The 63,446-nt window shown below is 40.2% G+C and overlaps 2 protein-coding genes across 9 annotated transcripts; one reads left to right on the forward strand and one right to left on the reverse strand.

The window, feature by feature from the left end:
- Window positions 1–15,037: 15,037 nt before the first annotated feature.
- Window positions 15,038–28,183, reverse strand: LOC103099376 (zinc finger protein 345-like). Of its 6 annotated transcripts, none has more exons than XM_056821387.1 (5): window positions 27,975–28,183; window positions 23,940–24,032; window positions 22,618–22,744; window positions 20,443–20,538; window positions 15,038–17,821 (listed from the first exon to the last, which is right to left on the reverse strand). In XM_056821387.1, the coding sequence occupies exons 2-5, from the start codon at window positions 23,973–23,975 to the stop codon at window positions 15,321–15,323; spliced, it is 2,760 nt and encodes a 919-aa protein (XP_056677365.1). In that variant the 5' UTR covers window positions 23,976–24,032; window positions 27,975–28,183; the 3' UTR covers window positions 15,038–15,320. The 6 variants fall into 6 exon arrangements, with proteins under 6 accessions (XP_056677365.1, XP_056677364.1, XP_056677366.1 ...); XM_056821386.1 differs by having other exon boundaries at window positions 23,940–24,162; XM_056821388.1 differs by lacking the exon at window positions 22,618–22,744 and having other exon boundaries at window positions 23,940–24,162.
- Window positions 28,184–33,908: 5,725 nt separating this feature from the next.
- On the forward strand, window positions 33,909–58,115 carry LOC100025993 (zinc finger protein 883-like). 3 transcript variants are annotated; one of them, XM_007490366.2, is made up of 5 exons: window positions 33,909–34,150; window positions 35,373–35,462; window positions 39,362–39,488; window positions 40,203–40,307; window positions 47,969–58,115. In XM_007490366.2, exons 2-5 carry the CDS (start codon window positions 35,427–35,429, stop codon window positions 49,618–49,620), a joined length of 1,920 nt encoding a protein of 639 aa, XP_007490428.1. In that variant the 5' UTR covers window positions 33,909–34,150; window positions 35,373–35,426; the 3' UTR covers window positions 49,621–58,115. The 3 variants fall into 3 exon arrangements, with proteins under 3 accessions (XP_007490428.1, XP_007490429.1, XP_056677370.1); XM_007490367.3 differs by lacking the exon at window positions 33,909–34,150 and adding an exon at window positions 34,355–34,493; XM_056821392.1 differs by lacking the exon at window positions 33,909–34,150 and having other exon boundaries at window positions 34,522–35,462.
- The last annotated feature ends 5,331 nt before the right edge of the window (window positions 58,116–63,446 follow it).

The raw sequence follows: 63,446 nt of genomic DNA on the forward strand, positions 1-63,446 counted from the left end.
AGGAGAAGAAAGAGAAGAGGGTATAGGATTTCTCCCACCTGGCCTGTGCCAGAGGGAGTTCAAAGACCTCCACCACAAGGTCTTTGAAGAAGATTAGAAGTTTTTCTAAGAGGGTAGTGTTTGGAAGGTAAAGGAGAAAAGAATCAGCCTAAACTCCGAGAGAGTTCAGTGAAGATGCCTCACCTGAACTAGGCTACTCACCTTCTCCCAGTATAGTATCAAGGAAAACTCACCACCAAAACCAGACAATAGCTGCCACCACACCAAGATGCCGAAACACTCAGCAAGCTGCCACCAGAGCCACCTCTCCGCCAAAAGACACCAGAGAGAGGAAGTGACATGAAATATATAGACAGTTTTTACATCACTTTCCTGTGTCTCACATGTACCAATGGTAGCTTAAGCTTGACTTAGGACAGCCCAGGGGGTCTGCCAGTTGTTTCCTATTTGTCATTTGCTAGCACATGTCTATCATAGGCCATCCTCCTAAATACTTAATCCTCAAGTATGGGTGTAGACATTCCTGTTTTTGTTTGACTAAGTAGGGTGGAGTAAGCTAAAGTTCACAGAAGAAAGAATCAGGAATTCATAATTCACATTCCAGGTCCAATTAAAGGGACTAATGTCCTTCAAGCCTGCAAGACAATTGCAGCAATATTGCACTCAGCCATCACCAGGTAGAACGTCGGATAATTGCCATACCATAAAAGAGAAGGGACTAGATTTTGAAGTAAAAGGAAAGTATGATTCCGTCATCTGATCTGACCTTCAATTTCAGGGATAGGGGAGCCCAAATGATAGACCTCCTAAAACAAGGTACTTGCAGGAATCTGGCATGTCGGAATTTGTCAAATTGCCACTTGCTTCAACATTAAAACAAGTCCTCTTTCTTGGTGTAGATTTTCCTGAATTCCACAGGAATTATTGATCTCCAAAAACCTTAGCCTTTATTAATATAAGAAAACAACTATTGGGGGACAGCTGGGTAGTTCACTGGATTGAGAGCCATGCCTAGAGACAGAAGGTCCCAGATTCAAATCTGACCTCAGACACTTCCTAGCTGTGTGACCCTGGGCAAGTCATGTAATTCCATTGCCTAGTTCTTACCACTCTTCTGTCTTAGAACCAATATACAGTATTAATTCTAAGGTAGAAGTGAGGTTTTTAAAAAGGAACAAAAAACTATTGATCAATATTCTTCCTTTCTCATGTATATAATTTTTTTAAACCCTTACCTTCCATCTTAGAGTCAATACTGTGTATTAGCTCCAAGGCAGAAGAGTGGTAAGGGCTAGGCAATGGGGCCAAGTGACTTGCCCAGGGTCACACAGCTGGGAAGAGTCTGAGGGCAGATTTGAACCTAGGACCTCCCATCTCTAGGCCTGACTCTCCATCCACTGAGCCACCCAGCTGCCCCCTCATGTATATAATTTTTCAAAAAATAACTGACACCAAAATGAAAGGCATCATTAAAGACACTATTAGTTAGTAGAGAAGCCACACCTTCCCATAAATCACTGAATTCCAAGAATTCTAAAGTAGGAACTGCAGCAGCAATTGGATCTAAGTCATTCCCTTAGAAAACTCCCATTACAATATACCCAACAAATAGTCATGCAGCTTCTCTTGAAGACTTTTAATAAAGTGTAACTCAAGACCTCCTAAAACAACCAGTTCCAATTTTGAACAGCTCTAAAAATGCCATGACATTAGGTCCAAAGAGATTCATTATTGAGAGGTGGCTGTGACTCAGTGGTTAGTTCAGATGTGACCTCAGACACCTTCTGGATGTGTGACCATGGGCAAGTCAATTAATCTTTGACCGCCTAGAAGAGGATCCACTAGCCAAGGAAATGATTAACCACCTCGGTATCCTTGACAATAACATCTGTCTGATCTGTGGGATCACAAAGAATTGGACATGACTAAGTGACTGAACAACAAAAACAAGGCAGGCTTATTTATAAACCTTTCCTTTATTAGTAATAATTCTAAGACAGAATAGCAAGCGTTAGGCAAACAGGAATAAGTGACTTAACTAGGGTCACACAGCAAGGAAATATCTGAGACAGATTTGAACCCAGGTCCTCCTGATTCCTATGGCCTGACTTTCAATACACTGTGCCACCTAATTGCCTTAATAATACATTATTCCATCTTAAATGCATTGTTCCTTCTTCTGCCTTATGAGAACAAATAAAGCTGAAACTACTCAGGTTTTTTTCCCCCTTAAAACGACATTGGTCATACATCTGTTGCCAAGCAACCCTCTTTGTAGCCTGTCTTTTTTTTCCCCTAACTACTGCCTTCTGACACTCTGCTTGACAGCTTTTTTTTTTTAATTAGACATTTGGTTTCCTACTTAAGGCAAGAAATTTGCAATAGGGAGATTATAAAGAGAAAATCATGAGTAAAATCTTGGCGAATGTACTCCTTAATTGGGGAAATATAAAAGAAAACAGTTAAAGAGAGAGGCTAGAGGAGCAATTACAAATGAAAAGAGACCCAAATCAGCCATGCCCCTGAAGACCAGAGAAGAAAGGAAGGGAGGAAGGGAGGACGATGGATAGCATCCAAGAATTCATAGAAGAAAAGGAGAACAAGGGCTGGAAAAATTGGATATTGAATGTTATTAAAAAGTCACTGGTGTTTCAGAAAAAGAAATTGAACAAGCCATCAAAGAACTCCCTAAGAAAAAATCCCCAGGTCCAGATGAATTCACAAATGAATTCTATCAAACATTCAAAGAACAACTAATCCCAATATTAAACAAACTATTTGACAGAATAGGCCAAGAAGGAGTTCTACCAAATTCATTCTACGACACAAACATGGTACTGATTCCAAAGCCAGTCAGGTCAAAAACAGAGAAAGAAAACTATAGACCAATCTCCCTAATGAATATAGATGCAAAAATCTTAAATAGGATACTAGCAAAAAGACTCCAGCAAGACATCACAAGGGTCATCCACTATGACCAGGCAGGATTCATACCAGAAATGCAAGGATGGTTCAATATTAAGAAAACCATCCACATAATTGACCATATTAACAAGCAAGCTGACAAAAATCACATGATTATCTCAATAGATGCAGAAAAAGCCTTTGATAAAATACAACACCCATTCCTATTGAAAACACCAGAAAGTATAGGAATAGAAGGGCCTTTCCTAAAAATAATAAACAGTATATATCTAAAACCATCAGCAAACATCATCTGCAATGGGGATAAACTAGAAGCCTTTCCAATAAGATCAGGAGTAAAACAAGGATGCCCATTATCACCTCTATTATTTAACATTGTACTAGAAACACTAGCAATAGCAATTAGAGAAGAAAAAGAAATTGAAGGTATTAAAATTGGCAATGAGGAGACCAAGCTATCACTCTTTGCAGATGATATGATGGTTTACTTAAGGAATCCTAGAGAATCAACCAAAAAGTTATTCGAAATAATCAACAACTTTAGCAAAGTTGCAGGATACAAAATAAACCCGCATAAGTCATCAGCATTTCTATATATCTCTAACCCATTTCAGCAACAAGAATTAGAAAGCAAAATACCATTCAAAATCACCCTAGACAATATAAAATACTTAGGAATCTACCTCCCGAGACAAACATAGGAACTATATGAACACAACTACAAAACACTTTCCACACAGCTAAAACTAGATCTAAACAATTGGAAAAACATTGATTGCTCATGGGTGGGACGAGCTAACATAATAAAAATGACAATCCTACCCAAATTAATTTACTTATTTAGTGCCATACCCATTGAACTACCAAAAAACTTCTTTACTGAATTACTGAATTAGAAAAACCATAACTAAGTTCATTTGGAAGAACAAAAGATCAAGGATATCCAGGGAAATCATGAAAAAAATGCAAAGGAAGGAGGACTTGCAGTCCCAGATCTCAAACTATACTATAAAGCGGTGGTTATCAAAACAATTTGGTACTGGCTAAGAGACAGAAAGGAGGATCAGTGGAATAGACTTGGCGTAAATGATCTCAGCAAGACAGTTTATGACAAACTCAAAGACCCCAGCTTTTGGGACAAAAATCCATTATTTGATTAAAAAAACTGCTGGGAAAATTGGAAGACAGTGTGGGAGAGATTAGGTTTGGATCAACACCTCACACCCTACAACAAGATAAATTCAGAATGGGTGAATGACTTGAACATAAAGAAGGAAACTATAAGTAAATTACGTGAACACAGAATAGTATACATGTCAGACCTTTGGGAAGGGAAAGATTTTAAAACCAAGCAAGACTTAGAAAGAGTCACAAAATGTAAAATAAATAATCTGGAATACATCAAATTAAAAAGGTTTTGTACAAACAAAACCAATGTAACCAAAATCAGAAGGGTAACAACAAATTGGGAAACAATCTTCATAAAAACCTCTGACAAAGGTTTAATTACTCAAATTTACAAAGAGCTAAATCAATTGTACAAAAAATCAAGCCATTCTCCAATTGATAAATGGGCAAGGGACATGAACAGACAGTTCTCAGCCAAAGAAATCAAAACTATTAATAAGCACATGAAAAAGTGCTCTAAATCTCTTATAATCAGAGAGATGCAAATCAAAACAACTCTGAGGTATCACCTCACACCTAGCAGATTGGCTAACATGACAGCTATGGAAAGTAATGAATGCTGGAGGGGATGTGGCAAAGTAGGGACACTAATGCATTGCTGGTGTTGTGAATTAATCCAACCATTCTGGAGGGCAATTTGGAACTATGCCCAAAGGGCGATAAAAGACTATCTGCCCTTTGATCCAGCCATAGCACTGCTGGGCTTGTACCCCAAAGAGATAATAAGGAAAAAGACTTGTACAAGAATATTCATAGCTGCACTCTTTGTGGTGGCCAAAAATTGGAAAATGAGGGGATGCCCATCAATTGGGGAATGGCTGAGCAAATTGTGGTATATGTTGGTGATGGAATACTATTGTGCTCAAAGGAATAATAAAGTAGAGGAATTCCATAGAGACTGGAATGACCTCCAGGAAGTGATGCAGAGCGAAAGGAGCAGAACCAGGAAAACATTGTACACAAGCACTGATACACTGTGGTTCAATCGAATGTAATGGACTTCTCCATTAGGGACAATGCAATGTCCCTGAACAATCTGCAGGGATCTAAAAAACACTATCCACAAGCAGAAGATAAACTGTGGGAGTAAAAACACTGATAAGCAACTGCTTGACTACAGGGGTTGAGGGGATATGACTGAGGAGAGACTCTAAATGAACACTCTAATGCAAATACCAACAACATGGAAATGGGTTTGAATCAAGAATATATGTGATACCCAGTGGAATTGCACGTGGGCTATGGGAGAGATGGTGGTAGGAGGGGAGGAAAGAAAAGAAAATGATCTTTGTTTCCAATGAATAATGTTTGGAAATGACCAAATAAAAATTAAAAAAAAAAGTCACTGGTGGCTTGTAAGAGAAGTTTAGGAGAGTATTGGGAAAAGAAATCAGGTTGTTAAACTGAAGAAATAATTGGATGGATTAAGTTTCATTAGAACATTTAATAGTAAAAGGCAAAAGAGATATGGAATAGTATAGAGTTAGTGGTGTGAACATGAACAGTAGGGAATGAGGTTTTATATTGGTAGGGATTGAGGCTGTTGGTAGATAGATGGTTAATGAGATGGTGGAGAGATAAATGTTGGAGTCATGTGTGGGAGTCTGGTGATGAGTGATTGGATCTGAGAACCATTGTAGCTGTGGAGAGAGAGCAGCTAGAGAAAGAGAGTGAGATAGGAAGGCGAAAGATGGGGGCCAACATGCCTGAGAAAGGGCAAACAAAAGAATCATGGCGCCATGACTGGAGTCTATGATCTTCATTTATGACAGATAAAGACTTATAGAGGGGACACCCTTAAGCATTACAACATTCTTTGGGGTGTTACTTTCCCACAGGATGTTTACGAAAATGACTTCACACATGAACGTTACCAGGATTGCTATTAAAGACATAAACTGAGAAACGGTGTTAATCTGTTCTTCAGAAAAGGTGGGTTTAGAACCTTCAGTCATACTGCAAGGATTTCTTTGCTTTTCAGAGTGAGGGGGGACTCAGGGTTTAATGATGACCTTTGGCTGAGAGCAGCAGTGCCTTTGTGTGAGAGATTGGGTCTTTGCCAGCAATCTCAGGCAGGCATGGCTGCTTTCCTCAGTGGGTTTGATCTGTCCTGAGCTCCTCCTTCCTATACATGCAAAAGGAATATTGGAATGAGGCCTTGTAGTAGCCAGGAAAGAATGGAAATGGGGACAAAGGTAGAGAGATTGATCTTAGCAAAGATATGGCTACTCCTTCCCATGTGCCTGGAGGGAAAGGAAGGATTCTAGTGATGGTCCTGGGACTTTAATTCTAAAAGTAGGGACTACATTCCTTTGAAATTGCTACCGTGTTCTTGGTGAACAATCCAAGTTATCTACGCTAAGAGAGGGGGTTAAGAAGCTTTATAATGGGGACTTATGAAGAAAAAAGTTTAGAATCATCAGAGAAATGGGACAGGAATCTGATTAATTTGTAAGAATTTTTAAAAATTCTTTAATTTTCAGTCAACTTATGTCTTGAAATTCTGCTCGTGTCCCTTAAATTATAAGGTGTCTCGTTCATGTAAATGCTATTTGCTGCGCTTAAGGCCTTCCCAACTTCATTCCATTCATACATTATGAAATCACCGGTGTTGAATGGGCAATTTCTGAACTAGAGCAGCATTCATTTCAAAATGTTCTGCCCAACCGGAATTATCTGACATTTTACAAATTCTGTTTTGGTGAAAGGCCTTCTTCTATTCATTCCCATTGATATGATTTCTCACCAATAAGACCTTTTTGATGTGCTCCAACAAAAGACCTTTCTAAATTCATTATGTTCATATGGTTTCTCTCCTGTATGAATTCTCTGATGTTGAACAAGATGTATTTCTTGGCAGAAGGCCTATATTAATCCATTACGAACAAAAAGCATTTTATTTTATATCTCAGGTATCCATTTTTGGATGTTCAGTAAGTTTCCTGTTCCACTGGATGGTGTTCCCAAATTCATTACTTTCACAAAGCTCTTTTCTCTGGTATGAGTTCTCTGATGTTCCATAAGGTTGATTCCCTTTCCCAAAGCCTTCCCATAATTACTATTTTCAATCTAGTGAATAAGGTTAAAAAAATTCTGAAGACATAGTGGATCCTCAAACAACACTGTGTAATAGGTGCTATTATCCCCATTTTATAGAGAATTTTAAAGTTTTTAATACATATTACATATGTGTGTGTTACATATTACATAGATATAGATATAATGTTTTTATTGTTTCCCCAGGGAAACTGAGGCTGGGAGATTCAGCAACTTGCCCAGGGTCAGATAGCTACTAAATGCCTAAGGAAGAATTTTCACTCAGATCTTCTAAGACATGATTTGAATACAGCTTCCTGTTTCCAGACCCAGTGGTCTTACTCACTCTACACTCTAGCTGCCTCACTATATTATTAAAGTTTCTCTCCAGTATTTTAAGGTGTTCAACAAAGACAATAGCATTCCTATATTCATGAAGGTTCTCTTCAATATGGATTATAATATTGAGTAAGTTCTAAGCTCCCCTGGATGGCTCTCCCAAGTTCATTGCATTCATAAGATTTCTCTCCTTTTTCTCTCCAAGGTTCAATATATTCTCTGAAAATGGCATTCATTATGTTCCTAAGTTTCCTCTAATTTTCTGATGTCGATTGTTGTTTTCTAACCTTGTCTTTCCACATTCTTAATGTTTCTCTTCAGTATGAACTCATTAATGTTGAGTAAGTCCTGTCTTCCAGCTGAAGTTCTTCCCACATTCATTACATTCATAAGGTTTCTCTCCAGTATGAATTCTCAGACTGTAAGTCTGAGCCTTCTGATTAAAGCTTTCTCCACATTCATTACATTTATAAGGTTTCTCTCCAGAATGAATTCTCTCATGTTCAATAAGGTGTGTTCTCTGGCAAAAGGTCTTCCCACATCTATTACATTCATATGGTTTCTTCCCAATGATTTTTCTGATGTCCAATAAGTCCCATCTTCTGATTGTAGGCTTTCTCCCATTTATAAGTTCTCTCTTCAGTATGAATTCTCTGATGTTCAGTAAATCTGCATTTCTGTCTGAAGGATTTCCCACATTCACTACATCCATAAGATTTCTCTTCAGAATAACATTTAAGACATTCAGTAAGTCCTGCCTTCAGCGTGAAGGCCCTGCCACATTCATTACATTTAAAAGGTTTCTCTCCAGTATGAATTTTCTGATGTTGCATATATCTTGACCTAGTTTGGAAGGTTTTCCCACACTCATTGCATTCATAAAGCTTCTCTCCAATATCAATTTTCAGATGGTAAGTAAGTCTAGAATTCTGACTTGAGTCCTTTCCACATTCATTACATTTAAAAGGTTTCTCTCCAATTCAGTATGACTTGTCTGATATTCAACAAGATATGTTCTCTTTTGGAAGGTTTTCCCACATTCATTACATTCATAATGCTTCTCTTTAGTATGAATTTTCTGTTAGTCTCAAATTCTGTCTGAAGCATTTTCCACACTCATTACATTCATAAGGTTTATCTTCAGCATGACATTTCTGATGTTCAATAAGTCCTGCCTTCCAGGTAAAAATCCTGCCACACTCATTTTATTCAAAAGGTTTTTCTCCAGTATGAATTCTCAGTTGTTGGGAAAGTTTTGAATTCTGCTTTTCCACATTCATTGCATTCATAAAGCATCTCTCCAGTGTGAATTCTCAGATGGTAAGTCTTCCCTTCTGACTAAAGTCCTTTCCACATTCATTACATGTATAAAGTTTTCATCCAATATGAATATTCTGGTGTTCAGTAAGTGTTCTCTTCCCCCTAAAGGTCACAATTATTACATTCATTACATTTTTGACCAATATAAATATTCTGATGTTCAATAAAGGATCTCTTCTGGCTGAAAGCTTTCCCACAATTGTCACACACATAGGTTTCTCTCCAGTACGAATTCTCAGATGGTTGGCAAAATCTACTTTCTGATTAAAGTCCTTCCCACATTCATTACATTTATAAGCTTTCTTTCCATTGTGAATATTCTGATGTTCAATAAGTGTTCTCTTCTGCCTGAAGGCCATCCCACATTCATTACATGCATAAGGTTTCTCTCCAGTATGAATTCTCAAATGGTAGGTGAGTCCTATCTTCCCACTAAAGGCCTTTCCACATTCACTATATTCATACAATTTCCCTCCTAATGCTCATTAAGTCCTGTCTTCCAGCTGAAATCCTTTCCACATTCATTATAGTCATAAGGTTTTTCTCAGGTGTGAATTCTCCGATGATATAATAAGACGTACTTTCTGGTGCAAGGCCTTACCACATTGATTACATGCATAAGAGTTCTCTCCAATACGAATTCTTTGGTGTTTAATAAGTCCTGTCTTCTGACTAAAAGATTTTCCACATTCCTTACATTTGTGATGTTTTTCTTCAATATGAATTCTCTGAATCTGAGTAATGTTTCTGCTACTGGAGAAGGCTTGATCATATTCATTACCTAAATATGCTTTCATTCCAGTATATATATATATATATATGTATATATATATATATATTGTGATTTTCAACAAGTTCAGAATTATAATTGAAAAAATTTTCCACATTCATTACTCTTAGAAAACATCTTTGAGACTTCCAGGTAAACATGGCTGCAGCTTAGACACAGGAATCTACCTCTCCTCAATGCCTATCGATATAGACTACCTCAAAAGGACAAAAAACTGAATTCATAAGAATGAAGGGACTCCACAGTAGGGCGCAGCATTGAAGGTACATGGGATTTGGGCATTTCCACACTATAAGGAGGTGAAATAGCTTCCACCAAAACACGAACTGATCTACCCTCCCCCATCCCACCTATGGAGCCACTGCACTAGATTCAAAGTCAGCACATGCTAGAATCAGTGAGGGAGCCAGGGCATCTCTAGGTCCTTGGCAGCTGACTAAGACCACCAAAGGCCTACCCCTGAGAGCAGCTATACTTGAGACCCCAACAGGCTGAAGAGTGAAGACTTCAGGCATAGAGATAGAGCAGAGAAGGGTTGCAGTCTTGAGAGGTGGCCTCAGGTAAAAACCGTGTTCCTTAGCTCCATACACACAGAGAGCCTGTCCTCCTCACTCAGACTTCTGACTGGAAAGGGAAGGAAAAACCAGCATAATGATGGCAAAAAATCAACTTCCCAACACCAAGAAGAACAACAAGAAGAATTTGACCCTGGATACTTTTTATGGAGGAAAAATCCAGACTACAGAGGAAATAGCAGAAGAGAACCTTCAAATAAATATATCCAAACCTTCCAAAAACAATGGAAATTGGCCACAAGCTCTTGAACAATTTAAATCAGAGGTTATCAAAAAGATAGAAGAATGTTGGCAAGAAAAATGGTAAATAGTTCAAAAAGAAAATAAGTTTTCTGGGTTTATACCCCAAAGAGACAATAAGGAAAAAGACTTGTACAAGAATATTCATAGCTGCGCTCTTTGTGGTGGCCAAAAATTGGAAAATGAGGGGATGCCCTTCAATTGGGGAATGGCTGAACAAATTGTGGTATATGTTGGTGATGGAATACTATTGTGCTCAAAGGAATAATAAAGTAGATGAATTCCATGGAGACTGGAACAACCTCCAGGAAGTGATGTAGAGCGAAAGGAGCAGAACCAGGAAAACATTGTACACAGACACTGATACATTGTGGTACAATCGAAGGTGATGGACTTCTCCATTAGTGTCAATGCAATGTCCCTGAACAATCTGCAGGGATCATGGAGAAAAAACACTATCCACAAGCAGAGGACAAACTGTGGGAGTAAAAACATCGAGGAAAAACAATTGCATGACTACAAGGGTTGAGGGGATATGATTGAGAAGAGACTCTAAATGAACACCCTAATGCAAATACCAACAACATGGAAATGGGTTCAAATCAAGGACACGTGATACCCAGTTTATACAATTGGTTTGGCTCTTTATAAATTTGAGTAATTAGACCTTTGTCAGAGGTTTTTATAATGAATTTTTTTTTCCAATTTGTTGTTTCCCTTCTAATTTTGGATGCATTAGTTTTGTTTGTACAAAACCTTTTTAATTTGATGTAATCAAAATTATTGTTTTTATATTTTGTGATTTTTTCTAGCTCTTGCTTGGTTTTAAAGTCTTCACTTTTCAGGTGTCCAAAGGGTATATACCCTTCCCAAAGGCCTTCCTATAGTCACTTTTTAAAAATAAACATTTCTAATACTTTAGGATTTGTAAAGACCATTTTATCCATTATGATGTCTGATGTTCGGTAAGAATAACTTTCCTCCTGAAAGTTATCCCACATTCATTGCATTGATATGATTTTTCTCCAGTCTGAATTTTCTGATGGCAGATAAGTTCTGTCTTCCAACTAAAAGTCTTCCTTCATTCACTACATCCATAAGAATTCTCACTGGTAAGAACAATAATGATCAATAAGTATGCTCATCTTAAAAGTGTGCCTTGCATACATTTTCAAGAAAGTCAGCTGATTAGCCTTTGCCCATATACCCAAAAGGATGGAAACAGCAGGTTTGGTTGCCATTGATCCTCTAAAATGCTTGTACATCAACGCACTCAATAACGAGTTACATTTCTAAAATTGTTTTTCCTTACAAAGTAGTAATTATAAAAGCTATTTTCCTTCCCATTTATATTTTGGAAAAAGAATAGTTTTTTTTCTTTTGGGTCTTACTTCACTATACAGCAGTTCATGTCTGTGTTCCTAAGCATCTTGGTAGTCATCCTATTCACCACTTTTTACAATACAGTAATATTCCGTGGCATTTGGATACCAGTGTATCTAGCCATTCCTTATCAATGAGCATTTCCTTGGTTTCCTCATCTTTGCTATTACAAAAAAAATGCTGCCTGCTTTTTGCTGTATATAAAGTGCTTTCTTTTTTGTCAGTGTCTTCCTCAGGGCATATGCCTGCCAGTGGCATCTTTGGTTCAAAGGGCACGGACACTCAAGTCACTTTATTTAGATAATTCCAAACTATTGTGCAGAATTGGACTAATCCACAATTCCAACAAAGCATTACTATATTTACCTTCCCATTTCCTTTTTTGAACACAAACTATTTATTTCTTTTGTCATCTTTGCCAATTTGCAGGGTGTGATGTAAAAAATTCAGGATTCTTTTGATTTGCATTTCTCTTTTTACTAACTGATTTGAAGCATACTTTCATATAGTTGTATTTGCAACTTTTCTTTGAAGAATCATATCTTCATTATCTTTTGAGTGTTAACATCTTGGGGAATGCAATTTGATCTTGTGTTTCTGTTACTTGTCTATAGACAGTGTTCAAAAATCTTCATGAAGCTTTAAACTTTAATAGTTTATTATTGTGCTCAAAGGAATAATAAACTAGAGGAATTCCATGGGAACTGGAATGACCTCCAGGAATTGATGCAGAGTGAGAGGAGCAGAACCAGGAGAACATTGTACACAGAGACGGATACACTGTGGCACAATCTAATGTAATGGACTTCTCCCTTAGTGGCAATGCAGTGATCCTGAACAACTTGGAGGGATCTATAAGAATACTATCCATATTGAGAGGAAAAACTGTGGGAGTAGAAACGAAACACAGAAGAAAAACAACTGCTTGATTACATGGGTTGAGGGGATATGATTGGGGATGAAGGCTCTAAATGAACATCCTAATGCAAACACCAACAACATGGAAATGGATTCTGATCAAGGACACATGTAATACCCAGTGGAATTGCACGTCAGCTATGGGAAGGATGGGGGGGAGGGAAGGGAGGGAAAGAACATGATTCTTGTAACCAAAGAATAATGTTCTAAATTGACTAAATAAATAACTTACAATTAAAAAAAACACTTTAATAGTTTAAAACTGCATGAAGTCTTTTGGGAAACCATGCACACTGAATATCAGGTCCTTAGTCTTTGATAAAAAATTCTGGCCTCAGAGCAGCTAGGTTGCTCAGTTATTAGAGTCAGACCTGGAGAAGAGAGGTCCTCAGTTCAAATCTGGCCTCAGACACTTCCTAGATGTGTGACAGTGGGAATGTCACTTAACCCGAATTGCCTAGCCCTTACCATTTTTCTGCCTTGGAACCAATATTTAGTATAAATTCTAAGACAAAAGGTAAGGATAAGGATTTTTTTTTTTTTAGAACCCTTACCTTCCGTCTTGGAGTCAATACTGTTTATTGGCTCCAAGGCAGAAGAGTGGTAAGGGCTAGGTAATGGGGGTCAAGTGACTTGCCCAGGGTCACACAGCTGGGAAGTGTCTGAGGCCAGATTTGAACCCAGGACCTCCTGTCTCTAGGCCTGGCTCTCAATCCACTGAGCTACCCAGCTGCCCCCAGGATAAGGACTTTTTAAAAGACTATTAATACACATCAAAGGCACATTTGATGAAGTATTAGTGAGGAAATAAAAACAATCCTAGCAGTCAGAGTGCTTTTGAAAAAGGAATTTCAACAACCACCTAATCCAGATAACATGCCTCCTTCACCTCTATATCTCTGACAAATAGTCATCTAACTTCATGTTGGAGAAAATACTCAATTAGGAGACTGGTTACTTCCCTCAAGGCAATTAATTTCACTTTGGAACATACTTAGTTGTTAGGAGATTTTCCCTAACATCAAGTCTACATTGATTTCTTTGTAACTTGTTCTTGGTTCTACCTTCTTTCACTAAAGATAAAAGTTTGAGCAAGGATTTATTAAACTACCATAGCGGGTGGGACTTAATACAGTTGCTGCTCAACATAATATTCCACCCTAAATTTTTCTTACCTCTGGTTTGATAATTCATTCAAATTTCCTCTTTTAAGCAGTTACCAGACCTGGACTGCACGAGATACTTCTTGGTGGAAGTATTTTTCTTTTAGTTTAAGTTTTTAGATTTTCAGCAGGTGTTCCTTGGCTAAAATACCACCCATATTCATCCATACTGAAGCCATGATATCCAGAATATTATTCTCCAGCATGTATCCCATGTTTATTCTCAGGGAATACTTTCTAAAATTAATAATATTCTTATGATGTCTCCAGTTTTAATGTAATGATATAGAATAAGCAAACTCTCATCTAGGAAAGTTCTCCCTCATTTCTAATTTTTCTATAAAGGCTTAAATGAGAAACTTTTCTATATTCTCTGTAGTAGAAGGTTTACAACAATTATGTTTGTAGTTTCTAGTATGAAATTTCTGATGTTCAGAGAATATGATGTTCTGTTAGGTCTTTCCACATGCATTATATTCATTAGTTTTATCTCTGATATAAATTTTGTAATATTCAGAAAGTTGAGTTCCAATGGTAGCTCACCTAAAATTCATTATATTCGTAAAGGCTTCCTCTTCTAGGACTTCTTTGATTTCAATTAGGTATATCTCCTTTGCAAAGCCCTTCCTACAACCATTTCTGTAAAACTAGAATTTATAGTACTTGAAGGCTTGCAAAGACATGTACATATTTTATTTCATTGGACTTTCAAGTCAACCCTATGCTATTATCCCTCATTTACAGATAGGGAAACTAAAGCAAAGAGAGGTTAAATGATTTGTCAAGAGTCACACAAATACTGTCTCAGCAAGATTTGAACTCAGGTCATCCTGATGTCAAATCTGGTATTTTTACCCACTTTACTACCTAATTGCATTATCATAATATTAAAGTTCCTCTCCAATATTTTCTAATGTTCAATAAGAACCTCCTTCCAACTGAAGGCTTTTCTTCAATTGTTCAGTTTCTCACCAGTATAGATTGTGATTTTGAACAAGTTCTAAGCTCCCCTGGATGGCTTTCTCAAATTCATTTTATCCATTAGGTTTTTTTCCTATTTCTGAAACTGAATAGAATAAAATTTAATACAAGATTTAATAAGGCATCTTCTCTACCAAAAGGTCTTCATTATATTCCAAAACTTTTTCTTCAATATTATATTTTTGATGTTCAAGGGTTGTTTTCCAACTGAAGGCCTTCCTACATTCTGAAGAAATCTCTCCCCTGTGGGTTTTCTGATGTTCAGTAAGAATTGTCTTCCTGCTAAAAGCTTTCCCACACTGATTACACTGATATGGTTTTTCTCTGGTATGAATTTTTTGATGTCAAGTAAGTCTTGTCCTCCTGGTGAAGGCCCTCCCACATTGTTATGGTTCCTTTCCACTATGACATTTCTGATGTTTAGTAAGTCCTGTTTTCTGACCAAAGGCTTTCCCACATTCATTACATCAATAAGGTTTCTCCCCCCGTATGAATATTTTGGTGTTTAATAAGTGTTCTCTTCTGACTAAAGGCTTTCCCACATTCTTTACATTCATAAGGTTTCTCTCCAGTGTGAATGTACTGATGCTTAGTCAGTCTTTTCTTCTGATTGAAGGCTTTTCCACATTCATTACATTCATAAGGTTTCTCTCCAGTATGAATATTCTGATGTTCAATAAGTGTGTTTTTCTGATTGAAAGCTTTCCCACATTCATTACATTCATAAGGTTTCTCACCAGTATGAATATTTTGATGTTCAGTAAGTGTTTTCTTCCGATTAAAGGCCTTCCCACATTCATTACATTGATATGGTTTCTCTCCAGTATGAATTTTCTGATGTCTTGTGAGTCCTGTCTTTTGAGTGAAGGCTTTACCACAATCATTACATTCATAAGGCTTCTCTCCAGTGTGAATATTCTGATGGCATGTCAGTCCTATTTTCTGACTGAAGGATTTCCCACATTCATTACATTTAAAAGGTTTCTCTCCAGTATGAATTTTCTGATGCTGAGTAAGGATAGTTCTACTGGTGAAAGCTTTCCCACATTCATTACACTGATAAGGTTTTTCTCCTGTATGACATTTCTGATGTTTAGTAAGTCCTGTTTTCTGACTAAAGGCTTTCCCACATTCATTACATCCATAAGGTTTCTCCCCCGTATGAATATTTTGGTGTTCAATAAGTGTTCTCTTCTGACTAAAGGCTTTCCCACATTCTTTACATTCATAAGGTTTCTCTCCAGTGTGAATATACTGGTGCTTAGTAAGTTTTTTCTTCTGATTGAAGGCCTTCCCACATTCATTACATTCATAAGGTTTCTCTCCAGTATGAATATTCTGATGTTCAATAAGTGTGTTCTTCTGATTGAAAGCTTTCCCACATTCATTACATTCATAAGGTTTCTCACCAGTATGAATATTTTGATGTTCAGTAAGTGTTCTCTTCTGATTAAAGGCCTTCCCACATTCATTACACTGATATGGTTTCTCTCCAGTATGAATTTTCTGATGTCTTGTGAGTCCTGTCTTTTGAGTGAAGGCTTTACCACAATCATTACATTCATAAGGCTTCTCTCCAGTATGAATATTCTGATGGCATGTCAGTCCTATTTTCTGACTGAAGGCTTTCCCACACTCATTACATTTATAAGGTTTCTCTCCAGTATGAATTTTCTGATGTTGAGTAAGGATAGTCCTCCTGGTGAAAGCTTTCCCACATTCATTACACTGATAAGGTTTTTCTCCTGTATGACTTTTCTGATGATCAGTAAGAACAGATTTTCTGCTGAAAGCCTTACCACATTTATTACATTGATATGGTTTCTCTCCAGTATGAATTTTCTCATGGCAAGTAAGTCCTGCCTTATGACTAAAGGCCTTCCCACATTCATTACATTGATATGGTTTCTCTCCAGAATGAATTTTCTGATGACTCCTAAGTCCTATTTTCTTATTAAAGGCTTTCCCACATTCGTCACATTTGAAAAGTTTCTCTCCTGTATGAATTCTCAGATGGTAGATAAGTCCTGAATTTTGACTAAAGTTCTTTCCACATTCATTACATTTGTAAGTGTTCTTTCCTGTATGAATGTTCTGATGTCCATTAAGTCCTGCCTTCTGACTAAAGGCTTTTCCACATTCATTGCATTCAAATGGTTTTTTGCCCACAAGAATATTCTGATTTTCAATATGTGTTCTCTTCAGTTTGAAGGCTTGACCACATTCATTACTTTCATGAGGTTTTTCTCCAGTATGAATTCTATGATGGATAGTAAGGTCAGTTTTCTGTGGGCAGACCTTTTTATACTCATTACATGCATATGGTTTTTCTCTAATATGAATTCTCTGATGTCTGATAAACTCTATCTTCTGGCTAAAAGCTTTCCCACATTTATTACATTTATAATATTTTTCTACATTATGAATTCTCTGATTCTGAGTGATGTTTATGCTACTGGAGAAAGTCTGACCACATTCATTCTTTAAATGTGCTTTCTCTCCACTCTGATGACTATGATTTTCATTAAGGTCTGATTCATAACTGAATAATTTCTCATACTCTTTATACCTAGAAAACATCTTCTTTAAGGAAATTCTTGTCTGTTCATTCAGGTATGAACACAATCTGACTCTTCTTTGCTCTATATCAGACTGATGAAGAAGATTCCTTCCAAGAGGCATCTTATGTTGTGGGAAAAGGCTTGCTCTTTGGCAAAAGCCTTCATTATATTTTTTATCTTCATGTTCTTTTACTTGATTGGGAGTCATCATTTCCAAGATTTGTACATGTCCCAAAAGTTTCTCCTCAGTGCTCTGCTGTTTCCCTAATAAAACACATTTCCAGGCTTCACCAGACTTGGAGACATGAAAATTACCATCTTGAATTCTTTCTTGGAATGGCTCTTCAATGGAGAGAGCAATCTTTTGAATGAATTCCTTGGTTTTAGGCTCAGTGTCCCAATCTGAAAGAAATTTTTTTAAAATGTAAACATACTTTGTTGCCCATGAATTCCATTTCACTTGAGTTCCCCCTCTTCCACCAAAAAATATTGTTCCAGACTACTTTTCCAGACCAATTACACATTGCTCTCTTCAGAGACACTAGTCTAGGTAAACTAGTTTCCATATTCAACATTACACCTCTGAAATGCCTTTCCAATGGCTATCCACCATATTCCAATTATAGTCCTTCCTCACCTTAGCATCTTCAAACTGCTGATTTCATCTGAAATTTAGCTCAAGGGTGATTTCTTACATGAAGCTTTTCATGACATATCAGTGATTAGCATCTCCACCTCAGGAAACACCATGAGATAGCTTTTTAGATATTTTGCAATTACTATTATATATATACATTGTTTCCTTTTAAAGAATGTAAACTCTTTGAAGAGAGAAGCTGCTTCATGCCAAGAGAAAGACTGGAGTAGGAGAGTTGAAGAAGGAAGATCCATCCGCATTTTCCAGCAGCTATTGCAATAATCCAGTTGTAAAGAGATAAAAGCCTACACCCTAATGGAAAGAAGTTTTAGAGGAGAAAGTGGATATATTAAAAAGATGTTACAAATGTGAAATCAACAGATCAAGACAAAAGACTGGATACTGAGGATAAGAGAAGATGAGGATGAACATCAGGAGGGTGAATCAGGGGGACTGACAGGACAGTGGTATCAACAATAGGGAAGATTGTAAGAGTGAAAAAGAAAGAAGGGGAAGGAATGAGTTCACCTTAACATATGTTAAATGAAGCTATCTACTAGATATTCATTTTGAAATGTCTGATAGGCAGTTGGTGATAGAAGAATGGAGGTCAGCAGATATGTTAAGGCTGGATAAGTAGATCTGAGAATCATCAGCATAGAAATGATAATTAAATCCAAAGAAGCTGATGATATCCACAAGAGAATTAGTATAGAGGAAGAGAAGAATGTTCAGGACAGTGCCTAGTGGGACAACCATGGTTAGTGGGCAATGCCTAGATAAAGACCCAGCCAAGGACAATGAGGACAAAAGTTTAAATATGTACAGGGACAACCAGAAGAGAGCAGTGTCCTAAAAATAAAGGTAAAGAGAATATGCAGGAGATGGCAATGATCAACTGTCAAAAGGTACAGAGAAGTCAAGAAGGAAGAGTATTATAAAGAGGCCAATAGATTTGGCAATTGAGAGATCACTAATAATACTGGAGAGAGCACTTCTGCTTGAATGGTTAAGTGGGAAGCCAAATTATAGAGAATTAAGAAGAGAATTTAAGGAGAATTGGAGGAAGATACTGCAAATGGTCTAATCAAGGCATTGAGACACAAAGGACATAAGATATAGGATGACAGCAGAGATGGAAGAATTGAGTGAAGGTATTTTGAAGATGACTAACTGGTAAGAATGTTTGTAGGCAGTTGTGAAGTAGTCAGGAAACAGGGAGAGACTGAAGATCAGTGAGAAAGGAGCAGGACCATTCTTCCTGTGAAACAGGAGAGAAGGAGGAGGTAATAACAAAAGATAGGAAACAATCACTACTTCAAAGGATTTAGTTGTAGCTGACTAAGATTTGGTCCTTTAGAACTATAATTTAATCACTCAAATAAATATGGGGAACCATTAAAAAGAACAGGCTAAAGAAAGTAGAATAAAAAGATAGATCTGATAAACTTATTTTTTCAGAATTATAGGAGAAAGATGGGCCAAAAAAAATAGAAGTAATAAAAAGCAAGGGCAGCTAAGTGGCCAAGGAGGTAAAGGCAGGGCCTGGAGTCAGGAAGATCAGAGTTCAAATCTGGTCTCAGACACTTCCTCACTGGGTGACTGCTGGCAAGTCACCTAATCCCATTTGCCTCAATTTCCACATTTATAAAATAAGCTGAAGAAGGAAATGACAAACCACTCCAGTATTTTTGCCAAGAAAAACCTGAAATGGAGTCACAATGAGTCAGAAACACCTGAAATAGGGGGCAGCTGGGTGGCTCAGTGGATTGAGTCAGGCCCAGAGATGGGAGATCCTGGGTTCAAATCTGGCCTCAGACATTTCCTAGCTGTGTGACCCTGGGCAAGTCACTTGACCCCCATTGCCTAGCCCTTACCACTCTTCTGCTTTGGAACCAATTCACAGTATTAATTCTAAGATGGAAGGTAAGGGTTTAAAAAAAAAAGAAAGAAAGAAAGAAAGAAAGAAAGAAACACCTAAAATGACTGAACGCTATAAAGCAATCCAAAGAGAACAAGACAGTAAATGATTGTGTAATAGATATCATTCACATAACAACAAAGAAACTATGTTGAGAAGCAGGAGAAGAACTGCTGAGGACCAGGAAAGGCACTGAAATGGTGGGAAAGAAAACTCCTTTCTCAACACTTTCCTTTGAGACTGAAGGAACATGAGAGCAGGAGAGATGTGTGGAGAATGCTTGGTTGAACATAAGATGAGGCTCAAGGAAGCAGCTCCTCCCAGGTAGCCTCAGCTCTTCTCCACAGGGGCCTCAGGAGCTGTGACAGATCCCTGCCCAAGATTTTCAAAGTATTTTCTCCAAACAACCAGCTTTGATGTTGCTGGTCACGAGTTATCTACTTTTTCACTCATTCATTCACTCACCTGGACAAGTACTGCTTGAGCCATCTCCCTCTGACATTCCAACCACTTCCCCTCGCTCCAACTTGTCAATCATGTCTGGTTTGGAAACTGCTAGTCCTGTACATTAGAAATGCAAAGAGGCTGGTTTAGAAAGCTGGTTCAGATGGTGATCCATCTCTCTCTGGGAAAAAAAGAAAATGCTAATGTGAATTTTAGATTTTCTCCACCCTGATTAGTCTTTAAAATCCTAGCAACCAGGAATGTATACAACCCTACTTAAGGATTAAGTGTTGAGGAGGATGGCCTATGACAGACATGTGCTAGCAAGTGACAAATAAGAAACAACTGGCAGACCCCCGGGCTGTCCTAAGTCAAGCTTAAGCTACCATTGGTACACGTGAGACACAGGAAGTGATGTAAAGAGTGGTCTATATATTTCAGGTCACTTCTCTCTCTGGCTCTCTTGCAGAGACATGGCTCTCTCTCTGGCTCGTGTGGCTGGTGACAGCATCCTGGGCATCTTGACAGTTGGTGTTTGCAGTTTGCCAGTGAGCTAACTGGGAGAAGCTCTGTAGCGTGGGTTAGGTGAGGCATCTTCTCTGAGAACCTCTGTGAGTGATTCCTCCTTTCCTTTCCCTCCTAAAGCACTATACTCTTAGGAGGTCCCTCCTCTCAGAGTAGACCTCGTGGCTGGAAGCTGAGCTAGTTTTAATTTCTTGAGGAGGCCTCATGGTTGAGTTCTCTGAACTTCCCTTGGCTTACTTAGGCTAGGCCAGAGAAAAACTTATACCCTTTTCTCTCTTCTTCTTAATTCCTTCCCTCTATTGTAATTAAACCACCATAAAATTCCAAAACTGACTTGAGCATTTTATTGGGATTGAATTAATCCCTGGCGACCACTAGCATAACATATTCAGTCAATAACCCCTAATTTTTACCCTCAACACTAGGAAGGCCTCAAGAATGGGACAAAGGAATTCTGAAGGATACCCTGTACTAGGCTCCTAAGAAGTATATGAAGATACAAGGAAGAATGGGCCTGGCCTCAGAGAGGACCCGGAAAAACCATGGGAGCTTTTGATGTCTTCAGTCTCTACACTGGACCTTTAAAGAAGAATATAGGACTTGAGGGAAAAAGGAACAATAGAGAAAGAACCTCAGGGACCACAACATGCGTAAAAATGGAGACTTGATCTCCGGACTCCAACCTCCAGGAGTCCCTGCTAGCTCCCAGAATGCCCTCTAATCTCACTGAGATTTCCACCTGGGAGAGGTCAAAAATTTCTATTTAACCTAGTTGTAAAGGCTACTGGGTCTCTCTTTTTTCCTACTTCCGCTTCGGAGCACACGCGGCTCTCCATCTAGCAGGCAAGATGTGAGTGGTTGTGAATAGGCTCTCTGGGTCTAGCACATGCCTTTATTACTTCTATTTTCCTAAATTCCTTATCTTAAATAAACCTCTAAAAATATAGTACTTCTAGAGAGAAACTAATTTCTACCTGCCTCAGTTCCCCCCAAAATTTTAACTGTTACACATGAACCTGCCAATTTCCACCTATACAAACCCAAATTTGTTCACCTGGCAGAAATACTCTGTCACATGACTCAATGTCAAAGGGTCACAAAAGGCTATTTCTACATGAGAAAAAATTACTGGAAAGACTGGTGTCTTTCCTTATTTATTGTCCTTATTTATTAAAGAAAGAAGCAAAAAGTCTCCAATAAGAACTTATGTGAACTGATGCAGAGAAAGGTAAACAGAACAATGTATATAGTAACAAAAATATTACATGATGCTAAACCATTATAACCTAAGCAAGTTTTCAAGATAACTACAAGGGACTCTTGAAAATGCTATCCACAGCTAAAGCAGGAACTTTTAGAGCCTGAGGTAGAGCAAAGCATGGCAGCTTCCACTTTATTTCCTTCATGTAATTTTTACTATATATGTGATATGTTTTTTATCACAATATGAGCAAAATGGAAATATATATTTCCATGTATGGCTATAAACTGCATCAGACTAATTACCACCTTAGAGAGTAGGGGGAAGGAAGGGAAGGAAAAAAATCTGAATTCTAAAATGTTAGACAATTGTCAAAAATTGCTTCTACATATAAATGAAAAAAAATTAATTAAAATTTAAAAAAATTAACTCAGACCAGAGTCTGAGTTAGCAGGGAAAACTGTCCTTACCCAGCCAGACCAGGTTCTGGTAGTTCTCCAGCATCACATCCCAGTAGAGCACCTTCTGAGAGGGATGCAGGTGCCTCCACTCCTCTGGGGTGAAGTCCACAACCACATCCTTGAATGTTACTGATTCCTAAAATATCAAATATATTTTGGTATCTTTGGGTCCTCTTCCCAATATGGACCCAAGAGGACAAAGCTGGTTTTCACAGACTCAAAAAAGGGAGAAAGGCCCTTAGTCCAACCCAGCCCTGAAAAAGGATTCTGACTATCACTTCCTCAGGAAGGGAGATGGCAGCCTAAGATGGATGGCTTCAGCTCAGGAGCTCTGAACTACATTTAGGTTAAGGTCAATCAACAGGCTCTTCCACTCTAGTGCCAAGATAGTGAGTGACTCCAGTCATATCAATACAGTGACTCTAAATCAGAACTTTATATTGCTCTTACGAATGCAATTCCACAGACTTTTATTAGGTGACTCCTAAGGTCAGGGCTAAAGACCTGAAAATACAATAATCAAGCTGCTTTTCCTTCAAGGGTGTTAATTTTATGTGGCATAAAAAGAAGTCCAATGGGTACACAGGTGAGGAAATGAAAGACTGCAGAGGAGAACATATACTCATGGTCAAAGTGAAGTGGAATGACTTAGCCGTGAAGTGAGTTGGTGACCTAAGCCTTGAAGTATGATGCCAAAGGACTTAATGCAGAAAAGAGCACTAATGGGCCTTCTCCATGCCAGGCCCTGTCTTATGTACTGAAGATACAAAGGCAAGAGGGAAATGGTCCTTATTTTGAAAAAGCTAACACTTTAATAGGGAGAGACAACATGGGAGGGGTGCTGGGAAGGGAAATTTGGAGGTTTTATTTAGGCATAGTGGTAAGAAAGATGCTAGCATATGTCCTAAATCTCTTGTAGATGACTAAATATGATAGAGAATACAGTGTGGGGTTAGTTATAGTGAGTGTGTATTCCTCACTCATTCACCAATAAGTATAGATGACATCTAAGAGCAGCTAGGGAAGACCTGTCTCAGATATTTTCTAATTGGGTGACCCTGGGGAAGTCACTTAACATTGTTTACCTGATTTCCCACAGTTTCTGGAACTGGAGAAGAAATGGCAAACCACTCCAGTATTCTTGCTAAGAAAACCCCAAATAGGGTTACAAAGAGTCAGACATAACTGAAACCAATGAACAACAACACATAATGGACATAAGAGCCAATTAACTGGTATATGAGGGGATGGGGAAAAGGTAAAGGTTTCTGGAGGTAAGGTCCATAATGGGACAAAGATGTTATTTCAAGAGTCAACAAATTCTCATATACCTGATAATCCTTATTGGGCAGGTGTATAGGGGCCATTCCCCTGCCTCAATGCTCCCACTGCCTGGAAAAGGTCAGAGTCTTCAGAAATCAGAGCTGGAGAAGAGAAGAGAACCATGAGCACTAGGAGGACTGGTCTCTCTGTTGTACATTGGGGAAATTTTTCATTTCATGGTTGATGCTTAAACTTCAATATTCTGGGTATTGAATCTTGACTATGATGAACCTATTTCAAATGAAAAGACAAAACAAAACAACTTTGTGGATGTTAAATAGAAGGTTTGCTGTTTTGACCTAATTGTTTCCAGTGGAACAGTTTATGAAATATGTTCTATAAGATATATATTTTTACATTGTAACCTAGAAATCGTAAATATTTTTTTAAGATGCTTCATTTTGATGAATTTTTCCTAGCCATTGCAAAAACTAGGAATTGAGTATTTTGTGTATGGTATGAAGTTTCCATCTTCCCTCTTTCCCTCCCTATTTAATTTTCTTTTGTTATTAGGTTTGGAATTTGGCAGTGGTCTATTGGAGATCATGTCCCATATCATGGAGAATGAAACAAATGATTGTACCTGTCTTAAATTAATGATGATTCAGTAAAAATTAATACTTATTTATTCTATTTGGAGGATGTGGCCTCCCAACCAAAAGATGCCCCTATACCATCTGCCTGAGTTAAAGATGGCTGTTCCTTATAATCATGCCAAATCAGCAAATACTATCTGAACCCATGACACTGTTCTAAGCCCTAGAGCATTAAGGAGAGAAATGATGACAAAGTTCCTGTCTGGAGTGTAAAAATGGACTCGAACTCTGGACTTCAATCCCCACAAGCCCTTGCTCCACTTCCCCAAAATGCTTTGTAATCTCACGGGAATTCTCAGGTGGGCCAAGATCGAAAAGGAATTAACCTGATGGCAGAGGCTTTTGAGGGTCTTTTGGACTTCTGTTTTGGAGCAGACGTGGCTCTTTCCATAATGTAGGTGAGGTCTTGTCTAGGCCTCTGGCCTAGGCATGTGTTTTTTCTTATCCTGTATTTTCTTTAATCCTTAACTTTAATAAACCTCTAAAAATATAATACTCCTTGCAGAGAAAAACTAATTTCTACCTGCCTCAGTCTCCTCATATTCCTAAATTTTAACTGTTACAGGAGGTGCTATGGCTATGGGGAGAGAGAGAGAGAGAGAGAGAGAGAGAGAGAGAGAGAGAGAGAGAGAGAGAGAGAGAGAAAGAGAGAGAGAGAGAGAGTGCTTCTAAATGGTTATCAGTCTTCCAAGGGAAAATGGACATTCACAACACATTTTCAAGTTTAATCTATTTTTCACATTTTTACCATCCCTTAAGATTAGGGTATCAACAAAACAATAAATCAAACCCTGATTTGTAGACTTTGAAAATGCTCACAAAGAAAATTTCAAATCTTCCTGGTTGGAGCTGGTATTTACCTGCTTTGCCATATGCAAACACAATAAACAAGAACTAATTAAGGAAAGAGCCTAGGTGTGACAAGCAGTATCAGAAAAAGCCTCACAGAGGAGGTGGCTCTGAGGAGGACCTGGAAGGAAAATCAGAAATCTGAGAACCCAAGGTGATGAGGGGATATGAGGCAGTTGATGATGGGAATGGGGGTGGGCTAAAGAAATACATGCAGGCAGGAGATGAAGTGTCTCCCTCAGAAGAAAGCTAGTCATTTAGATTTGTATATAGTTTAAAACTCTTTCTGGTAATACTATGTTGATGAAAGAACCTCAGAACAACATTCCTGGGTCAGTTACATGGATTGGGGTCCAATGAATATTGATGGGAATTTAGTCTGGATAAAACCCAGGGGATCCAGAAAGAAATGGGCACCAGGCTAAGGAACTTTTACTCTTTCCAAGGGAGCACAATTATAGGTTCATTTCAAGGCCTTCAGAAGACTATTTTACAAGTTGTCAGAAGGCTGACTGGACAGGAAAAGCTTAAAAGCAAGAACAAGTAGGAGGCCAGGATGGCTGTAAAAGTGACACATGTCCATGACCTCAACCAGAGCCCTGCCTGTGTGGGTGAAGTAAGAGGGATGACTGGAAAAGATGGTAGAGAGGGATTGCCCAATTTCTGCTGGGCCCTACCAGGCTTCCAGTCACCAAAGTTTGAAATCTCAGTCATCCTTACCCTTTTCCTCATTCACATCACACGTGTCCAATCAGCTGCCAAATCTTATAGATCCTAATTCCAAGACATTTTCCATCATTTTTTTGTCCACCTTCAAAGTAAGCACTTAGGTTTATACCATCATAACATCTCAGCATGTGCTTGTGAGCCTGTACGCGCACACTCACATATGCGCACGCACACACACACACACACACTTTCTCCCTCTCTCCTCCCTTCTCCTCTCTTTCTACCCTTTCTCCCTCTCCCTCCTTGAGTCTCCCCTTTGCTCATTGGTCCTCTTTCTCCTTCCTCTTCCTCTTTCTTTCGCTCCTGTCCTTTTCTCCCTACTCCTCTTTCTTTACCTCCCTCTTTTTATACCTTCTCTCCCAGGTGAATGGGCCAGCTGGCTGTTCCTTATCTGAGACAATCTACCTCCCATCATCCTGCCTCTCTGCACAAGGCCATTCATCAAGGCTGTCCGGAACTCCTCCTTCAACTTCCTCTCAAAGAATCCTTAGCTTTCTGCAAGGCTCCATGTCAATGCCACTTACTCCATGAAGATGTGCATGATTCTCTCTAAACCTCAGGCCCAAGTGATGTTTCCTGGGATAAACCGGAAATTCCCTCAGGATTGATGGTTTTATTTTTATTTTGCATACTAAGTACCTGGCATAATGTTTAACTTAAGATTGGTGTTTAATAAATGATTGTTTGTCTGAAGCAGTTGAGGTCTGAACATTAAGGAACTTTGGATGGGGGAAGTAAAGGGTTGAAGGAGAGAAGAAAAGACAGTTTTGAGATCAGTTAGTTATGTGACTGAGTGGGAGGCAAAGTGCTCAAAAACCATGTTGTTTGGTCATTATTCTGTCGTGCCCAACTCGTGACTCCAGGATCCAGAGTTTTCTTGGCAGAAAGATGGGAGTGAAATGAACAATATGGAAATGTTTTGCATGATTGAATCCCCTGAAGAGGGAAGAGAAAGGAGAGAGGGAGAGAGGGAGAGAAGTTTGATCATATAACTTAAAGAAACGTGGAAATTTGTTATTGTATGTAACTGGAAAGAAGAAAAAAGAAAGAAATACTGGTACTTTCTTCTCCAGGGGAAACCGAAGTCAATAGGATTTAATGACTTGCCCAGGGTCAAACAGCTAGGAAGTCTGTGCCTCTTGGTGACCCCCTTTGGGGTTTTCTTGGTAGAGATCCTGGACCAGTTTGCTTTTCCTTCTTCAGTTCATTAGAAAGAAGAGGAAACTGAGGCCAGCAGGATCAGTGACTTGCCGAGCTCATGAAGTCTTTCTCTCCACTGGGCCAACCAGCTGCCCCGCAACAGCACAGAAATGGTCACAGACAGGGAAGAAGAGTGTAAATGGGGAAGAGGATCTGTTTGGAAGGAAGCGAAGCAGGGAAAAGAGGAGAGACGGAAACCCCAGCAGAATCTAGGAGCTGTTATGGACCTCGCAGCCTCTCTGAGACTGAAGGAAAAGCAGAAAAAGAAAGCAGGCCGGGGGCAACCGAACACGGGCATCGCTGGGTGGCCAAGAGGAGGGAAGAGGCCTGGGAGATGCGAGAGAGAAGAAGAGTAGGACAAAGGGGAGGCAGAGGGGGATGGGAAGGCGTAAATGAATGGGAAAGAAGAGAACTCTTTTAGGGGGAGCCCGGAGCAATTACAGCGTCGGGATCGATCCGAAACAATCAAACCAAACCCCAGAGAAACCGCGGGGTTGCCGCAGTCAAAGGCCCAAGTGGACACTAGCAGCCAGAGGAAGGAGGCGGGGCTGGTCAGGGAGGGCTCAACTAGACTGCGCGTGCGCCGCGCCGGGATCCATACGTCCCAGGGCGGGGCCCCGGTAAGAAGCCGGGAGACTGCGCAGTTTTAAGAGAGGGGGTCAGGCCTACCTTGCTCTCAGGGCGGCTTCGAGAAGAAAGTGCGAATAGAAGCTTGGCGCCCGAAGCTTTTCCCGTCTCTCGAAGCCTACTCACTCTTCCTCCTTCACTGCTTGGTTGCCTGAAGCAGGAAGGTGCCACACCCCAAGTACCAGCGTCCGAGGCAGCAGCAAACTTAAATCTGGAGAAATCTGGAAGAGCTTGACTTCCGGGAGGAAACAGTCACGTGGGGGAGGAAGTCTTCCACCAGGAGAGGCAGGGCGTTCTGGGAAAAGTAGTTCAGCAGAGTTGTTCGCATGCTCAAAAAAACTTTTCAGAGGCTCACTGTCTACAAACGTTTTTTTGGTCAGGGAATCCTCACCAGGAACGGTGAATACTTGTATATTTAGTTTTTGTGTTAAATAGAAACAGAGATAGATGGATGGATGGATGGATGGATAACTGGATAGGTAGAACTAGAGCTAGATAGACTTTCCTATACACATGGATACAGCTATTAAATTTTACATAAATTACATTTCATATATACCTTTACATGTGGCTTCATCTATTATATGTCTGTGTTTATATATATGCATATATGTAACATTTGTTAAGTATGTCTTTATAAACGTAGGTGTTCCTTATATATAAAAGATGTTTTATTATATTATATTGATTACTGTTGATTATTATATTGATTACATACTGGTTTATGGAACCCACAAATTTACCTTTGTCCTTTGGGAACTTGCCTTCAGGGAAGTCCCAGACTGGCCCTAGTCTTCGACCCTAGCTCAATAAATCTTAAAGTACCCAATGATCTCAGCCTAGATAGAATTAGTAGGTATAACCAAATATTAAGTACCTTTTTGTCTTAGAAGTTTCTCCTGTTATATCTGGGCCACTCCCAGGTAGTCCAGGCCCTAGCTGGAATTCTCCTTCTCTAGCCTCTGTGTAAGCCAATCAATGTGCTGGGAGCCATCAAATCCATATTGTCTGACATGGTCACAGGTGGAAACCGGGGACTGCCCTTGCTTGCAGCATAATTGTCCTTCTTATCCTTTATTCCCCTATCAGACTCCAAGTTCTTTAGCTCATTGGAAATCCCCTTTTAAGGTACATTTTTCTGGAGACAGTGTTCCCAAAGTCCCAGAGCTTGTCTCTGTGTGGGATTTTGCACATGATTCTTGTGTAGTGGCCATTAGAGCATTGTCTCCCTTGTTCTGATTAAAGATGTGTTCTTATCTAGGAGAAAAAAACACTATCCACAAGCAGAAGACAAACTGTGGGAGTAAAAACACTGAGGAAAAGCAATTGCTTGACTACAGGGGTGGAGGGGATATGACTGAGGAGAGACTCTAAATGAACACTCTAATGCAAATACCAACAACACGGAAATGGGTTCGAATCAAGGACACATGTGATACCCAGTGGAATTGCTCATCAGCTATGGGAGGGGTGGTGGGAGGTAGGGAGGAAAAGAAAATGATCTTTGTTTCCAATGAATAATGTTTGAAAATGACCAAATAAAATAATGTTTAAAAGGAAAAAAAAAAGATTTGTTCTTTCTAACTACTTTGGTGGTTCTGTGTTTTTCAAGGTTGACTTATTTGGAGGTCTTACCAAGATTTGAAGTTGTTGCTGCCTAAGCCTAAGCTAGAGTGATGCTAGATATGTGGTGCCCACTGGAATCTGTTGAGTTCCAATTCAGACTCAAGTTGGTAGGTTGGCTGGGTGAGTGAAACTCTTAACAATGAACTCATGTATTTGGGAGAGTGAACCACTCTTTAATCAGGAGTTTATTGAACTGTGGGCAATCACTGTGATGTGTCCTGCTGCCCGAAATTTCCTCACATTGTGGACCTGGTACCTGTTTAGACTATAAGTGTTTAGATAATTGGTAAAAGTTGCCAAACTCTGACCATAAGCATTTTTTTGTGTGGCCAAAATGGAGTTTAGTTCAGCCTATTTGTTCAATCTTCATACTATTATATCCATATGCTATTCCATATTCCATACATTTATGGCATAAATTTATATACAAATGTCCCTCTATTACATATTACATGTATTCTGTTGTATTTCTTATATGAATGTACAACTATTATACATTTGTTATATATGCCTTTATGTACATATACATTTATTATATGTTGCATATATATGTATATACATATATATATAATTTGGTGTACCTTTAGAAACACATGTATTTGGGGGCAGCTGGGTAGCTCAGTGGATTGAGAGCCAAACCTAGAGACAGGAGGTCCTAGGTTCAAATCTGCCCTCAGACTCTTCCCAGCTGTATGACTGCAAGTAATGCAAGTAATTTAACCCCCATTGCCTAGCCCTTACCACTCTTCTGCCTTGGAATCAATACATAGCATTGATTCCAAGATGGAAGGTAAGGGTTAAAAAAAAAAAGAGAGACATATATATTCATTTATTATATGTAATCTATCTGCTATATATGTCATGTTAAAAATATATAAACTTTTACAAACACACCTTTATATATTACAGATTACATTTTTATATAGTTCTCTGCATACGTGGGTTCATCTACTGTAAACAAACGTGTAGGTATGCATGGTTGGTTAGTTGTTATTCTTCATAATTGAAGAGGACCAATATAACATCACTCACCCCACACAGTCTAAAGGAGTATCAATATGTTTATTCGTATTCTGTAGTATGAAAACATGAGTTGAGGAGTAGAGAAAGTCTATGAGCTGTGAAGATTTCTCAGACTCTACCTTGAAACATTATCTTAAGGCTATGGTTAAGGTTATTCCCCATTTAAACAATGGAGGTACTTGATCAGGAATGTATTGGGAACTTTAAAATCACTCCACCCATACTTAGGCATATTTTAGGGGAAGATAAAGTTGTTAAACTCCTTAGTGAACAATGAAAAAGTACTTAACTCATACTTATAGTGAGGCCAAAACCTTAAGTTAGGTCTATTTTTAGATCTAATACAAAAGGGTGTTAAGTACCTATGAAGGTTAAATTAATCACTAAAAGGTCAGGCAACTTGCAAGGGGCAAGCTTAGCAAAGAGGTATGTGAAGTGCTCAGAAGACATAATCTACCCAGAGAAGGTGAGAACTGAAAACTAAGAATGGGCTGTCCTAGGAAAAGCGTCTACTGTGATTGGTAGACGTGAAAATTTAGGGGAGGTGACACAAGAGAAATTTCTCTTTAAAAGGAGCTGTCTGAACCAGTTCAAGGTAGTTCAATTTAATTTAGCTTTGGAAGCTGAATTGGAGGTCAGGAGTCAGAGGAGGCTGCTGGGTCTCTGAACACTGGAGTTTTGCTTGGAAAGATCTTGTGGTGAGTGATTAAAGACTGACTTAGTTTGTCTCTTAAAGAGAAAGGCCTAGGCCATTGGCCTAGGCCCTAGCCTTTTCCTACTATTTCCTCTTACTCTGTCTCTTTCCCTTTCCTTAATTCCTTCATTTATATTAATTAAAATCTCCATAAAACCCAGCTGACTTGGGTATTTCATATTTGGGAATTTTTCCCATGGTGACCACTTATTTTTTATTTAAATCAAGGCACTAAAAATTATCTTTACAGTTTTTGGCAATTCAAAGTCTTAAAACCCACATTTTCGTGGTCACAGAGCCATGCACTTAACTCATTCAGAATAGGAGAAAGTCTATCCTTGAGGTTGACAGATCCTGGGATCAAAGCCCTCCCCTCTCCTCCTTCCCCCAGCACCTGCCTGCCTTGGATAGAAATTGCCACAACAGTAAAATCTGACAGAACATCAGGATTTCCCTGTCATGCCTAGACAAATGACCTCCCACATCACTGACCACTGTGCCTCAGAACTTCCCACTCCCCAGAAACCATGACTCCCCATCCCCTTGGGGCTATCCAACCATCTGGACACAGGGATGATATTAGAAAATGAGTACTGTTTTGTTAATTTAGAAATAAGAAGTAAAGTGGCTGCTTGAGAAAGAAATAGAGTTTGAAGCAGAGCTGAGAGAATGTGTTAATTTCAGATGTGACAGTTATAACCATTTTTCTGTGTCAATTACTCTTTCTGGCAATTGGCAGAGACACATACTCAGAGAGTCTCTCTTAGGACTGGAGGAGGTAACATCTTTGCCTCTCTCTCTGTCTGAGGGAAAGATCTGAAGGAGATCAGTGTTTTCTTTTCCCAACTTAGGAAACACTATTGAACATCTATGGTGGTTTATTTTATAGACTGTTTAACTCTGAGAAGACCAAAGAAAAACCTGGTCTTTGGTTTGGACTCTTTTAAGACTCAGAGTCCTAATTTGATTCTTGTTGAGACTCAACCAACTAACCTTTGCAATTTTATAATTAACCTTTGCAATTTTATAGTTTGAAGGCAAAGTTAAGATTTATAAGGATAATAGTGGTAGTTTTATTTAGATAGCATAAATTTGGGTTAGTCAGATCAGGGAGGAGTAGTGTAGCCTATGAAACACAGGAGAAACAGTTCCTGGCAGAACCTGTGAGTTTATTTAGGTGGATTTAGAATCCCTTAGAATTAGAAATCCTTTATTTATTTATTTTCTTGGGGAGTTCATTGATAGCTTGTTCAATTTCTTTTTCTGAGATAGGATTATTTAAGTGTTCTAGTTCTTCTTGTTAAACTAGACAATTTCTATTTTTGTAAATGTTCATCTATTTCACCCAGATTATCAGATTTATTGTCATATAATTGTGTATAATAGCTCCTAATAATTGCTCTAATTTCCTTTTCATAGAAGTAAAATCACCTGTTTCATTTTTGATATGGTTTGACTCTCTTCTCTTTTTTTTTTAAATCAAATTAACCAATATTCTATTTATTTCAGGGAAGCCACTGCAGTTTATTGAGTAGCCATTAAATCCAGGGGAGCTGATAAGATGATAAAATCTTTAGGAGATTGCTCCTTCTATTATCCTCACTCACCCTCAGTCTCGTCTTGTCTACTGGCTGCTTCTCTACTGTTTACAAACATATCTGTGTCTTCTCCATCCTCAAAAAATTCTCACTTGAGTTATCCAATTCCTCCAACCTATTGTTCCGTAACCCTCTGCCCAGAAATGCTATCTAGAAATGCTATCTGTGATAGATAACTCCAGTTCCTTTCTTCTCACTCTAGATGCTACAGTCTTGCTTCTAACCTCATTCAACTAAGTCTATTCTCTCCAAAGTTACCAATGACCTCTTTCTTATTTGGTCAAACCAATAGCACTTCCTCAAACCTTATTCTTCTTGGCCTCTCTGCAACCTTTGACATTCCATCATCCTCTTCCCTTTTTGTTATTTCTCTAGGTTTTATGGCCACTACTCTCTCATGCTTCTCCTTCCCATTTTATTTCTCTTTAATCTCCTTTGTAAGATTTCATCCACCATGAAGAAGGGGATGCCCTAAAGGGCTCTATCCTTTTCTCCTTTTCCCTTGGCAGATGGGATGGCAGCAAGTTTAGGGTTAACCAATAGGTCTTAAACTCATCAGTGTAAGTAAAGGGTTGTCGAGTCCAAGCATGTGAAGACTTCCTGTTGCAGAATGGGCAGATGAGAACAATGTGTTCCAATGGTGAACAAGGCCATGAAAGTGGCAGAGACTAGTACTGCAGAGTGCTAAAAGCTAGGCCGGACATATCAAAGATGCCCCCAAGGTCATCCACTACATGTGGGGCAAGGACCACTCTTGACTTTTGTCTTGCCACTGGATTTGGATGATTCTGACTACTTTGTGCAACTCTCTGCCTCACTTAAATCCAATTCACTTGCAAGTCGAATTTTCTGATGTTTTCATTAGGAACACTTGAAAGTCTTCTATTTCATTAAATGTGTTTATTTCAATATTTTCGATAATTAGTTCCCTTTGCATTTATTGTTTCTGATGCATTTTAAAACAAATCCACAGGATTCACCAAGCTACCATAAAAGTTGGGGAGTCCATTACATGGAAAAGGGTAAAAAGTAAGGTTAGACGCTAGGGGGATGAAAGCGGAGGTTACACTGTAGAGAGCCAAAAAGGCCCCTGAACTACATTTCCCAGAAGTCACTGCCTCCTGAAAGCGGGCAGGACCACACCAGTACGCCACTTCCGGAAAGTAAGCCTTTACAAGTGCTATTTTTTGCTGATTCCTGATCGCCTCTGCTGCCGTGGGGCCTGGGCACAGCGTGGAGTCGGGGAACTAGTTGATCCTGAGAGAGATGAGAAGGAGGTAGGACGGAGCGGGCAAGGGCGGGGGTCCAGGAGGGGGCGGGGCTCGGGTCGCCAGCCTTTTCACCTCCTCCCTTCCACTTTTACTAGGATGAGAAGAGAAATAGATGCGCATGCGCATTTCCCCAGTCGCCGCCTACTCTACAGGCTCCATCTTTTAATTGAACGCTCATTGGTTGAAACGGGGGCGGGGCCACAGTCTTGACCAATCAGAGACGCCCCAGCTGCCTGGGAAACCATATTCTTTTCCGCTGGGAGTGGGAGAATCCGTTCACTCAGGCGCGCCCCAGCACCGAAGGCCACATCCCTTCCCGAATTGTTCCTTCATTGGACAGAATGGGAAGGTGGGGTTGGGGTCGAGACTCAATCAGAAGCGCCCCTGCTGCCTGGGCCGCTATTATTCTCTTGAGGAGAAAGCCAGGCCACTCCCTCCATTGAGAGATTGCCACGCCCTTCCGTGAATTGGCCTCTCCCCCATTGGATAGTGGGGAAGTGGAGTTAGAGTTTGTAACCAATTAGAGGCTCCAGGCTTGGGGGCTCTTTCTGTAATGGTTAGAGCTGGTAGAAATGAGTTCAGATGCAGCCTGTCCTCCAAGAGAGCGTAGAGTGTGTTCTTGACCGGTCTCCACCTTCCAGCTAGGACCTTGTCACGTGTTGCCTTCAGGATTAACCCTTTCCTGATACACTTATTGGCAGGACTCGCATTCTCTTGGATTGCCCTGGGTTTACTTATTTAACTATCTGTTGTATCTCGGTGTACAACAATAATAATGACAACGAGAATTGGCATTTAAAGGGGGGTATATGGTTCACAGAGTGCTTTATAGACATTGTCTCAGAACAGCCTAATGGAATCAGTACATTAAATATCATTGTACCCAGTATACAGCCAGTGAACTGAGGCCTGAGGTAGTTAAGTGACTCTCCTGAGGTCCTCTGGCTAGTTCCAGGTGCAGGTTTTTGTCCCACTTATTCCTGTGTCCAGGGATATTGCTGTGTTTACTGTGTTCCCAAAGAAGGGCTTATTTCCCTTCTGTTCCTTTTTCTTCGGCCCTGCAAAGTGGGAGCTTAGTCTGTATTTGATCAATTTGGGTCAGTTCTCAGAGAAACTCCTAAGGTCCCTCTGATCCCCACCTGATCAAGAAGATGTAGAGGGCTTCTGAGGCCCTGCTCTGGGGCTGCCAGGCCAGAACTTCTGCTCACTGTTCCTTTTTCTTTCCCAGCTTGGCCTCCTGAGGAATCTGCCCTTCTCCATCCAGGTCAGCATTTAGAAGACAATGACACCTGACCACCTGGCTTCCAGGGCCCACCAGGTGAGTTGGAGTTAATTTACTTTTCTAATGACTTCAAAGTATGAACAGTTTCTCTGCAGTGTCCTGTAACCCAAGACATGGGGGCCACTATTGATTGAAAGGACTGGAAATGGAAATTGAAGCCCTAAAAGGAGAAGGGACTTTTCCATGGCTTCTGAGTAAACAGTAGAGCCAAGATTTGAGATTAAGGGCCTCCATATCCAATGCAGGCCTCTTTTCACTAATTCTTTTGGGAGAATTTATTTTTCACATACTGTATTAATTCTTATATCAGGGCCCTGAAGTAAAGACCTCAATTCCAGTATATTTATGGAGAATTACTTTGTATTCCTTTATCTGGAATCTGGGTCAGAGGTTCCATCCAATCTACTGCTTATTTGCATTTTTTTTGCCCTTAGGGATCTGGAAGAATGTCTTCCTGTTTAACACAGTTTGTCTTGGCATCTTTAAAGGAGGGACTGAATAATGAGTCTCTAAAACTCTATATATTGAACTGCCTGACCAAGCCTTAGGGTCTCTGATCATTAAGAAAGGGCCATTGACCTATGTCACTTTTATTGGTTAAGATGTTGGCCTAACCAATGAACTGATATAATCAATTAACCAAGATTTTTATCCCAAAATCAGTCCCTGAAGGTAATTTTAATGGTAACACCTCCTTTCTCATGTGGTGATCTACTCCAGAGGACATTCTTTGCCTTCCCTGGTATCCATCTCCTTTCTATCCCCATGGTCACTTGGGGATTCATATAACTTAGGCCTAGTGTGTGCTCAGAACAATGGCTGATCCTTGAGGATGACAGAAGTAATGTAAACAAAATAATAGCAATAGTAAATGTTGTGTTGAATTTATGGTTGGACTGAATATATTTAATTGGTCACCAGAGATTAAATAACTAAATCCCAAAATGAATTACTAAAGTCAGCCTTTACCCTCACCGTGTGTCAGTTCAATCAGCAGATTCCTTATCAGCCTCAACTCCAGTAGAACTGCTTCTTATAGGAGGTTCCACTCCAAGTGTGTCTTCACTCCAAATGTCTCTCTCTGCTCCAAGTGTGTCTCTTTACTCCAAGTGTGTCTCTTCACTCCAAGTCTCCCTCTCTACTCCAAGTGTCTCTCTGTGTATCTCTGGTTCCACTTTTAAAGACCTTTTTCTCTTGAGTCACTTCCCCTAAATTTTTACATCTACCAATCACAGCTAACACTCCATTCCAGGACTGCCCACTTTTTCACATGTGGGTCACCAACCTCCCATTCAATGTATGAAATGGTTGTTCATACCTTTTTTTGTGGTTAAAATCCAAAATGGGTAGATCTCCATACTCAACTTTAAGTACTGTGCTTACGTTTTTGGTGATTAAAATCTAAAAATAGATAGGGGATTACAATTTAACCCTCACAATCAAGGAAGAGCTTCAGTACCTTCGTTGTTCAAATCAGGGGAGAGCCAAATCCAGTCTTCACAGTTGTCAAGGTTTAAAACCTCAATAAACATTTAATTAGCACTTACTATATGACAGTCATGATGCTGAGTTCTGGGAGTATAAACAGAGACCAAAAGCAGGCCTTTCCCCAAGAAGCTTAAAATATAATGGGAGAAATAGCAAGTAAACAAAACTATTGAGAGTAAGCTCCATACAAGATAAGTAGGAAATAATTTACAGAGGGAAAGACCTGAAATTCAGAATGCTTGGGAAAGGCTTCTTGGAGAAAGTAGGATTTTTGTTGGAACCTAAAGGAACGCAGGAGGTCAATGCTCAGAGTTGGAGAGAGAACTAGTCAGGAGGCCAGTGTCAAGGATTCAAAGAGCACTTGGAGGGAGTAAATTGTAAGAAGACAGGAGAGGGAGGAAGGAGCTGGACTCTGAAGGGCTTTTTTGAATGCTAAATAGGATTTTATATTCACTCCTGGAAGTAAGAGGGAGCCATTAGATTTTATGGGAGGAGGGTGACATGGTTAGACCTAGACTTTAGAGGATGAGTAGAGGATGAGCTGGGGTGAAGAGAGACCCGATGTAGGCAGAATCCCGAAAAACTATTGAAGTAGTCTAGGTGTGAGGAAATGAGGGTCTATACTGAGATGGGGACAATGTCAGGAGAGAGAAGGGGTATATTCAAGAGATAATGTAAAGATGACATAACAGGCCTTGGCACCAGCTTGGATGTTGGGGGTAAGAAAGAGTGAGGAGCCTAGAATGACTCCTACATTGTGAGTCTGAGGGACTGGGAGATTAGTGGCGCCTTGGACAGCAATAGGGAATTTTAGTACCGCTACTAGATTTCTATCTCAAAGAGATCAGAGGAAAAGGAAAAAAGACCTATGTGTACAAAAATATGGCCGCTGCTTTTGTGGTAGCAAAGAATTGGAAATGGAGGGGATTTCCATGTATCTGGAATGCCTAAACAAGTTCTGGTTCATGATTGTCATGGAATCTTCCTGTGCTATAAGAAATGATCAGCAGGACAGTTTCAGAAAGAGTCGGAAGTCTTACATGAACTGATGAAGAGAGAAGTAAGCAGAACCAGGAGAACATTGTACAGTGATCAACTGTGGAAGACTTAGCTACTCTCAGCAATGCAGTGACTCAAGATGATTCCAAAGAAGCCAGATGAAAATTGCTACCCATTTCCAGCCTAAGAATGGTTAGAGTCTTGAGTACAGGGGGAAGCAGATTTTTTTCACTTTCCTTATTCTTGCTATTTTTTTCATATCTTGGCTAATATGTAAATCTTCTTTGCATTACTTCCCATGTGTGATGGATAGCACATTTCTTGCCTTCTCGGGGGATGGAGGAATTCCCAGGACAATGAGAGGAAAGGAGTACTTACTATACAAGAACAAAGTTGAAAAAACTGGATGGTTCCTTTGGAGAAGAGAAGATTCAGCTACACCATAGTAACTCTCTCCGCCTCCTGAAGGGTTGGACTGGCTGTCTTTTAGCTTTGTTCTGCTTAGCTCTGGGGCAGCACCCTATTTAGCAGCTGGGAGGATTGTACAGATAGGAAATTGTAGGTGAATCATCAGGAAAAACTTCCTAATCATTGGAAGTGTCTCCAAGCCCATTGGAGGGCTACACACTGATACTAGATGAGCACTATGGGAGAATCTTTTGTTTTTTGAATATGAAATCTGGCCTCAGACACTTCCTAGCTGTGTGTCCCTGGGCAAGTCACTTAACCCCCATTGCCTGATCCTTGCCCTTTGTTTTAGAGTTGTTACTAAGACAGAAAGTAAGGGTTAAAGAAAATATTTTGTTGAATGTATTTTACGATCATTGGTACACTTTGTAATCATCTTGTGCATTAAACAACATTCTTTTGAGGAGTCCAGGCTCATCAAGACCCTCAAAGGGGGTCCAGAACCCCCAAAAGGTTAAGAAGCCCTGAACTAGGTAGATGGTCTTGCCTTTATTAGATTCTTCTTTTTTTTAACTCTTCTGTCTTAGAATTGATGCTAAGTATGGGCTTAAGGCAAAAGAACAGTGAGAGCTAAACAATTTAAATGACTTGCCCAGAGTTACACAGCTGGGAAGTGTCTAAGGCCAGAGTTGAACCCTGGACTTCCCTTTTCCAGGCCTGATGCTTTATCCACTGAGCCACCTCAATACCCTTCTCAGTTAAATTTTGATCATGAATATTTACTTCATTTTATAGGCTTGTCAGCTGGAAGTGGAGATCATGTGGAACCCTTAAATACACCACCAAGTAGGAGCTGTTGCCCTTCTGGTTTTGTCCCATGCTTCCAAATTGAGTTTAAGCTTAGGCCCACAGTAGGTGCTCACTAAATATTGGCCTTAATGCTATCAGCTCTACTCCTTCTTCCTTAGATCTTCACCCGTCTTCCCAGAACTGTCCACCACAGAATTCTTGGGCACACACTTGTGTGTTTGTCATTTCAGGAATCGGTGACATTCCAGGATGTGGCCGTGGACTTCACCCTGGAGGAGTGGCACCAGCTGGGCCCTGCCGAGAAGGAGCTGTACCGGGAGGTGATGCTGGAGAACTATGGGAACCTGGTCTGCCTGGGTAAGGACAGCTCCCCCGGGCCTCCAAATCAACCCATTGGATGATTCTCACTTCCTTCCCCACTACATGCTGGGGAGTCTCTTAAGTGTTTAGCAGTCATCACTTTGGCAAACAGAGACCAGAGATTCCGGATAACCCTTTTGTGCTCAGGTAAAGGGCCTTCTCCATTTCTGGGTGGAAGGTCTTTGATTTCTACCCTTGGAAATTGGCAGTTTGTGTTGGCCTTGAGTTTGTACCTTTCCTGCTTCCTGTTCCTTCAAGTCAAGGATTCTCCCCTAAAATATCAGGGCAGCTTCCTGAAGGCCTTATAGATGGGATTCTTAACCTGGAGTCTGTGGGCTTGTTTTTTATTTAACATTTTGATCCATATATTTTACTAAAATTGGTTTCTTTATCATTATTTTATGAATTTAAAAATATTCTAAGAAAACTTGATGAATTTCAGGGGACTAGACACAGAAGAGGTTAAGAACCCTTGCATTAAAGGTCCTCTTAGCAGGCTCTTGATCCTAATTTCCTCCCTAGGCCTAAATTAACTCTGTGACCCATTTCCACTGAGCATGCCTCTGGGGCTCATTTTTCAACTTCCTGGGCCTTCTCAGCACACCTAATTCCCCCCACCCTTCCCCATTCCTTCCAGTCCATAAGAGAAGCGTTGGATTGCATTCTCAGCTAGCTCTCTGAACCCAGTACTTTCCCATTTCCATTGAGCAGGGCTTGTGATTTCCAAACCAGATGTGATCAGCCAACTGGAACAAGGCCAAGAACCCTGGAATCTCAAGGAAGAAGTCCTGAGCAGCAGCTCTGCAGGTGAACCAGGTGAGTCAGGATAGGGACAGGACTTCACTCACAAAATCTGCTGGTTATGTGGCGATCAGGAAAATCCCTGAGGAGACCCGCTGGGCTGTCTAGAGTAAGTCCCCTCGTAGAAATTACCCAGCATCTAGACCAAGCACTTTTGAGTATCCCTTCATTCATAGAAAACAGCCTCTCTTTTTAAAATATGAATGGTAATTTTAAAAAGACCCTTACCTTCTGTTCTAGTGTCAATTATAAGACAGAAGAATGGCAAGGACTAGGAAATTGGGGTTAAGTGACTTGTCCAGGGTCACACAGCTAGGAAGTGTCTGAGGGCCCATTTAAACCTAGGTCCTCCCAACTCCAGGCTGGGGACTCTATCCATTGTGCTACCTAGGTGCCCCAAACGTTTGAATGACAGTTTAACAAATAAGTGGCCACAATGACCTGTTTGCTTCTTTGTTTCCTTCTAAACCTTCATAGTGTGTGTAGAAATTTTTATACCAAAAAATGTCCTCTCGATCTTTTCTTTCTGGATGTTTTGTTTTTCTCTGGTGCTAAAACTGTAACATGCAATCAAAGCCTTTTCTTTTGTCATGTCCTGTCCTTTCTCCTGTTTGTTGACTGGGTCTGCATTTTCTTCTGATCCAATCCAGTGTAAGAGGACTGTGCACATGGAGTGTGCAAAGTCACCTTACTAGACCCTGGGGGTTATAGGGAGAGAGTGAAGAAGAGCCCTTCGGCTTCTAACTCAAGGAGTTAGCATTTCTCTAGGAGGCCAGAGGCCAGCATGTACAGAGGTGTCTAATTGGATCAGTTTGAGGAGAATGGAGACAGCATGGAGTAATGGGTGGGAAGAGGGCATACAGAACCATGTGAACCCTGGGGAAATCACTTCCCTCTGCCTGCCTCAGCATCCTCCTCTTTAAAATGGGGATGATTATAGCTCTAATATTGAAGGATTGTGAGGCTCCAATGAGATAATATTTGTCAAATGCTTAATAAATGCTTATTTCCTTCTTTAATCCCATTGATTATAAGATAGCTTTCCAATTTTCCTGATGAATTTGGATAAATAATTATTCCTCTGCCTCCTGTTTACTGATCTTAGATTTGTCAAAACTAGGCTGGTGCAGCTAGATGGCACAGCGGATAGAACAATGGTCTCTCTCCCTATCTGGTCAGAAAAACCCAAGTTCAAATCTGGCCTTAGACACCAGCTGTGTGACCCTAGGTGAGTCATTGAACCCTGTTTGCCTCAGTCTCTCTAATGTGAACTGGAGAAGGAAATAGCAAACTACTCTAGGGCCTTTGTCAAGAAAATCCCAAACAGAGTCACAAAGAGTTGGACAAGACCAGAACCACTTAATAACAGTGACAACAGGCTTGTACAAGTTTGTCTCTCATTCTCCCTGGGAATCACTTGCTCTGTTCCATTGTCTTTCCAGCTTTTATCCACAACTAGATTGTTTTTATAAATTGGTGTAGTCCACATTCTGATTGTAAAGGTCCCTTTTTCTGTTTTCCCATGATGCCCCATTATAGTTGTAAAGATTAAAATTTAGGGGAGAGGGGGAGACTGAGGCAGGTAGAAATTAGTTTCTCTCTGCAAGGAATATATATTTTTTAGAGGTTTATTAAAGGTCAAAGATTAAGAATATACAAGTAAGAAACATGTGCCTAGGCCAGAGGCCTAGACAAAATAACCTCACATCATGGAAGAGACGCCTCTGCTCCAAAAACGGAAGTCCAAAAGGGCCAAGCCCTTCAAAAGCCTTTGCTTAAATATCTTCTCGATCTCGGCCCAGGTGAGATTACAAGGCATTCTGGGGAAGTGGAGCAAAGGCTCATGGGGATTGTAGTCCTGTATTCGAGTCTATTTTTTTACATCCCCCCCCCGTGTGATCATTTGTGGAAAAATTAATTTTTCCCCAAAAGGATCATAAAAACATAATAAACTTAAAAGATTACAATAGTGTGAGGATAAGAGAAAAAAGAATAAAACCAATAAATTCTGAACACATTGACAAAAAGCCGTTAGGGGGCAGTCCCCTTTGGCATAAAAGTATACATACAAATAAATGTTCAATCAACCACACCCAAAGTTCAATTTTGTGCAACTTGTGGTCTGGAGGCTTCTTCATGGTGGCTTCTCCAACAGTTCAGTTCTGGATTCAGAGAGGGAGCATCTTCTTCACCTAAAATTCTTCTCAAAAGGAATTTAAACTTGCAATTTAAATAATGATTTTTTTTTTTACATTCCCCCATGTTGTGGGTGATTGAAAGATTCAGAATCAGTTAGGGATGCATGGCTGAGGTATGAGGTATATGAATCAATTGGCAAGAAATATTAAAAAGACACCAGAAAATCCAAAAGAAAAGAAAAATTTCTGGATGAAAATATAGACTATCAGTCTTATGTGTAAAAATTCCAAGTAGAAGAAAAATAAATCTATAACAGGTCCTTGAATCAGGGCCCAATCAAAATGATCTAAGCAATGATGCATTTACCCAGTCAGTAGCCAGGACTACAGAAAGTTACCACACTATGAGAGGCAGAAAAGGGGACCAGAGTATAAGCCAAGGTTCCGGGAGCCAAGTTTGAGGTACTTGGTAGAATGTGGAACAAGGAAGACCTGCTTTTAACACATGTTAAACAGCCGCAACCTCGAACCCCAAGCATGATCAAGTCCTCTTTGTCTAGGCTCAAAGTGACGTCAATTTCTCCAGGATTGGTTGGTCTCTTTGACCTTATGCTCTATTGGCACTATGCAGTGGCTCTTTTGTGTATATCTTGTCCTAGAATCAGACAGAATCATCAAGCAAAGTCCCATAATTTATTTAAATAATTAGTGGCATAATTTTTATAGTCACAAGCTTTCTAGGGCATGCATTAGCAAATGTATTTCAAACTTGTAGCACTGAAAAGTCAAAAAGTTAAAGAAAATCTTAATACTGGTGACATGTGCTTCAAATATAAAAAGGAGAGAAAAAATAATAAAAAAAACTGAAAAAGTATATTGCACATGCAAGAAAAATATAATAAAAAAAGAGCTTTAAAAAATTCAAAAATATAGCTTATAACCATTGACACTCTGTGTCAGTTAAGAAAATATAAAATACAAGGCTTTCTCACCAAAAAATGAGATCCATTTCCTCTTTGTATCTGGCCATGATCACTGTGAGTAGAAGGCAAATGAATTGAACAAGGTTAACAATTTTTTCATCTTTAAAAATACAGTAGTACAAATATGTAGTAATCAAAATCCCCAAAATTCTCAATAGCCCAATTAATTACAATAGCAAACAAACACACTTTCATATTTCACATAAGTTGCTGTATGACATTTTTAAAACCTATGAATTGATGGGACATTTGTCACAATTTTTACAAATACAGCAATCCTTCAACCTTGGTAATAAACATAATTTTTTTAAACAAAGTAAAACTCATCTTGGGTTAAGAACATAATCAAGAAATCTATATATCATTCTGGTAGAAGTAAAATAGTGAGCTGAAGAGTATAAATAAAGGGTGCTCCTTTTGGAGGCTTTTTAAGGGTACAAATGCCCTGAAATTAACTGCCCAACTTCCATTCACATGTGGGAAGGTTGGGGTTTATAAAATGTATTTCACTTCAGCTACTGTAATGGGCTTTACCTCGTGGTAGGGGCAGGCAAAAATAACCAGATTGTTAAAATTCCAAAAATCATATTTAAAAAACCCTTAAAATCAAATCATTTGAGGTATTTAGCACATTAAAATTCCAAAGGTTGTTAATACAATTATAACCAGTTCTGAAGTCCATCTATCCTCAGCAAAATAGAAAAAAGCTGTTTTTTCATATATGGGCTTATTCACAATAATTTTTTCAACACAGTTATAGGGGAAAAACAACAGAATTTCAAAACTCAGTACATTCAAAATAAATTCAATCAACCTTCAGTTCAAGCAGAATAATATTGAATCCAGTAATATATGAACTTAAAATCACAAAGTTAAACCTTAAACAAAACAATGCAATAGAATACAGAGATGTTTATAAACCATTGGAGTCTGAAATGCCTTAGAATATAGCCTTTAGTCTCTTCAAAGTTCCTTGGGGTTTTTTTTGTTTGTTTGTTTGTTTTCAATTATCCATTTAAATGTCTATTGTCCGAAGGCAGAGTAGTAAAGGCTAGGCTATGGGGTTCAAGGGATCCGTCCAGGGCCCCATAGCTGGGAAGCATTGGAGGCCAGATTTTAACTAGAGACCTCCCGGCTCTGGGCCTGGCTTCCAGTTCGCTGGGCCACTCATTTTCCTCCCCAAAGTTAAAGTTGAATCTTTGGGCTGAGTCTGCTCCCAGACAGGCAGGTAAAATCAATGAAATTGCCAGAAGAGTCAAAAATCCTTTTAAACAGCCCATTGCTTTTTAGGTTTCTGTTTGAAAAGTCTGTTTCTTCTCTCTAGTCTTTTCTCTCTTTCCCCTCTCTGATACCCCTGCAGCCAATACCCCCAGCCACGTGGAGGCTTAGCCTAAGGGAAAATTACCCGGTCTCCTTTCCCTCTGGTCTCTCCCCTCCGCCCACGTGGCCAATACTGTTACCAGCTGGTCTCAATGAGTCCTCAGCAATCTGCTCCGAGGATCTGGGTGATGAGCCGTCTGGGTCGCGCTTGTGGGTCTGGGGCTGGGGTGATGAGCCGTCTGGGTAGGAGGCCAGATGGGTGAGAGACAGACCGCCGGGGTGGGTCGGGCCGGGAGCCGGAGCGCAGCTCGGGCACCAGGTGAGAGGCCAGGAGCAGAAACAGGAGCCGATCAAGATGGTTTTCTAAAGAGTATCTCGGAGAACCTTGGCTTTAAAAAAAATTCTCTAGGCTAAAAATTTTTTTTGAGAAGTTCTCATCTAATCTAGTGGTCGCCAACTGTAAAGATTAAAATTTAGGGGAGAGGGGGAGACTGAGGCAGGTAGAAATTAGTTTCTCTCTGCAAGGAATATATATTTTTTAGAGGTTTATTAAAGGTCAAAGATTAAGAATATACAAGTAAGAAACATGTGCCTAGGTCAGAGGCCTAGACAAAATAACCTCACATCATGGAAGAGACGCCTCTGCTCCAAAAACGGAAGTCCAAAAGGGCCAAGCCCTTCAAAAGCCTTTGCTTAAATATCTTCTCGATCTCGGCCCAGGTGAGATTACAAGGCATTCTGGGGAAGTGGAGCAAAGGCTCATGGGGATTGTAGTCCTGTATTCGAGTCTATTTTTTTACATAGTCTTGTTCCTGTGGCCATCATTCTCATGTGCCTAATTCTTTGCAGAAGACTGGTGAAATATAGGCAGCTCACCTCCCCGGGACAGCTTGGATAGTTTGGAAGAATTTCCTGACTTCAGGTCTCAATGGGCCTCAGCTTCCTGCAAATGGAGCCCATTGCTCTTGAGTTGACCTGTTCCCTCCTCTACCTGAGAGCCCTTCATACACTTGCCAGGGAGTTATCACATCCTTCTGAGTCTTCTCTAGGATAAGCATCACCAAAAGTGACCATTTTCATGAATACATTGGCAAATTTGGTGATAGAAACTTCTAGGGAGCAGGGGTTTTCCTTCAGATGACACCCATACTCCATTAATTTCTTTTGCTTTGAATTTTTGTTTCCATTTCTCCACTTCCTTTTCATCATAGAAAAGTGATAAATTTAAATCATCAGTGGTTGTTAATGTTAAAATTAATTCAGGCCCTTCTATGGCTGCTAGCTTTGCAGCTGCATCTGCTCGATCTTTTCCTCTAGAGTCAAGGTCATTGCCACCTGTATGGGCAGAGCAATGAACTACAGCTAGGGCTTCAGACAGCTGGAGAGCAGAAAGAACTTCATTAATAATTTCTGCATTAGCTATAGATTTTCCAGCTGAGGTGAAAAATCCTCTCTGGAGCCATAACATCCCAACTGAGTGACAAATGCCAAAAACATATCTAGAATCTGTATAAATTGTTGCCTTTTTATCCTTGGCAATTACACAAGCGTGCTTCAGATCTATGAGTTCTACTCCTTGAGTGCTAATATTAGAGGGCAGTGAAACTGACCACTCAGTGGCAAATTCTGTGACTACAGCAGCTCCAGTGTAGCGTGTGCCATCCCTCATAAAAGAGGAACCATCAGTAAATAAGACCAGATCTGCATTGTCTAAGGGAATGTCCAAGAGATCATCTCGAGTCTTTTCTGCCATGGACACTAGTGTTTCACAACTATGTAATGGTTCTCCTGAAGTTGGTAAATCTGGAAGCAAGGTGGCAGGGTTAAGGGTTGTACAGTGTTTCAAGGTAATGTTTTCAGTATTTAACAAGGTTATTTCATAGCTTGTAATTCTCTGATCACTCGATTTTTAAATATTCTAGCTCCTCCCTCCATGGTGACATTGCTGGCTCTGGCACATAGACACTTGGGACCCAGGGGATGCCAGTGTCAGGCCATCAGGTTGTCAGATACAACATATAAATGTTGACTTTTATATCCCACTACTAGGCTGTGTGGTATCAAAATCCCCTAAATAATTTATTCCACACATTGTCATGGGATCTGGTAAGGAAATTCTACTGAAGGAGCATGCTTTCATCTGTAACTGAAATCCTAGGACACTGAAAAGTCAAATTAAGTTGCCCATTAGTGTTATAACTAGTATCACTTACAGGTCTTCTCATCTCTGAAGACAGTCCTGGACTCATTATTTCATGCTGCCCTTAATTGCAAATGTAGTAGTTACATAAGAAATACTTGTTGGGGGCAGCCATATAGCACAGTGGGTAGAGTGCCAGACCTGGAGTTGAAAGAATCTGGATTCAAATCTGGACTTGGACACTTCTTAGCTATGTGACCCTGAGCAAATCACTTAACTCCACTTGCATAGCCCTTGCCTCTCTTCTGTCTTAGAACTGATATGAGGACAGAAGGTAAGGGTTTGGGGGGGGGGGGGGTGGAAGAAATACTTAATTTAACCAAAATGAATTCAGTGGTATACTTTACTTGATTTTTGGCAACTATAATTGAAAAAATATTTGTCCTTTATGTTTCTCTAAAATTTGTCTTAGGGGCAGCTGGGTAGCTCAGTGGATAGAGAGCCAGGCCTAGAGACAGGAGGTCCTAGGTTCAAATCTGGCCTGAGTCACTTCCTAGCTGTGTGACCCTGGACCAGTCACTTAATCCCCATTGCCTAGCCCTTACCACTCTTCTGCCTTGGAACCAATACACAGTATTGATTCCAAGATGGAAGGTAAGGGTTTAAAAAGATAAATTAATTAAATTAAATTAAATTTGTCTTAGTGTGGTTTGAATCCTTAGGTCTCACTAAATATGCAGAGCAATTATACTCATTGTATACAGAATTATCATAGTTGGAAAGATCAATGGACTTAGAGCCCAAAGATTGACATTTGACAGCATGCCCTTGTGCAAGTCACTAAATCATTTTGAACTTTAGTTTCCTCATTTGGAAAATGTAGTAAGTGTCCTTAAGTCTGTTATTATTTTAAGGATCAGTATAAGAGCCTTTTATAAATTTTCATTGACTTTGTAAACATTTAATTCTAATATTAGCAATTGCTTTACCTTTGATAGTCTGACAGTCTTTTTTTCTTGAAGGGGAAGACAGAAAATGAGACTCAGTATCATGAAGAAGAAAGAGAGACTACTTATACTATTTATTTTCTTTCAGAGTGGGAGACAAGAACTGAAACCAAGGAGTCAACTCTAAAGCCAGGCATTTTTTTGGAAAAGTCATCCCAGGAAAAATTCACAAAGGATGGTGTTTGTGTCTCCAAATTGGGAGAAAGCTGGGAACATCCTTCCAAATTAGAAAGGCTGGAGAAAAATGAGGAGAAAAACTCTAGGCCCGTAAAAATCATCCAGTGGGAAATTCCTCACAAAGTGAGAAGCCACGAATTCAGTCAGCATGGCAAAAAAGTCAATCTAGGCCCAGTGCCTGTTTCACAACAAAAAACATCTGTTAAAAAGAATCTTCATAACTGTGATAAGCAGAGAAAAGGATACAGGCAGTATTCTGACCTAAGTCAATATAATGGAATCTCTTCAAAGACATTTTCAAAGTATAACAAGAATGGACAATCATTCAGGAATAATTCAGGTCTTACAGAAAATCCTGTACTATTATATACTGGAGAAAATTATGAATGTAAAAAATGTGGGAAAACCTACCAGTGGCCATCACTTGTTTCTTCTGATATTCATAATAGAGAGAAACCTTATGAATGTATTGAATGTGGGAATGCTTTCCATAGGGTCACAACCCTTACTGACCACCAGAGAGTTCTTTCTGGAGAGAAGTCTTACAAATGTGATCAATGTGGGAAGACTTTCTGCAGGAAAAGACGGCTCACTCGTCATCAGAGACTTCATACTGGAAAAAAATCTCATAAATGTAATGAATGTGAGAAGGCCTTCTTTAAGAGCAAAGACCTTATTCGACATCAAAGAATTCACACGGGAGAGAAACCTTATGAGTGTAATGAATGTGGGAAGACCTTCCGCCAAAGCATACACCTTATTCAACATCAGAGAATTCACACTGGAGAGAAACCTTATGAATGTGATACATGTGATAAGGCTTTCCGCCGTAAAACAGGACTTATTGAACACCAGAGAATTCATACTGGAGAGAAACCTTTTGAATGTAATATATGCGGGAAAGCTTTTATTCGGAGCCCACAACTTACTGTACATCAGAGATGTCATGAAAGAGAGAAGCCTTATGAGTGTAATGAGTGTGGAAAGACCTTTTGCCAGAGAGTACAACTTACTCAACATCAAAGAATTCATACTGGAGAGAAACCTTATGAATGCAAAGAATGTGGAAAGACCTTCTACCAGAAAACAGTACTTACTCGACATCAGAGGATTCACTCTGGAGAGAAAAGTCATGAGTGTAGTGAATGTGGGAAGTTGTTCTGGGATAGTGCACAGCTTACTCAACACCAGAGAGTTCACAGTGGAGAGAAACCTTATAGATGTAATGAATGTGGGAAGGCCTTTCACCGGGGCACACATCTTACTCAACACCAGAGAATTCACACTGGAGAGAAACCTTATAAATGTAATGAATGTGAGAAGGCCTTCTCCCAGAGCACACAACTTATTCAACATCAAAGGATTCATACTGGAGAGAAACCTTATAAATGTAATGAATGTGGGAAGGCTTTTCGCCAGAGTCCACATCTTATTCAACATCAGAGAGTTCATACCAGAGAGAAACCTCATAAATGTAATGAATGTGGGAAGGCTTTCTGTCGGAGAAAGGAACTTACTCGCCATGAAGCTATTCACAGTGCCAATAAAATACTATCAGTATAAATCCTTATGAAGTTAATAAACAGAGAGAATACTGGGAAATCAGGGTTGGACAAGAATTCACGTCATCTAGTTGTTATTCTTTGTACTCCAAGAGAACCAGAATGACATCATTAATGATGTCTTTTGACTTGTGCATAAAATGGATTTAAGACGGGCTGAGTTGCCTCACTCTTTTTTTCCAGTCATCAAAGTCCAGTGGCAAGACAAAAGTCAAGATGACTGATGATGACTTGAGATACAATGATTTGCTTTGAGTTCTTTAATGTCTAACCAAGTTCTAAGTGCTCTACAATGCCTACTTCCACTGCTTTTATGATCATTGGAACAAATCATTTTAATCTATCCCCTTCCATTGTCTTAACATGTCTGGGGTAGACATCCTGCTAACTCATGCAGGGTTTGAGGCCTTTTGGTTTCCCTCAACCTGGTTTAGCCCATCTGCTGAAATGGTTTACCTAGGTGTGGCCACTGTGCTGCTACAGCTTCTTGGAACCACAGGTGAGAACAAGGTAGCACATAGACACCAAAGGGAGAAAGCAGCCCTGAAAAGGGGTTGGCAAACCCTCACACCATAGTACTTGTCTTCCCCAAAACACCCCATCCCCCCATTTAATTGGTACCTGAAGAAGCCTCCCCTCTTCAACATGCCTATCAAATGTTTATCCAGGCTTTCTTTGAAGACCTCCAATGGAAAGGCACTCACTACTTTGAGACAACCCATCCCACTTTTGAGTTGCTCTGATTGTAGACCAGATGGAGAACTCTCCCAAATACATTTATATAAAGTAAGGATTAGACGTATAGTGAACCTTTCTCTGAACTGAGCCACCAGAATCGTATTTGTCCTTATTTTTTGGTTAACACCCAAGTGCTACCTACCCATTGGGGGATGTGTTGAAAAAGATCAAGTTAATTCTGGCCTCAGACACTTCCTAGCTGTGTAATTCTTGGCAACTCACTTAACCCCCATTGCCTAGCCCTCACCACTTTTCTGCGTTGGAACCAATACACAGTATTGATTCCAAGATGGAGGGTAAGATTTTTTTTTTTTAATCGAGTGACTGAGCTGGTCACCTGACATTGAACTCACCTATAAAAGTAACATTCTGGGGTGAGAGGACAGCGAGGTGGTGCAACAATGGATAGACCTCTAGGTCTAGAGTTAGAAAGATGAGTTCCAATCCCACTTCAGACACATACTAGCTGTACAACCCTGGGCAAATTACTTAACCTCTGTCTGCCTCAGTTTAATGTAAAAGAGGTATAAAATAGCACTTCACTCCCAGGTTTGTTGTGAGGATCAGATGAGATAATTGTAGAGCACTTAGCACATAAATTCTTGTTTCCTTCTTTCCTCTGGCCTAGTTCAGCAATGCATCTATCTAGATCAAGTCCATGAAGCTGGGAGCTCTCCAGCCAGCCAGTCCACTCCTGAGAAATGTTCCCAGGTCCCACTGCAAGCTTTAGGAATTAATTAGAATTAGGAATCCCTCCTGGATTTTTCTGCACTTAAGTGCTTCTCTGACCATGGTGCTCTCCATGATACTGAACTCGAATGACATCCCTGACATACATTTGGAGCAGTTGGCAGAATCATCAGTGCCCTCAGAAGTGGTCCATCCTATTGACCAAAACCAAAGAGGAGAGAAAGGAACAGAAACGGTCTCTACTTAGTGACCAGAAATATGTGAGGTGGTCCAGAAGTCTTGCTGCAGTTTTAAAGTAGTAAAGCTTAAGGATGGCTTCTTGTTCCTTTAGGCTTTAATCACTTAAACCTGCACTAAAACTTTGGGGACTGCCTATATATCTCTGGTCACCTCCATAGTAGAAAAAGTGACAGAGCTGGTTGTGCTGTGGGCTCTGCCCGCCTCTAATCAGAATCAGGAGTTGCCCCTGCAGATAGCTGGGGTGTCGGGATTTGAGCTGGAATGTAGGGGGTAGAATGGATCCTGGTTTCTGTGCTCTTAAAACCTGATTTCAATAGGCAGATGGATATATGTTGTGGCAGAGAGTGGGGGGGCAGTTAATGCCTAGGGAATCAGTGCTGGGGGGTAGGAGGTGGGAGTGAACCTGGAGAAAGAGCCAGGAGTTGGAGGCAACCTTTCCAGGGAAGAATCTCCAATGATTTAACCTTAACCTGCCACCAAAGGAACAGCAGCTGCCTGTCTCAGAGACAGAGACAGAGAGATCTAGCAGAGTATTGTTTTCACTTGAGTCATTTCTCATATGGCTGAACCCATCCCCATTTAATTTGGAGATTAGCTCCTCTACATTTGAAGTCATTTTATGAAGGGAGGATTCTTTTCCAGTAAGGAAACTTTCTTTAAAAAAATTTTTTTTTCCATTCTTTAAAAAAAAATTGGAGTTCCAAATTCTCGCTCCCTGCTACCCCTTCCCCACGCACTTAGAAGGCACATAGTATGATATCAATTATACATGTGAAATCACACAGTATATTTCCCTGTTAGTCCTGTTGCTTAAAAATGAAACAAGAAAAATAAAGTGGCAAAAAATGCTTTAATCCACACTCAGAGTTCATGAGAACTCCCTCTGGCGTGGAGAAGAGCATTTTTCATCATGAGCTCTTTGGAATCATCTTGGATCATTGTGTGGCTGAGAACAGCTAGATAGTTGATAGTTGATCATTTTGACAATATTGCTGTTGCTGTCTCCATTGTTTTCCTGGTTCTCCTTTCCCTCTGCATCAGTTTATAGAAGTCTTCCATGTTTTGTAGGGATCCAGCTCTGTGTATAATTCTCACGTGGGTTTGGATCACCTGTGGAGGGAAGCTGGGAGCTGAAAAGTAATGGGTTAAGCTTCCAGGCTAGAGAGAGTGAGCCATAGAAGGAGTGGAGTGGAGTGGAGAGAGAAGGATCACCAGGACAAAACTTCAGCGTGGTCTCTGCAGGTCAGCTCTTCAGATGGTCAGAGAGAGCATTGTGAGGGAGCTGATCTGTTTATTAAGGATGATTGCACAAGGTGGGGTGGCAGGCTGGCAATCACTCAGTTGGTACATCAGAAGTTTTAACATGTTAATGACAAAGCCAAAAGAGCGGATGATAACACAGTAGATGGCCAGGTATCCGGGACGCTGGCACACACAAGGCTGATCTTCGGAATGCAGGCGTAAATCTTTGACATTACAAAGGACCCCTAGAACTCGTCTGTCAGATTACACACAAGAGATGGCCTTTAAGATCAACAGAATGCAAGCCCACCCAATTTAAGGTCAGATTCAGCAATCAATCACGTGAAGTATTAGGAATCTGTCCATAAGGCTGGCCCGTAGAGTCAACTTCTTTAATACCTTCATGATTCGTTACACCTGAAACCACTCAGTCTGACTGGATGCTGTGAATACCTTTCTCTTCTTTCCCCTTCCTGCTCTGGGCATGTGGGAAAGGAAAGGAGAGAAAGCAAGGAGGATAATCAAAGGGAATGTATTTCTTCTCTTTCCAAGATTTTGTTGTATTGGAACAAATAGGAAAAACTAAACGTGATTCAAGTGAGTCATGGGACATTTTCATGTGGATTGCCAAACTGTGTTGTGAATGAATTTTGACTTATGTGCTAACGTAGCCTAATGGAGACCTTAGTCTTATTAACTTGGGCATCTTGTGGAAATTGTGCACAAATGCACCTAAACCAGAGCACATTCTCGCACTTCTCTCACTCCCTCATAAGTCCCCATTTCGACAGGGATGCATTTTGTGGGCCACAAGTGCTTTGGTAAACCTTGTACTGACTATACTTTGCTTCTACTTAATAGAAAATCATTCCTGTTTTCATATGTAATTCTGACCTGTAGGCCAGGAATGGAAATGATATTTGATTGGATTAAACCATATTACAGTATAATTTATTATGATATTTTTAAAAATATGGCACCCAAATCTACTCCCCCAAACACAGATCACTGATAGGCCCCTGAGTTGTTGAGTTGTTGGAGCCCTGGGTAAAGGAATCATAGTACACTGAATAAGCCTGGGTGACCTGATATGAACCTAGGGCAGCTTGCCCTGGGAACTCTAGGTTTGTGTATCATATCCCTGGAGACTCTAAGAGATTTGAGCAGAAGAGACGCCATCTTGAATTTGTGTTCATGTAGCTTATGGATGCCCTTGGTTGTCTATTACCGGGCAAATACTGCCTGTAACCATGTGGATGGGTATGTTTGGGGTAGCAAATCAGTTTCCTATAAGTACCGCCCCCTCCCTCAATAAAGCCGCCATTGGCCACTTGATTTCCACCAGCCCTCCTGAATCCATCGGCATTCTTACCCCATTGGGACCCCCAACCAGGTGGTCCCTGGTGGACCTGACAGACCACTACCAAAAGCTTGGGGAGGAGGCAATGGCCCTTTGGCTGAATCTCAATAGATGAGATAATCCTAATACTATCGTGTTGAGAGTAAAACTAAGGTTTGGGAAAAAGTAGAAAAGATTTGGACAAGGTTGACCATCTGTGAAGACAGTTCAGCCCTGGAGAGTTATTAGTTCTAACTCGAGAGGAGAAAACCAGAGCGTGTGTAGGACTAAAAATATCTGGGAGCCTTTGACTCCGGACCAGACATAATTTATTGATTTTAATTTGGAAATTGACTTGGGAATGACTGGAAAGGTATTAAGTGCTTGTTGTCTGCCAAGCTCTGTGCCAAATGCTGGGATACAAATAGACCCAAACCAGACAGTCCTGGCCTCTTGGAGCTTACCTTCTACTAGGGGAGTGGTAGGCAGGGAGGAATGTTTTGAACAGAGAAGTCAGAGAACTGTGGCCAATCGATTGCCGTGTCTTTAAAGATAGTGTTGTTTTTAAATGGTGGTGTTGATTTGAATTCTCTTCTTGGAGCTCGAGTTAGAAAGTTGGAGGTGGAGGATAGGAAGTAGGGGTGTCTGTGGAGTGAAACTGGCTTCAGAGGGCCCCAAATTGAACAAGATAAGGAGAAATGCCTAGAGTCACAAGATGGGACCTTTGGTTCCCGTCTCTGACAGGCTGGAGAGCAGGTGACCTATCATGGAAATGGCTGGGAAGGAGATCTTGGGGTTCTAAGAGCCCCAGATAGTAAGAAAGAAAATTATGAATGGATGCATTGAAATATAAACTTGTTTGAGTACGTTTTCTGTATAGAGGATTCTTGTCAGGGGGCGGAGGCTCATCCATACTATCCTTTCCTGCTGCCAAGTGGGAGGAAAGCAATGCTCTGGTTATCAATTATGAATTACTATGAAATCTGTGGACAATAACACGGCAATTCTAATCCAATTGATGTATTCCAAAGCCTCTGACTTGGTGTTACAGGGACTAGTTATAGGGCAAAATAAAGAGTTGCAGCAGCTTTCAGACACGACTGTGTGTAAAGACATCCATTCCCAGGCACAAAATCGCCATTGGAGAAGCCATCTTGAGGCTTGATTCTGTAATACTGTTGAGGACAACCTGACCTTGAACCTTGGGCATACAGATCCCAGTTTAAAACTTGCCCTTAAGAGGTTGACCAGCAGAGACTTTGCTACTCATAACCATCACCAGTGTGTGCCTCTAAGCTTTGAAGCAAGCCCCTACGACTTGTCTGGGAGTCATCCTACATCACCAGAATGGGATTTGCTTTGTTTTTGATTGTTAGTTGGTAATACTGATATTCGCATCCTGGTTTGCATCCTTACACCAGTTAGGGAGGAAGGAAACTGGGAGCTCTTGGGGAAGACCTCGTATAAGTGTAATGGGTACAGAAGACTACTATTTCTCAATGACTGGCTTGTTTAAACTTTTTAATATCAATGTTAACTTGAGAAACTACCACACCCTGCTTTTGGTTGTCGGCAATGGAATTAGTTGTGGAAAAGGAGGCCTCTTTGGACTAATTTGGTTTCATCTCAGTTTGAGTCTAAGTGAAAATGCTGTCAGTAATTCTCATTCAAGGGAAGATGTAACGAGCTATGTAAAGATTAAAAATTTGGGAAACTGAGGCAGGTAGAAATTAGTTTCTCTCTGCAAGGAGTATTATATTTTTAGAGTTTTATTTAAGATAAGGAATTTAAGAATATAATTTAAGAATATACAAGTAAGAGGAGCACATGCTAGGTGGGCTGAGAGGCCCATTCAATTTTCACTCACATCATGGGACGCATCTGCTCCGAAGTGGAAGTAGAAAAGAGCCCCAATAGCCTTTACAGCCAGGTTAAATAGAAATTCTTGACCTCGCCCAGGTGGAAATCTCAGTGAGATTAGAGGGAATTCTGGGAGCTAGCAAGGACTCCTGGGTTTGGAGTCCAGAGTTCAAGTCTCCATTTTTACAGCTATCCACAAGGAACTCTGCCCAACACCTCTACATGGAGCTGTGGGTACTGGCTGCCCATACCTCTACAGGAGACAGTCAATTCCAGGTCAATGTAGGAATGGTCTTAAGGTCATACCAGCATCCTCTTGACCCAGTTGCCCCATTGTTCTTTTTCCCCCCTTGGAAAGTGGAAGTTTTATGCCAATTAGAACCTGGGCATTACATTACTATAATATTCCATGTAATGTGAAGTTGTGGCCCAAGAACTACCTCTTCCAAAGAGTGCTTATGACTTTGACTTGGGTTCAGATAAAGCTGAAGGAGTTTTATCCCATCTTCCATAGGAGAGGTAGACCTAGGCCTAGCAGAACAGGTTAAGTACGGTTTCCATTTTGTCCCTCTTCTTCCTCTCACAACAAATTCCTCTGACCATGACAGGAAAAATCAGGTCGATTTCAGTATCTCTAAGTACCCTGAGTTCACAGTAATGGGGATACACAAGTAAGGAAAACCCTGCCACTTGTATATATCTACTGATTTCCATTTGTCAGACCTTGTCACCCCATCGTTAGTAGCTGAAGCCCATTAGAAGCCTTTGTTCTGAAGGATGGTGTGTAATAAGAAATGTTACCCTAAAAACTACATTTCCCAAGAACCCACTGACTTCCTATCATTAAGTACTTCCTGTAGACAGGGGATATTAGGCAGTGGGGTTGCTGGTCCTGGCTCTTTACTTCCTGTTGGCGACTGTGGTGATAAGTGGCGATTTTGAACAGACTGATTAGCCATGGGCATGTGGTTTTTTATTTTGTTGCCTTGTTATTCCTTTATTTCTAATGATCATTAATAAATCTCTTAAAATATAATATCATTGATATTAATTTTATAATGATAGCAACCACTAAAGTTGGAGAAGTAATTCTCAATTTTTTAATATAGCCTAGATAAATTTTTTAAGCCACATGTGTCCTGCCATGGCTTTTTGTGAACATGGTCTCCCTCTGACAGAGAATATAGCTGAAGAATTCATTAAAATGAAGAAGGGTTGACCAGAAGATGTCTGCCTTTAAGATGTGGTGTGGAATTCCCTCCTTTGCCTTTTTGTGTCTTATATCCAAGTGTTAAGACATGTGAATTTTAAAAGCTACTTAGACTGTACTTTAGAAGATTTCATTTAGCTGTTTCCATATTGTAATAATGGAGTTCCTTGGTCTAACAGAATCAGGAATGTCTTGTGAACTTTAAAAATTACTCCACCCTACTCAGACAGTACTTTAGGGGAAAATAAAGTTGTAATCTCCTAATTGAACAATGAAGGTACTTAATTCTTACCATATAGTGAAGCTAGAATGTTAAGCTAAGTCTATTTTTAGACTTATACATATATTTAGACTAATACACAAAGATGTTAAGTACCTATAAAGGTTAAATTAATCACAAAGAGGTCAAGTAACTAACAAAAGGTGAACTTAACAAAGAAGTGTGAAGTAGCTCAAAAGATATAATCTAACCAAAGAAGGTGAGAACTAAAGAATGGGTAGTCCTAAAGAAAAGCATCTGCTATGACTGGTAGACGTGAAAATTTAGGGGAGGTGACACAAGAGAAAAGATCTTTAAAAAGAGGTCTATATGAGCAGCCTGGAGTTCAGTTCAGGTGAGGAACTCAGTCTGGAGGAGCTCATTCAGACAGCTTCCTTGAGAAGGTCTTGTGGTGACTGACTCCCTTCCCCTTGGGCTCAGGGGAGGCCACTTTGGCCAAGGCCTTTACCTCCTGCCTGGCTCAGCCTGAGCTGGAGCAGTTTAAATTAACTCTTTCCTCTCTCTCTCTCTCTCTTCTCCTTAATTCCTTCTCTGTATATTAATTAAAATCACCATTAATTTCCAGCTGACTTGGGTATTTTATTATTTGGGATTTTCCCTGGCAACCAAATTAAATAGATTTTAAGTCAAAACGCCAAAATTATCCTTACAGCCATCATGGGACACAAATGCAAGATCTCATTGTTGAGTTAATTACCAGACAAAGACCACAGCTTCAAATGAACAGTCCTGCTGCTCTGGCCAAACTCAGAGAGGCTTCTACCAATTGGATTCAGGATGCTGGGATGGATCCCAACCAACTGAATTCCACCCAAAAGGATGTCCCAGGGCTACTCCAGCTCTCAGAAGCTCCCTCTCCCTTTCTATCTCTAATAAAAATGTTTTTTTGCTACTACACTGAGACTCTTTGCCATAGTGTTTATCATAATCCTAAATTTAGAACCCACTCCACAAAGTTTACAAACAATAAGCAGAGTGTTCCAGGCAAAAAAATAAATATACTTCTTTACAACTTTCTCCTACTGGTCCTAATTCTATGCCCTCTGGACAAGCAAAACTAGTTGGGGTAGGATTGGGGGCAATAGGTAGCTCAGTGGATAGAGCCAGACCTGGAGATGAGAGGTCCTAAATTAGAGATGTCAGGTCACCCACACTTTCTAGCTCTGTGACCCTTGGGCAAGTAATTTAACTCCAGTTGTCTAGTCCTTATCACTCTTCTGCCTTAGAAATGATACTTAGTATTAATTCTAAGATAGAAGGTACAGGTTTAAAAAACTAGTTGGGCAAGTCTTGACCTCCATGGGCCTCAGTTTCCTCATCTGTATGAGGGGGGAGGTTAGCCTAGATGGCCTTTAAGAAATCAAATGAAATGAGCTCTACCATTCTATGATCTAATAATAACTTTCACATTTTAACCCTTCAAATTCTTGAACATAGCAATCACATCTCCACCCTCTAGTATTGCTACTTCACCTGATAAAATTGTACTCTCCCCACTCACCCCTCTCAATCTTGTTCCTGGAACTTCCCTGGGAGTGCTACTTCTTGAACTAGACCCTGTGGAAACCTTTTAGTGCCCTGCCCTGCCCTGCCCTGCCCAAGACTGAGTGCTAACACCCCAGCCCCACCCCCCACACCTTTCCCCAGAAAGGGGAGAGAGAAAAGTAGGGGAGTGGTCTAAGCCCTCTACTCAAGGGAGGAAGTAAGCTCTTCTATTGGGCTCCTGGGCAGAGGGGTGACACAATGGAGAGGGGAAAGGGAGCAGCACCACTCAAGTCCCTCTGCCTTTCTAATAACTAACTCTAGCAGGCAATGGTGCACATGTCCAGAGAGGGCACTGTGTGCCATCTTTGGCACTCATGCCATAGGTTCACCATCACAGCCCTAGACCCAGCCTGTGCCCTTTATCTTCACTCAATAACCTCTACCTACCTTTGGCATCCATAATCTTTGACTCTTTCCAAGATTCCCTACAATTGCTTTGGTTATGGGTCTTTTAATCCCAGAGGCCATTCTCAGACCAAACCCATCTCAAATTGCAAGTTTTTATCTGTTGTGAGTTGGGTTACCTAGGACTCACAGGATTCAACATCTCACCTGCCACAAAGGTTGGACTTTGAAGGAGAGCCTGGAAGTCTAATCACCTCCTTCCTTCATTCCTTCCTGTCTGAACTCATTCCTCAATGATTAGAATACTTCTATTCCCTTAAACTCTTCTCTGCCCTAGAGATTCTGAACCCCAACTTTTCACTGGTGTCTGTTGACCTCTAGGACACCCTTCCTTAACGAACTGAGTGCCTAGCTCAGTCTTTCTTTGCGCCCTAACTCCTGCCCTCTGAGGGGCTTCAACATATTGATACTCCCTCAAATACCCTCACATCCCACTTCTTCAATTTGCTCATTTTCTTACTTCTCCTCTCCACTTCATCTATAGTCAGATAATAGCCTTGATCTTGATTTCATCTACAAATACTCCAATTCAGTATTGATGAACTCTGAAATTTTTGTATCTAATCATAATCTTAAGTATCTGGTCCCCTTACCCTATCATTGACCTTGCCTAGATCATAATCCTCTAATTTAGCTTCTATTCTTGTCCTACTGGATGAAACTGGAAGAAAACCTCATAAGACTGTGCTGACTTGGTTCACTATGTTTATATTATTTCAACTGGGCCCTCACCATAGCAAGGGAATCATTTTCAATCTCCCTAATTGGCTGACCATCCTTTTCACCATTCACCACTTTTCGCTGTAGTTTTCCCATTTTCCTGTCTTCTAACCTTGACTTCCCCCTCCAACTTCTCAACTGAAAACCTCGCCTATGTATTTCACTGGAAAAAGTGAACAAGAGCTCCATCTTCTTTCCTTATCTTACATCACTCAGATACCTTCCCTCTGCTATTACCTCTTTCCCACAGGAAGAGGTGACCCTTCTTGCCAAGGTGAACCTCTCTACGTGAACAAGGGATTCTATTCCATCCCATTTCTTCTGTCTTAGAATTGATACTAAGTATTGGTGCCAAAGCAAAGAGTGTTATGGGCTGGGCAATGGGAGTTGTGACTTGCCCAGGGTCACACAGCTAGGAAGTGTCGGTCTGAGGCCAGAATGGAACCCAGGACTTCCCCTCTCTAGTCACTGAGCCACCTAGCTGTTCCAACTTCAATAACCTTTTAAAAAGTTCACTGGTTTCAAACTGGCTACAGGAGGGGGGTGAGGAAAGAACATGATTCTTGTAACTATAGAAAAATATTCTAAATTAACCAATTAAATAAAAATTTCCTAAAATAAAAAAATGTGCCACAGGTGTTTTAAAAGCTAAAAAATTAAAATTAAAATTAAGTTTTGGACTGTTTACTTCTCTGGTATGGCTGCTAGCTTGTCATAAAAATCAGCTATTTAGAAAAAATTCACCCATGAGAGGAAAAACAAAGAAGAGGGCCTGATCTGATCACCTGTCTTGCTCCCATGGGACAGCAAATCCCTAAATGAAGACACTGGTTTGTTCCGGTGACCTAATTTTAAAAACGTTTTTTAACCAGTAACGTGACTAACAGAGTATCTCACAAACCTCATTTTTCTTATGACTTACAAACAGCCAGAGAGGCTTCACCAAGAATAGGGCAAAAGAGATGGCTCTAACCAGGAAGTTGGGGAGTAATCGTCCTTCCTTTTCATATTGCTTGGGTACAAGTGGTACACACGGGCTGTCTATTGGTTATTCCTCATCTTGCCACATGACCAGCTCATCAGCTTTTTCAATCATCCTTTTCTTCAAATTCCAAGCTCTGCCTCCCCACATTTCTCACGCGTTTTATTCACTCACCCAAGCCCTTTTTGGGGTCTGCTGGTACTTATTTTTAAAATGTTCCATTGTGGTTTTCCATAACTTGCATCCATATAATCCTGCCAAGAGAACCCTGATACCTAAAAGATGAGGCGCCACTTCGGGAAGAAGTGTGGGTCATTACAGGAGCTGGGCGATTTCTTCCAGCCCCCTCTCCTCTGGCTTAGTCCTGAGACCAATGCATTTTTCATTTGCCTAAGCTCTGTATACTGGTTACCTAATTGCATGTCCTGGTCTGGAAATAGAGTGGTACCATGACAATGAGTTCAATTCATTCCATGGCCAAGCTTGTAACTCAATTTGCTTGGGTATCAAATTGAATTTCCCCATTTAAATGAATAGAAATGCAATTAATCTGTTCCAGCCCCCAAAAAACCACACGGATTCTTTGTTTTACATAATCTTAAATACAAAAATGTACTTTATAAATAACAAATAAATAAAAGAATGCAAAGAAATAAACTTGCTTATGCAATGTTATTTACCTTCAAGTTCAGGCGAAGATGCTGGTGGAGGTTTTCATTTTGTGCGCTATCACTTAACATAACTTATTCTCTACACACGTAACACTACATTTAAATGCAAAATTGACCTTATACATTACTCATGATGCGGAACTTTATTGCTAAACTTAACTGCTCTTTTTTTACTTTACTTATCATCATTTTCCGTATTGAATTTTGGCTGTTTTGCCACACTTTCCTTGATTTCACTTAGAGGCTGACAACAAAAACCTTTCCATGGAAGTTTGTCTCTTCCTCCCTTTCAGAACATTTCGATAATGTGTGAAACAAATGTCATTACACGGCTCCAATGCACAACCTGTTGCCACTTTTTCTGGGTGTCTTTTCAATAAACTGTTTAATTTCCCCCCAAATCTTCAACATTTCCTTAATCTTGCTTGTACTGAGGACCTCAGTTGTCAGTTCTTCGCTGTGCTTCTTGACAAGGTCATCAACATCAAGCAAAAGCAATTCAATGTAGATGTTCGCACAGCTAGCCAGATGTTGAACTTAAAACGAGACAGCCTCTGGACCTTGTGAACCTGAACGTTGGGCAGGCTCTCTAGTGGAGGGTGGCAGAAGCTCATGATTCAAATATCTGCTCGTGACTTAAAGCAAAAAATCCCGGTCGTGACTTTTAAGGTGCTCGTGTATCATGGTACTGCCATACACATTCTTCACTTCTTGTTTTTCTAGCATAAACAGGTGGACCAGCCTTTCCTAAGGGACTCTAGATCTCATCCAGAAGACTCTTCAGTGTTCTAAGAAAGGCAAGCTACGGTCTGCAGATTTGGCCTCCACACTATTTTTGTATGATTCAGTGAGCTAAGAGTGGTTTTTTACATTTTAATATGAATATAAAAAGCCATTCTTAGGTCATGGGCGGTACAAAAAGGCCATTGGCTGGATTTTACTGACCTCTATTCTAGGCGATGATTAAACAGGTTAGAAGACCTCGCCATCTACAGAGAATCTCATTTCAACTTGGAACTCTTCCATGACAGTCCTGACCACCTTTGGTAAGGAACTATCACCTGATAGCACCAAACTCGTGTACCTGAACGAGGTTATCGCTGATGTAGTTTCCCAGAAATCCCACATCATTATGCTGTATTGATGGGAGGCACATTGTAAGAATAGTCTTTAAGGAGTTATTGTTCTACCAAATCAAATGTTCTTTGATCATCAAACAGTAACAATAGAATCTTGAATTCTTCACATTTTTTAGTCAGTTGCTTGATGTTGTAGATGTGGTCTACTGCAGCGTATTGTTTCCTACAATCATCTTCCGCTGGTCGATTCTGATGCTTCATTGTGGTGTAGGTGACCAAGATTCCAAGATTTGGGAAGCAAAGGACCAGAGAATCCTTGGCTTCTTTAAGACTATGAGAGTGAATTGAAGGTTCTGGCAGGGACTCTACAATCTAATTCTGCTTCCTGAAAACCAGCCAAATGAATTATGGAGGGGCTCATCACCAATAAGATAGCCATTTGGTTATGAATTATTTAGTCATGGCAATCCATGATAATAGTAATTTGTGATCTTTAAGCCTATATTATCTGTCTGTTCCTGCAGTGATGATGTCAAGGGTGGAGGAAAGGAAAAACTATTCTAAGAATCTATTTTAGACAGTTCATAAATATTAAGTTAATTTTTGTGAGTGAGATCCTTTAACAGAAACCTATGAGAGCAGGTAGGTGGCTCAATGGATAGGAAGTCAGAGGACCTGGGTTCAAATCTGGCCTTAGACCCTTCCTAGCTATGTGACCCTGGGTAAGTCACTTAACCCCCATTGCCTCGCCCTTTCCACTCTTCTGCCTCAGAGTTGACATTAAGTACAATAGAAGGCAAAAGTTAAAAAATAAAAAGTGACCTGT

This window comes from Monodelphis domestica, chromosome 3 (genome assembly GCF_027887165.1).
Source record: "Monodelphis domestica isolate mMonDom1 chromosome 3, mMonDom1.pri, whole genome shotgun sequence".
Taxonomy (NCBI): Eukaryota; Metazoa; Chordata; class Mammalia; order Didelphimorphia; family Didelphidae; genus Monodelphis; species Monodelphis domestica.

Coding starts and splice junctions, on each gene's coding strand:
- LOC103099376 (XM_056821387.1), bottom strand. CDS start 23,975: ATGGCCCCTATACACCTGCCCAATAAGGATTATCAG. Junction 22,745..23,939: donor TGCCCAATAAGGATTATCAG/GTATATGAGAAT, acceptor TTGATATTTTAG/GAATCAGTAACATTCAAGGA. Junction 20,539..22,617: donor CCAGAACCTGGTCTGGCTGG/GTAAGGACAGTT, acceptor TCTAATGTACAG/GACTAGCAGTTTCCAAACCA.
- LOC100025993 (XM_007490366.2), top strand. CDS start 35,427: ATGACACCTGACCACCTGGCTTCCAGGGCCCACCAG. Junction 35,463..39,361: donor TGGCTTCCAGGGCCCACCAG/GTGAGTTGGAGT, acceptor TTGTCATTTCAG/GAATCGGTGACATTCCAGGA. Junction 39,489..40,202: donor TGGGAACCTGGTCTGCCTGG/GTAAGGACAGCT, acceptor TCCATTGAGCAG/GGCTTGTGATTTCCAAACCA.